At 51.1% G+C, this 54,880-nt stretch overlaps 1 protein-coding gene and 1 long non-coding RNA gene across 2 annotated transcripts; one reads left to right on the forward strand and one right to left on the reverse strand.

Moving 5' to 3' along the window:
* Positions 1–4,035: 4,035 nt before the first annotated feature.
* On the forward strand, positions 4,036–12,181 carry LYZL4 (lysozyme like 4). The gene is made up of 4 exons (XM_028517792.2): positions 4,036–4,262; positions 4,375–4,524; positions 5,973–6,051; positions 11,772–12,181. Exons 1-4 carry the CDS (start codon positions 4,124–4,126, stop codon positions 11,839–11,841), a joined length of 438 nt encoding a protein of 145 aa, XP_028373593.1. The 5' UTR covers positions 4,036–4,123; the 3' UTR covers positions 11,842–12,181.
* Positions 9,338–24,327, reverse strand: LOC118501842. Its single transcript, XR_004904505.1, has 3 exons — positions 24,316–24,327; positions 15,086–15,090; positions 9,338–9,468 (listed from the first exon to the last, which is right to left on the reverse strand). It is a non-coding gene; the product is annotated as an uncharacterized LOC118501842 (long non-coding RNA).
* Between the last annotated feature and the right edge of the window lie 30,553 nt (positions 24,328–54,880).

The following is a 54,880-nucleotide window of genomic DNA, read 5'->3' on the forward strand; positions in this document are numbered from 1 at the left end:
AGGTGCAGCCAAGAAATGTGGGCGGCCCTACAGTGGAGAGGAGCCTCACGGGCCAGGCAGCGAGGAAACGGGACCGCAGTCCTACAGCCACAAGGAACTTTGTTCTGTCAACAGCCCGAGGGACCAAGGGAACAGGTCCTCCTGAAGAGCGCCCAGGAAGGAGCACGGCCCTGCCGACACCTTGACTTTAGCCCATGCAGCTCATCATGGCGGACGTCAGACCGACAGAACTCGAAGACGATAAATTCGTGTCGTTTAAGCTGCTGAGTTGGAGGCCACATGTTGCAGCAGCAATAGAAGACGGATACAAATACTATGGCGACGGGCCACTCCCTGCTTCAGAATGTTCTGGTGCCTAGCAGCTGATGTCATAGAAAAGATTCTGGAAGAGCAGGCCATGGAGAAGGACTTACGGCTTACAAACTCTTGGGAGAAGGTAAACAGGTTCTGAAAAATCCAGGGAACTGAGTGCGGGGAGAGCAACCTCCCTCACCAGGCCCGAAGCTGTCCCAGCGGCCCCAGTGGCCCCAGGACCCGCAGAAGGGCTGGTGGACAGGTAAGCATGCGCATGGTGGGCGGGAACCGGGACGCTGCAGGCGACACTCATCAGCAGATTCACTTTCTGCTCATCTGACTGTTACAGAACAGACCGGGGTGGGGGTGCAGAATGATATAAAAGACCCCCCCTTTTTCTCCAGGGGTTCTCCCCCATACTAGTTTCGCTTTGCCCGCCACCAGAGGAAAGATGTTTCTCAATGCCAGAGATCTGTGAAAAGGAAAGGAATTATTTATTTAAAACTTATGCAGACCAAAATTTTTTAGAATACCCACAAATGCACACAGTCATTCCTTCTCCCTCTGCCCAGTCTGGGGTACCATATCTCAGGAAAGAAGTAGAAGTCCGTGATTCAGGCTCCTGGCACCACCCACGTTGCAAAAAAAGAGCACTTCCAAAGCCACGTGGTCCTGACTCTCAAAGCCACATGGTCCCAATGAGACACCCAAGTCATGTGGTCCCCAAGAAATGCCAACGGCTGCCATGCCTGGGTTTAAATCCCAGCACCAATCTTCCTCTGCAGCCTCATTTCCGGCTCCTCCCACAATTGGCCACAGCTGCCAGCATTCTGGGCTGGTGTGGCCCTGTGGTGTGGAGCCAATCATCTCCAAGCTCTTCAGGACCCCATTACAAATCCCTATTTGGGGCTCCCCTCTTGGCTGCACCCTGTTACATGACCACAGTTCTGTTGAGAGGAGTAGGTTTTCATTCATTCAGTCTTTCCAGAGAGATTTGCCGAACATTTTCTGCACACCAGGCTCTGTTCTAAGTTCTAGGGATAAAGTGGAGAACAAAACAGACCAGATTTCCATAAGCATCGCTGGTGCTTACACTTCTATTGTGAAGAAAACAGGAACTGTTGTCTGTGATGGGCAGTGAGCAGGGAAAGCTATTTGAGGTGGGGAGCTCATCCGAGCTGAGACCATGGCCAGAAAGAGCAAGCTACGTGGTGGTTGGGGGAAATTGCATCCCAGGAAACAGCACATGCAAAGGGCCCGTGGTGGGAATGTGATGGGCTGTCCAGAGAAAAACGGGCAACGTGGACGTGGTGGTGTGAGGGTGAACAAGGAGGGGAGAAATGTGAGCTCGGTCGGGTCGAGGAGTTGGGATCTTACTTGAAGTACAAGGGGAGCCTATTGGAGGTGGGCGATGGGACAAAATACATGTTTTTAAGAAGATATTTCCAGTGCCGTGTGGAGAACAGGGGGAGGGGAGCAAGCGTGGTGTATGGTATAAAGGGGATCAGCCAGGAACAGTGAGAGAACCTCGACAGATGGCAGAGGTGGTGATGACCTGGACTAGGATGGTGTGGAGATGGCGAGAGGTGGGGAGGTTTTGGAAGAACGGGAGACAGGCCTCCCGATGCATCGTCAGCTGGGGAAGGTCCCAGCTGCTGAGGGCTGAAGCTGGGATCTGGACTCGGGCAACCCGAGGCCCCGCTCCGAGCATTTACATGCGAGGCCTTCCTCGACGGTGCATTTGGTGCACTGGCCACGTCTGCAATGAATCGTGCAGCCTGAGAGTTGGGACAAATGCCTGAGAGTGCAATTCTTTTTTTTTTAATATTATATTTATTTATTTTTTTTAGAGATGGTAAGGGAGGGAGAAAGAGAGAGAGAGAGAAACACCAATGTGTGGTTGCCTCTCATGTGGTCCCACTGGGGACCTGCCCACAACCCAGGCATGTGCCCTGACTGGGAATCGAACCTGCGATGCTTTGGTTTGCAGCCTGTGCTCAATCCACTGAGCTACACCAGCCAGGGCATGAGAGGACAATTCTTTTAATTTATGAATATACTGACTGATTTCTAACTTTTGCCCAAGGTAGACATTTAGGTCTTTGGTTCTCAACAGAGGGGCAATTTTTGTCCCCCAGGAGAGACTTGGCAATATCTGGACACATTTTTTGGCAGTCACAGCTGAAGGGGGGGAGCGTCTGGTGGCTGGAGGCCAGGTGTGCTCCTAAACAATCTCCAACCCACAGGAAACCCCCCCCCCGCCCCCAGGAACACTTTTCCAGCCCAAGTGTTGAGGTTGAGAATCCCTGGTGTAGGTGAATGTAGGCCAGAGGATATGCACATATACCTGTGGATAATGACAAAGAGCAGGGCACAATTAACTGTTCAGTTGATATATACTCACGCACCGTTAGGGCTATAGGGTGGGCCAGGAGGGAGATACGTTGTAATTTCCAATTGCACATTCTAGTCTGAGGGACGGGACATAGCACAGACTAGGACAATCACTGGCTAGGTGTTATGGAAGTGATTCTGAGAGCAATAAGGGCTAAAGGGAGGGAATGTTCTTGAAGGATTGCATCAGGCTTCAAGGAGGAGGCATCTGGGGTGGAGATCTCAAAATGGAGCAACATCGGGGTGGGGGAGGCCCGGTAGGGCCCTGTGCTTGGGCAGAACCATGAGTGAGATGCCGCGGTAAGAATGAGCAGGGGCACTGGTGTGGAGGGAGCAGTGTGGGGAGGGGCAGAGAGGCCCAGAGAGGGAGCCACATGGGAATTCAGAGTTGATGGACTTGGTTCCTCCTGATGGGGGAGACCAGCAAAGGGCCAGACTGTGGAGGGTGTAGAAGGCCAAGGGTGGATTTGCCACGGTGAGGATGAGGGAGCCAGCAGCATTCTCAGAGGGATGTTTCGTACGTGCTTTGGGGACACTCCTCACTCACAGCAGAAAGCACGGCTTGGAGGCGTCAGCCTGGAGGGGTGGAGCCCAGGAAACTGGGCTATCCTGGCCCTTTGGTGACGAGGCTCGGACTGCAGAAACTGAGAAGGATAAACTCAAGACTTAATTCTCTGAGCACCCAGAAGTTGCCCCCACCCCGACCCCTCGTATAGATGAGAAGGCTGGGACACCATGAGGCTAAGTGACACCTCCGCTGTGGCTGACATTGACCCAGCTCACGAGTGGCAGGCCTGGCTGGACCAGGGATTGTCTCCTGGGTGGACAGCAACAGGCGCTCGGTGGAGTGTGACCTGGTGACTGGACTGTAAGGGCGGGGACCCCAGCACAGACGAGCTTCCAGGAGGAGGGTCAGCCAGCACGACGGCGGGGCTCGTGCTCCAGGGCTGGGACCGTGACGGGGGTCTTTCCTCGTTCTTCTTCTGCTTCCCCAAATGCACTCCGGGGGCCAGTTCTACTCCCACAATAAAGGGGAAGAAAGGATTTCAGCGTCAGTAACTAATGGGAAAGAGAGATGAGTGGGAACAAACTAGGAGGGAGCCATTGGGTTTTGCTGAAGGGAAAGGATGTGTGTGTGGGGGGCAGTGGGAGGGCGGGGAGACAGAGAGAAAGCCCTTCAAAAGAGCAATTCCCTTAGAAAATAAGAGCTTAAAAAGAGGAGGGGGCCCAGCTATCCCAGTTGGCAGTCACTGGCCACAGAGCATTAATACGTCACGGTTAAGCCGGGCGGGACGCCCATTTTTCTGAACACGCCGAGCTGTGCACCCCACCCCCACAGTGCCCGTCATTTCCTTCAGAGGAACCAGTGTCCGTGGGACTTGGTAGACGCCATACGTGACTCCGCCCGCTCACCTGGCCGCCGTGCCTGGAGGAGATGGAGGCATCGGCCTTGCTCTCCCTCATCAGCTGCCTCGTGGTCCCCAGTGGCGCTGGGGTCTTGGGACGCTGTGTGGTGGCCCAGAAGCTCCACGAGGGAGGCCTGAGTGACTTTGAGGGCTACAGCCTTGAAAACTGTGAGTAGGCCCCGCTCAGTGCCCCCTCCTCATCCCCACTCCCCTTCCCCTTGCCCAGGCTCCCCCACTCCTGCATCCCTCTGAGCCACACACTCTTCCTGTTCCATCTTAGGGGTGTGCCTGGCTTACTTTGAGAGCAAGTTCAACCCCGTGGCTGTCTACGAGAACTTGCGGGAGTCCTACACGGGCTTCGGCCTCTTTCAGATTCGCAACCCTGACTGGTGCGACAAGGGGAAGAACCTGTGCCATGTGTCCTGCTCCGGTAGGTCCTCTCCTTGAGTTCCACAGGGGCCACGGCGTCGCACTCAAGAGGTCTGCCTTCCCGATGGCCAGAGTTGACACGTTCGGAGCAGGGAGGGGCAGGGCTTGGCAAGGGGCCCTGCTGGGCCAAACCTGAGGTGGGGCCCCCAGGGGCAGTGCTGTAATGCCCGGTTCACAAGCCAAAAGGGTGGCTGTGAGGCAGGCACGGCAGGGGGCCTGGCATGGAGTGAGGGACACCCAAAGAAGGTGGGCCGAGAAGGTGTCACCCTGTTGAGAGGAAGCAGGGAGGAAGCGCTGGAGCCCGCTGAGCCTCAAGGGAGAGCATGGAGGGCTCCGGCTGGGCCTGATATGACCCACACTCCTTGGCACCACGCTCCTGTTCAAGGGGAGCAGGAGCTGCCAGTCTGACGGGCAGAGTGGGCCCTGGGAGGAGACAGGAGTGGGCCCTATGGGGGAGCTTCCAAGTACCTGTGGTCAAGAGGAGGGGGTTCCTCAGGACTGACTCATCCCATGAGCATGGGCTGAGCACCCCCTAAGTGCCAGAGGAAATGCACAAGTCCTCCAAGCTGTGAGTGTCAGAGGTGGGCCATCCACCCTGAGGGAGGGCACCATCTTTGGCTCTTGCCCTTTACCACATCTTGAGTGGTGGGGTCTTGGAGAAGAGCCACAGGAGGTAAGGTTGGAGAATTGGAAAGTCACATGGGCTAAGCCAAGGATTTGGAGTTCTGTTTTACAGGCAACTAGGGGGCACTGAGGGGATGATATAAAGCAAAGCAGTCAGATCAGATCAGGAGCTGGGGGAGGTTATAGTGCTGCTGTCCCAGGGGGGAGGCCTTGGTTCCCACAGTCCAAGGAGGGGGTGGGAGGATGCACGCACAGCCACGCTGGTTCCTCAAGGCCCCTCCTGTGCTGTTCCTTCTGCCAGGAACAGTTTTCGTTCTGTCACAGGGGACTTCCTTACCTCCTCCTTTGGATGTCACTTGGCCCAATAATCCTTTTCCCTGACCCTTCACGTCTTAAGTTAGGTGCTTTCACTCAACGCTCCCACATCAAGTGGCACCGCCCCCCCCCCTCCCTATTCCAGGCATTCTTTGCATTAGAATTGACTCTACTCTTTACCCACTTCCAGAAAGCAGGCTCCGAGGGCAGGGATTTCTCACGTGGGCCATGCTAGCTCCACTACTTCTTATGTTGCCCAGCACAGAATCTCCATTCTACACATATATTTTTAATGAAAATATAAGAAATGCAAGAATAAGTCAACAGATTTAGCATACAAGGGCCTCATCCTGCTACCTCCTGATGGTGTCTGAGAAAAATCCAGGGGTAGGTTGATTCCTGGAATCTCAGGGAAGCCCCTCCAGTGTGAGCACCCTGTGCCTTCCCGGCGTGCGTGGACTCAGAGGCCAAGTGGCAGTGTGGTGTCATTCCGTGTTATTTTCTCCACAGCTTTACTGAATCCAAATTTAAACAAGACAATTGAATGTGCCAAGACAATTGTAAAAGGCAAAGAAGGAATGGGAGCATGGTAAGTGGCACATGTTTAAATATTCTGTGTTAATGACTTTCATCCATTGCATCTTGATCTTGGGTTAAGTTTGGTTGCACATCTGTGGGATCCTACTCACTGAGTTAAGCAGAACAATGTCATTGAGTTCTGCAACCCCAAGGCCACAGAAGGAAGGAAATAATTATCAGTCAAACTGCCTTACATTGAACATCTCCCCGGCTCACATCTTGTGTAAGGTGATACAGGATGCTAGGGTGAGCACCCTTGAAATAAATCTCTGTGTATATCCAATTATTTCTTACATATATATTCCCACAAGGGTTTTTGAATACTTTCAAAGATCCTTGATGCATGTTGTGAAATGACTCTGTAGCAAGCTTGTACCAATTTACACTAATATTTATAGTTTAGTAAAATGCTTATTTACTACACTCTCACTAATTACAAATCTTGGCCGTTTGAAAGGTGAATAACAATTTTGTCTTATTTTGCATTTTATGATATCCCATTAGGGTGTCTTCTGCTGTGTTATCTGTCTTTTATTAATTTGTTAGGAGTTACTTACTTATATATTCTGGATAAGAGTTTTTTGTTGGATACAAGTATTGCAAATATCTTCTTTTATTCTGTCAGTTACCTTTTTTACCTTCTTAATGGAGTCTTGATAAATACAAGTTCTTAGTCTTAATGTAGTCTAATTTATCATTGCTTTCCCTTTATGATGATTTTTGTTTATTTTAAACTAATCTTTGCCTATTCCTAAAAGCTTTATTGTTTTACCTTTCACATTTGGCTCAACAATACTTTTCTTTTTCCTGCCTTGTTGCATTAGCTAGGATCGCTAGTAAATGTTGAATAGGAGTGGTAGTAATGGCATTCTTGTTTCATTTCCAGTCTCACAGTAAGAAGTTCAATATTTTATCATTGAGTGAGGTGTTTTCTGAGATGCTCTTAGTCAGATTAAGAGGGTTCTTCTCCATTTTCAGATTGTTACAAGTTTTTTTTTCTTTAATCAAGAGTAGGTATTGAATATTTGGTTATTAAATATATTTCAGTTTCTTTGCAACTCTGTGGTGGTCTACCCATCTTCCCTTTAAAATTCAAACTGCTGTCTTTTTCATGTCTTTTCTCCCGTGGGCTTTCTCCAGAGGTCGCGTCTGCCTGTGTCTTATTGAGGATATCAGTTTTAACAAATTGACTTCTGGATCCTGCAATATGCTGTCTTCAGATGAATGTTCCTCTGAATTTCATTATAATTCTGCCCTTTCTTCTTGTAATGTTTTCCCATAGGTCCCGTGTTAGCTTTCTTCTTCCTTGAATAAGGACAGATTTACTCATGTTCAGTACTTGCAAAATAGGTCATGTGACTGACTTTTTCTTGTCTTCACTCACTGTCACTTGGGTCAGACCCCCTTCTCGGATGTCCATCTCAGCACAGACTGGTGTGCACATCTCTTGGCCCGATTTCCAGTTTGGAGGTTTTGCTGCACATGCATGTCTGGAGTTTATAAAAGCTCTCTGTTCTCAGGGTGCCCTGCTATCACCTCCGTGGTGGGTCTGCATTGTCCAGTAGACACTGCATCACCACCAATTTCCACCTTCCCTTGCCTTTGCTGCCTTCCCCTCCAGCCCACATCTCATCATGGACCTCCTGGTTGATTCTGGGCATTGTTGTCTGCAGGTATATCCAGAAACAATGTCATATTTCCAGATTTTACATCTTAATATATCTGCATTTAGGGTTTGTCTTGCAATTAATGTGTCATTTCCCAAAGTTGTTAATAAATCATTGATGCATCTTGCAATAGAAGACATCCTACAGTGGAGGAAATCCTTTAATGATGGCTACAATTTTTGGCTGCTTTCATGTGTAGGCTTTGTGCAATCACATAAAACCACCATTTAATCTTCACAGATCCCTCTACAGTGAGTTTTCTTATCCCCATTGTTAAAATGAGGAAATTGCTCTGGCCAGTGGCTCAGTTGGTTGGACTGTCATGCTGTGGACCAAAGGGTTGCAGGTTCTGTTCCTGGTCAGGGCACATGCCTAGGTTGTGGGTTCGATCCCTGGTTGGGGCACATATGGGAAGCAACTGATCAATGTTTCTCTCTCACATCAGTGTTTCTCTCTCTTCTCCTCTCTCTCTCTCTCTCTCTCTTTCTCTCTCTCTCATTTCCACAGTGCTCAATTCTGGACCTGTGCCTTTCCAAACTTCAGCTTTCAGAGAGATAGGCATGGTTTACCAAGAGGATTGGTGCTCTGGTCATGGAGAAGGCAACCTCAGGATGCTGTCCAGTTCTCCTGAGGGGGCAGACGTGGGCTTCTGAGCAGGGTCAGCCAGGGGAGGAGGAGCAGGTGGACAGGTGGACTCCTGCCTCTAGCGAAGCCTGAGTGGTTTCCTTACCATAACCCATAGGCCCTGTAAGCTGTGGGGACCTCACCTTGTCCAGAATCGGGCAACACGAGATGTGTCCATCTCAGGGGTCAGGGCTTTTGTTTTAGTTGTTTTTTTTTTTGTCTTTTCTGTCTCTTTGGGAACCAAGTTCAGCCTGAGATTTTGGTCTTTATCTTGTCTCTCTATCTCCAGACCCTAGCTCTACACCTGGCACATAACAGGTGACCCCTAAATGCTTCTGGAAAGACCAAGGATGCATTTGGAGCCATGATCCAGAAGGCATTTTAGAGAATTTTAAAACTTTTAAATTCATTCTTGCTAAAAATAAAATAACACATACATATTTAAAAATAAAAAAACCCTTCTTATCAGCAGCCTCCTGAAGCTTACCACTGTTACCATGTCTCATAAACCAGAGAAAAATTGTATGCACAGATATTTTAAAAATATGCATGGAATCCCAGTGGGCATGCTGATGTGCACCCAGCTTTTCTTTTTCCCTCACGTATTAATAGAGCTTGTACATCCTGGCAAACCTCCACCAAGCAGCCTGTGCCATCCCTGTGACAGCGGCGTGGTACCCTGCTGTGCGGATGCTGCGGGGTCTCGTCTGCCAGTCCCCCGTCTGCCAGTCCCCTGTTCACAAGCATTTAGGTTGTTTCCATTTTTCTTCCTGCCATTGTTTTAAACAAGTCTATGTGAGCATCTTGCTCTTAGAATGTTTATGTTCTTCCAAGTGTACCGGTGGGAATCCAAATACATCGGAATTATTTTCCAGGAGCAGGTCCCTTGCAGTACAAGCTTCCCCTGCTAAGTGAGTGTTCTAGGAAGTCATCTGTATCAGTGTACCAGCTGGTGTTGTTGTGAGAGGCTGCGTTCATTTGGCTTCAGTGAATTTTTTTTGAAGATTTTCAACAAGTTTGCCCATTTCATGATGAGTGATTCATGAGCCCACCCGCCCACTCTGTGCTGAGTGTTCAACAGTTTTTGACCAAAAATAGCATGACCCCCGTGCCCACCCTCCCTAGTCACCTGATCTCTCCCCAGATGACTTTTCTTTGTTGCCCCGAATGAAAAAAAAAAATCCTCAAAGGGAACTATTTTGCCAGTGTGGAAGAGATGAAACCAAAGATGGCAAAAGCAGTAGAAGGCGTCAAAACCTACACATTCAGAAACTGTTTAGAGCAGCAGAAAAAAGTCTCAGTAGGTGCACTGCATCACATGGACAGGACTTGGAAGGTGACTGCAGTGTTACCATGTAAGAATAAATACACAACTTTTAATAAATATACTCTGCTTTTTGCGGGGTGCCCCTAGTATTCTTAGGGAAATCCCCTGTAGATGTGTGGGGACCACTTGGTGCATTGAAACGCTGGAGGCAGATTGTTACATTGGCGTTCAGAGAGGGCGGGCCCCTCCGGCTCCACTGGGGGAGGGGCCTGTGTTCCCCCGACCCATTAGCCTTGAGCGTTAAAACTTGGGTGGTTTTCGGAAACTGTGACTTGTTGAATATCATTCTGTTTTGCTTTGATCTTTATATTACAAAATAAGCTGGGCATCTTTTCAGTCGTTATTAGCCATTTTCCGGTGAAGTATGGATTCATATTCTTCGCCCATTCTTCTATTGGGATGATAATGTTTTCTCTTGCTTTTACTGATTTTGTACATGTCCTTTATAAACTAGGGTTATTACACCTTTGTCCATCATATCTATGTAAACTGTTTTTTCAGGTTTGTTACTTGTCTTTTGACTTTGTTCATGGTATTTTCATCATCCAGGAGTTTTACATTTTCGCAGAATCAGATCCCTCAATCTTCGTTTTGTGACGCTTCTGAGTTTTTGTGAAATCTTGTCAGAAAGGTTTTTCATACTCTAAGATGGTAAAGAAATGAAGCTATGTTTTCCTCTGTACTAAGACAGTGCCTGGCACACGATAAATCTTCCATGAAGTTTTTGTTACTCAATTACAAAATAGAATCTCCATGGTTTGATGGTTTTACTCTGAAATTGTTGGCCTTGTGATTTATTCTTGGTATATGGAGTAAGGCAGAGATCAGCTTTACGTGTTTCAGATGGCTAGTCTGTGTTCTCAACACGGCTTACCCATTAACCTGTTTTCCTCGCTGATTTAATAGACGGTGTTTTCAAGTGGCAGTTCCTTTATTAATATCACCTGTCTTCTGAGTGTTTCGCGTATCTTTCGCACATAGTCTTGACTTGCCCATTACTTTGGAGGCTCGGCCCGCTGTCTGGGGTGAGCGCTAATGAGCTGGAATCATCTTTATTATACAGCACTAAGTACAGAGGTGCCGGGCCAGGCTGATGGGGGTCTCTTACTTGCTCAGAGTTCTCAGTGAAGTGAGCTCTTGCTAAGCTAATAAGCAGCCATAGGCTTCCCGAAGCTCAGGTCAGTGGCTGTGCAGAGCTGGGCCAATGGGAAGGGAGGAGACCAGACCCTACATGCCACACAGGGGTCCCCTGCAGCACCTGCCCGGGCCACGGACAGCCTTGTGGTTCCTGAACATACAACATGTGTGTGTCTGCGTGTTTTCCTGCTGCTCCATATTTGTGAGGGGCCGGGGGCCAGAGCCCCCTCTTCAACTGTGGGACCAGCGACCTTGGAAGGGTCACGGAGGCCTGCCTGGCTAAGGGATGGGACTCACTAATCAGACTTCCAATGGCCTGCAGCTGGCCTGGTGCCTCCCACAGCTGCTTCTAGGCTGGGGTGAGAGGACCTGGGGTCTGGGTGCTCGCACAGGGCCTGGGAAAGGGGGGATCACTTTGAGGGCACCAGGAGCAAGGTTAGAGCAGCTCAGTCCAGCTGACCTGGCCAGGTTGAGGAGCTGCCAGGAGATACGGAAGGTGGTGGGTGAGGCAGCTGCATGGAGAGGTGAACGAGGCCCCGGTCCAGGGCCCCGGGGTTCCCATTTCAGATCAAGGGACTGCTGAGTACTCACCATATGACCCTGGGTCATCCCAGAATGCTAACGCTCAACATCAGGGAAGGTCACAATACTGACCTTGCAGGGGTGGGGAGAATTTTGCAGTTCACAGTCCTGCCCCACCATCTCCCAGAGTGGGATTTGTGGGAAGAGGTGTGTTTATTGGGGGTGAGGGTGGGGGTGAGCCCGAGGATGTAGGGAACACCAGCGTTCATGTTGGGATGTGGTGGGTGCAGCAAGAGACATACTCGAGGCACACGAGAGCCCGGAGAAGCGCGCCCACAGCGGGGGCGGCGTGCTCAAACGCCGCAGGGGCCAGGCCGGGGTGTAAAGGGGCCAGTGGGGGCTGCGGAGCCCTGCGGATCCTGAGCTCTGACTCCCTGGCTTTGCTTGCTGCAGGCCCTCCTGGACCCTGAACTGCCAGAACTCCGACACTCTGGCGCGGTGGTTGGACGGATGCAAGCTGTAGCGGCTGGGGCGGTCCTTGCAACCCTCCCAGTTGCGTCTTCTGAATAAAGATGCTTTCCTGGGTGCTGCCTCTCCTCAGTCCTGTTGCTTGTCTCACCGCTTGACGGCTCCAGATGGAGGAGGACAAGAGTTGACTCCAGTCAGGGATGCAGGATGCAAAATAAACCAGCTAGTTTCTCCACGTGGACCAAAGATCTCCACTTGTATGCTTACAGTGTGATCGTTACCATGACTACCATCATTTACCATTATTATGATTTATGATTACTTAGTCTCAGATGGAGGATTTGAAGGAAGGAAGAGATCTGGAAAACAAGATGTGTCTCTAAATGTGAAGCAGGGGAAGGAAGCAAAGAGACAGTGGAAGAAAGAACAGAGGAGAGGCCCCCAGGCCAGCCTGCGGCCACGTAGGGACGCACAGGTGGACGGGGGGAGCCCATGGAATCCTCTTGTTTTTAAATCCTCACCTGAGGACACTATTTCATTGCTTTTAGAGACAGGGAAAGGAAGAGGGAGAAGGAGAGGGAGACATCAGCGCAAGAAGACAATCACCAGTCGGTTGCCTCCCGCATACACCCAGACCAGGGATCAAACCTGCCACCTCGGCATGTGCCCTGGCCGGGAATCAAACCGCCACCCTTTGGTTACAGATGACGCTCCAACCAACGCAGCCACATCGGGCAGGGTCTCTCTACATTTCTGTGGAGGGACTCCAGTGGCAGTTGCTCTTTCTTGTAAAGAGTTAAGCTTTTAAAAGCGATCAAGAACACACACTCACAGTAGAGAGGCTGTGAAAGATACAGAAACACAAAAAAGGAGCGTCCGCCATGCTTTGGTGGCCTTCCAGTTAGCCCTTTTGTCTGCGTATGGGTTTTTCTTCTTTTTCAACAGCGCTGTCGTAATGCCACAGCTAGAGTTTTGCACCCCTCTTTTTTAGAAAGAAGACATATGGTAATGTCTTGTCCCCCTACATTGATTTGGGGTTCACTTCAAAGCTCAGAGGCCCACAGGATCCCGCACAGGAGGGAGAAGCAGGTGTCTGCTGGGCTCCCGGCACACGCCTGCCCGAGACACGCACGTGGGAGCAGCAGCCCCTGCTGCCCAGGGCCCCGGGCACCTGCGGGAACCTGAGCTGTGACGGGGTTTAGACAATGCAACCCTTGACCTTTAGGCCCAGTGCAGGGGGGATGGACCGGAGGGAGCTGGGGGAGCCCGTCCACAGCCTCTGCTTCCCCACGGCGTTAGAGACTCTTCAGGGTGAAACCTCGGTGCCGGTTCATGTTCCACTGGGGGGTGCCCCATGTTTTATAAACCTCCCCCCATGCTGTCAGCTTGTTAGAAACCATTACAGTGTATGCTGTCGAGCCCTTGTGTGGCTGTCCCTCTCTTCATTTTTTTACACTTTTAAAAGTATATAAACAACTTGTGTGGGGTGAAGAAAACGTGGAAAGTGCAGATAGTCATAAAGAAGGAAGTTAAAGATACCCACCACCCCCTTCTGGGAAACAGAGGTTTTCCTCATCACGCAGCCACAGAGGGGGACCTCGACGCAGGATGGAGGGTGTCTGTCTTTCTGCGTGCACCCCTCCCGACACCGGTGGGAGGGGCTGCGCGTTCTTTTCCTCACGGACGGGGACGGCTACTGTGTGTGTGGTTCTGCAGGGTGCCTTTTTCCACCAGCGTTTCGGCGTCTTCAGGTTCCGAGGTCTGCGGCAGGGGTCCCGGCGCTGTTTTTAATGGCTGCGCAGCATCCCTTCGCGTGGGCAAGCTGCAAGGCACACAGCCCTCTGCCACTCTCTCCCACCTAGACACAGAGTCAAGGGCACGCGTGAACCGTGGCCACCTAAAAGGCAGGCAGGGCCTGCAGAAAGGCAGGTCAGCCCATGTTTTAGTTTGTGTTCCGGTCACTTTCAGAAAGGAGAAGCTAGAGCAGTGCGTTAGAATTTCGGGGGCAGAATTTTACTCAAGTTCTGTTATGATTGATCAGTGATCAGCTGGATCATTGGGTTTTGTGTGGCTTCCCCCGCCTCCCTGCCCACAGAAAAAGGCATTTGAGTTCCCAACCACACGGCATGAATTGGACAATAAAATTCTGCTGGCGGTGGCCCTTGCTGTGGACGGGATGCTTTTGAGGCCCTGAGAGCAACGTCCTTACTGAGCCGGGAAGCCCCAGCTGTCTCTGGGGGTGGGCCCCGGAGTGGTCACGCACCTGACCGCAGCCCAACCTTCACCCAGACGTTCGTGACAGCCCGCAGTCCACGGAGGCACTGCCTCCTCAAGCGCCAAGTCCAGCGTGCTGCTGCCTCCTTCCGGCCCATTACCTCTGCCACGGCGCATCGCTGTCCTCTCTAATGGCCACTGTGTCAACAAGGGCGTGCGGCTCGAGGACAAGGCAAATGTTAGCGTATTGATTGGGGAAGCCTCTCCAGGGTTTCCCGACAGCGTCTCCTGGCTCAGCGCCCTTGAACCCCCTGCTAATGGGCGTTACAGCGAGCGCTCCTTCTGCGGCCCGATCTCCCCGGTCTGGTTTCCAGAATGACCCAAGCTGGGTTAAAAAATCTCAGTTATGGACAACTCCTGTCACTACTGATATTGCTTCTATCACCAGCAGCTACCGTATTAACTCCAATTTGACACATGCTCCACTCTTAGGCCTTTATGCACAATATTTTCAAACCTTGCAGGACCTCACAAGGCAGGGATGCATTATGACCCTATCCCAGCTGGAGAACCGAGGTTGGGAGGGATGAAAGAATTTGGCTTGACCCCTGCGGGATGAGGGAGGGCTGTGCAATGGGGTTTTCTACAAGACTCTGCGGCTCCTGCACACAGGCCCTTCCAAGCCCTGGAGCTACATTGGTGTTCATTTTTCATTCTCTCCATCGGCTGGAACACCAGGTCTCCAGCTTTGAAATGAAGACTTTGCCCTAAAGAGGTTTTCAGCAACTAGCACCAAAGAGTGGGTCGCTGTCCTGATGCCCAGTTCAAAGGCTGGGAAGTTGGGGGCCTAAGAGATAAAGTCACTTTCTCAACTACACAGAATTAATCAACAGAGAAGGCAGGGCGGTGACCTGCAGCATTTCCAAGCTGTCACGAGAGACGTCCCCCTGGGGTGGCTGTTAAAATGCAGAATCCTGGGCTGTGCCCATATCTGCAGATCCCTGTTCTCCATTATGGGGTCCAGGAGTCTGTGTCTTTTAAAAAGTGTCTCCAGGTAAATCTGACCTTTGGGGAACGGGAGAGACCAGTTCTGGGAAGGAGCGTGGGTTGGGGAGAGTCGGAAGGATGGGATCATTCTTGGCTCTGTCACCACGGAGCCACCTAATTCCCTGATGCCTTTTAAAGTGGGAAAGTGCTTGTTAGGTTCCAGGGTGATCCCAAGGGTGTTTCTTTTCCCTCGCCGGGAGCTGCAGCTGCGGGCTCTGCGCGCATTAGAAGAAGGAGTGCGAGTCTGAGTGTAATCCCTCTGGACGCCAGCAGAAGCCAGTGGCCAGACCCCAGCTTTCAGGAGGCTCATCCCACGGGCTGTTTTGAAAGGCAAATGAGGATCAGCTCATACGACTGTCTCTTCGGGCAGAGGCAGACTCGTTTCTGCAGAATTTCACATTCTGCAGCGATCTGCATCCCGTGAAACGGGGCCTGGCAAAGGAGCCAGCAAATCAAATTGCTTAAGCTTTCCCACCAGCTGTGGCCTTTAAACTACTTGTGATTTGGGGTCATTTTTTTTGGTCATTTCAGTTAGATGTTTGTTCCAGAAAGTTCCAATTTATGATCCCAGCAATAAATTGTGGTTCCTTTCAGATGCACTGCCATTTCAATGTTCGTTTTCATTTTTTTTCAGCTTCTTTCAAAGTTCAGAGCCATATGTCATTTTCAGGCAATCGGCCTCGATTACCCTGCACCACCAGCAAGAGAATGGGGCCCTGCTCACCCCGGCTTCATTGTTTCCAAGTGAAATTACTTCATCACCTCATAGTGTGGTGAATTCGTTTTTCTGGAAAAGACTTTCTTTAGATGAATGAATAAAATTTGAGCCCTGGCTGGCATAGCTCAGTGGATTGAGCTCGGGCTGCAAACCAGGCATTGTAGGTTCGATTCCCAGTCAGGGCACATGCCTGGGTTGCAGGCCACGGCCCCCAGCAACCTCACATTGATGTTTCTCTCTCTCTCTCTCTCACCCCTCCCCTCCCCTCTCTAAAAAAATAAAATATAAAAAAATAAAATTTGAAATACTGAAATCTGGCAAAGACAAATTTAAGATTTTACCCGGGTATTGGAGGAGGCGTTCATAAAGAGCGTCAAGGACAGGAAAGGCCCAACCTTGGTTGCTGTTTCAGTTCGCTCTCGCCCAGGAATGCTCCAGGACAGAGTAGGCAGATTTCCGCAGGCTCCGACAGCAAGCATTTATTTCTCTCTCATATCTGCGGGCCACTGGGGGGCAGGGTGGTCATCGGGTCTAAGCTGGGCTCAGTAGAACGTGGCTAGAGTTCACAGTTAGGTTTAATGCTGCTCCATTAAATTCCCCATTTTTCTGGGGCCCCTGAGCTACTCTTGGGAGCTCTTCTTATGGCAGAAAAAAAATGACCTAACCTCCCAAGCATATGTCAAGGCTCTGCTCACGTCACCTCTGCTAACAGCCCATTGTCAAAGCCAATAACATGACCAGATACAAAGTCGAAGAGCAGAGAAGTACACACCAACCATGAGGCCCAAATAAGTCACATGACTGAGCCCAGCATCCGTGCAGCAGGGCTGTGCACCCCTCTTGTGGAGGGGTGGAGGCAGAAGTGAATAAACAGGCATCTTTGACCGATGCGCTGCAAGGAAGGCAAATGCTATGATGAGTGGCACTGTGCCACTTTTCAGGTCCGGGCCTTAAGAAACCGGCAGCCTATACTTTCTTTTCATGGGGTGCATGCTAGGGGAACCCAACCCCCTGTGGAGGGGAAGCCCGAGCTGCCCAAGAGAGACCCACATGGAGAGGAACCGACAACCAGCACCGTCTTACCGGCAATACGACCGAGCCGTTTGGGAAGTGGATCCTCCCGCCTCGATCCGGCTGTGCCAGGCGATGCCGCACGGAGCAGAGACAAGCTCTCTCTGCTGAGCCCACCCAGCTTGCAGGCCTGTGAGCAAAGTAAATGGTTGCCGTTGGCATAGGCCACACAGTTTGGAGCGGCTTGTTACGCGACCATGGATGAATGGGACAGACAGCTACGAGTTTTTTTGTTGTTTTGTTTTTTTTTTCCTGTTGTTTACAACCAGAAGAGCGGTAGCACGGAGATTAAACAACAGATCTGGTCTCAGGCTGCCTGGGTCTAATCCCAGCTGTGCTAAGTATGACTTTGGGGCACGATGTGACATCTCTCTGCACGTCAATGTTCTCACTTGTCAAGTAAAGAGAGACACAGAAGAATAGTTCTCCTCACCAGGCTCCTGTGAGAGTTCAGTGAGGTTGTGCGTGTAAAGTGTCAGCATAGTTCTGGCGCAGTGAGCACTGAATTTGCACGTGCTAGCCACCTCACCAGTGCATGCGTGGGTTCCGGGGAGTAGCACACGTGGAGCCAGATGAGCTGAGCTGCAGTGGGAAGAAGTGAGGGTCCCCTGACCCCAGTATTGGGTGCTAGCGGGCCTTTCACGTACAGGGACAAACACAGTCTGTTGAACTACCGCTCGTTGTCAACGTGGAGCCAGCCGATGCGGCCCGTGATGGAGCACTTGGGGCAGATCTGCGGAACACCCGAGTATGTCAGGGGGTGAAGATCACCCATAGACCTTGGTGCTGCCTCAAGAAAGAGCCAAGCTCCAGGTAAGCTGGACCGGCCGCCTGAAAACAGAGGGAGGGCCACAGAACAGATATATAACGTTGGCATCAGGTACGTGCCTTGCTGCTGATGTCCTGAGACCACTGGGCCCAATGGTCATGCCTTGGGAAATGTCAGGGGCCACCTCTGTGCTGCCCTTGTACGAATGCTCCGACGAACACCATAGGCCCCTCGGGTGGAGACGCCCGGGAGAAGCCCGAGGAGGCAGCTGCTGACTTCACGGCCATCCCCGGACTTCCTGCTGGGACCCAGTATCTCCAGAACCACCCACGAATCCCACAGGGATGAGCCCAGAAAGGTTTTGTTTACACTGCGTGTTTCCACCCCCTTGACCATTCCTGATAGGTCCAGGGGAGAGCCCAGGCTTGGCCGGATCCATCACATTCTCTGTCCTTGAACGGAAGGACCTAGACCTTGGGTTGCTGAATCATGGTCATGTCAGTACCCCAGAGAGGCGTCCGCTAACCTGCTGCTGAGCCCACAGACCTGCCGTTGGCTCCTGCCCTCCTGCAGCCTTGGGCTGGCTTTCCTTTCTACTCTGTGGGATCCCACAGTATCCGCACAGAAGGTACCGCTTTCTGTGGAAGCTCTCCAGAACCGGCTTCTCCTGGGTGCTGCCCGAAGAAACTTAATACGATGGAGGTTAAAACAAAACCAAAAGCAGCCAATGCTTTGCCATGGACAATGGGGAGGAACCAAAGAGAGGATATTATGCAGTCAGGGTTACCAGCCCGGTGTCTGCACCACGTAGGTTGTCAGTACGCTCAACACACACCTTGTCTCCCTTCCCCTCTCTTTCTCTTTGGCACGTACATGCTCAGAGACGCGCTCCTGACCCCGAGAAGCCAGGATGCTCCGGAGCGTTGCTCTCTTGCTTCGGGAGCCCGCAGCCCTCTGCCCATCGCATCTACATGCTAATGCAATTTCTGAGCATGATATATTGTACTCGAGGCTAAGAACCCTGGGAGATTTATTATGTTCCCTAGTTCTATAGATCAGAGATGATTTTTCATCAACTCTCGCTTTTGCTGAGCAATTTAATATGCCATTGTCTAGGCAACAGAATTCTCCTCAATTAGATTTTAAGGCTAATGTGGGGAGGAACTTTCCCTCTTCCTCTCCGACAATGTTAGGGAAGGCCATACGTTCTGATCAAGGACGAGATTTGCTGGTGCCTCTCGGGGAACTTCAGACAGGATCTCTCTTGCAACAGGGCTGCATGCCACCTTCTCACATCTTGTTGAGGGAGCTGGGGCTGCCAGGGGGAAGAACCCACATTCTTAGTAGAGTCTGGGTACTGGCCACGCGGAGAGGCCCCCAGCAGGGGACATTGACCTTGGAGAATGAGTCATTCCTCTGGGTCTGGCCTTCAGCCATCTAAGCTCAGAAATTCAATCTTTTTAAATCCAAGAGTTATTGGATGCTTGAATAAACATAACCACCGAGAGACCCAAGAACAAACCAGAAGGAAAATTGACTAATTCCAAGCGAGCTGGAGGTTCACATCAGTGAGCGCATTGTCTTTCTAGAGACGTTGCTCCCTTGGAGGCCAAGGTCTTCAAATGTAGCTTGGTGAACGTGAACTTGGCATGCTATCACGGTGTAATGTGAACTTTGAATGGCTCCAGGTACTGCTGGGCAGCCCTCCCCTCGCCATGGGCAACCTCAGACCTGCTTAAAGCTTCCCAGTGTTCATCCAGGGACCTGTTCTCCTGCAAAGCTGGTTTCATTGCCGCCCTGTGGCTTCTCTTTGGGCCTCTGTTTGGTCATGAGCTAGTTCCTGGCTTAACTCTTTAGGCTCCTACTAATTCCTTCCTTTGCAGACTTTTGGGGGATCTCTTTTAGTCACCCTTATGCAGGCAGAATCTTAGTTTTGACTGGACTTGAGAGTGGGGAGGAGGAGGAGTTGAGGTTGACTCAGGATGTGGCCTGGGTGACAAGCTGGGGGGCCATGTCATTCTGAGCAGTGTAGCAATAGTCACTGCCATCTAGGGACCTCAGAATCATTAGCTCACTTAATCCTCCCCGCACTCCTAGGAGGAAAATTCTAGTATGTTCCCCCAATGGCCCAGTGCCAGCTTGGATAAATGTAACTTGTTTTGTTTAAGTATTTAGTTTTAGCTTACTGGTTCCCATTTTGTCTTTGTAATATCACGTAGAATGTTCGGTGAGTCCTCGTTCCTGCTTCCCGCTGCTGCCCCTGGAGCCCACAGGCGAGGGAGGGGCGAGAGGGGGAGGAAGGAGTGTAATATATTCTTTCATAAGGAGGATTCTTATGAACATATTCTTCATTCATGTTTTCTTATTCATAAGGGTAACAGATTTTTAAGAGTCTTCATAATCAAGAACAGAGAGCCTCATGAACTGATCCTCCTTGCGTGTCTCCCCCAGCAGGCCGCCTCTCTTCCGTCTCCCTCATCCCCTCGACGCCCCACCCTCGGTCTCCAGCCGCTTCAGCCCGCAGCTGGGGGGACGGTAGTTGAATATTCAGTAAAATCCTGGTATGGAGATAAGAGGAAAGCTGGTCAATGAAAACAGAATATTTCAAAGGATCAAATGACTTGGTGACTTTCTCATTTGGCAGACGGGCTCTTGGTGCCAGGGGAACGGGCTGGTGGCTGGGCTGTTGGTTAGCTGCTTCGGTGGGCTGGGGCCATCTCCCAGTGGGGAAGCAGAGGCTGGAGAAGTCGAGGAGGTTGCCTCACATCGCAACACCAAGTGTGAGAGCCACAATTTTAAAAGGGTTGGTCTTATGTTAAGTTCAGCAGGATAAGAGCATGAGAGAGAGACAGAGAGAGACAGAGAGAGAGACAGAGAGAGAGAGAGGACACCACGCCCACAAGATGGTATCCTGGTATCTCTAAAGAATTGAATCAGGGTAAGTTGATTTTCAAGTGACAAAAACTCCAATGTGGATGGAGGCCAGGAGGGTGAGAAAACCATTGAGGGATGTAAAGGAATTAGAAAAATCTAAGGTACTCCCAGGAAAACACACAATGCAAAGCACCCTGTCACTTGGCACCAATGGCAGAGATGCAATAGGGACAGGTGGGGACTGTGGTGAACCGAAAAGGGAGCCACCTTCAGTGTTGTAGGCTGGATTAAAAAAAAAGCCAGAAATTCTGATTTTAACATCAAATCTTTCAAGATGCAAGTGTAACTTCAAATTCCTTTTAAGTACCAGGTAGGCCAATGTAAGCAAAGTTGTACCCCGTAGAGTGAGACCCTGCCCACTCACTACCTTGGTGGGTCAGGCACCGTATCCACTGTACACCAGCTCCCTGAGGGGGGCGCTGTTATTACTCCCACCGTACAGATGAGAAACCTGAAGCCACAGGGCCAGCAAGTGGCAGAGCCAAGATGTGACATCAGGTCTTCCTGGCTCCAGAGGTCCTGTCACATGACATTCTGCTGTGGCTCCTGGCATCCTAGATCTCTCCCCTGCCTGGCCCAGTCTTGGCTACCGGGACAGAAGTGGGCATGACTGACCAGCTACTGCGACACCAACCACTGCCACAAGTAAAGAGCAGGGAGTTGTCATTCAGGAACCGAGCATACCGAGGCCGCTGGCTCCGGCCCACAGAGGCAGGCAGCACTTAGTATTTTAAGACTCCTCCTGGGCAGAGGGTAGCAACCTTGGTGTCTGTGGAGGCTGGTGCAGGCAGGGTGATGCCCGGCCCATCAACAGGCTGTGTGGGAAGACCCAGTGGGAAGACCCAGTTGGACCCTCTCTGGTCGGCTACTCCTTGTAAGAAAGAGAGGACTAACAATCAGGAGATCTGGCTTCTAAGTCTCACCCTTCCCTTCATGGTCTGCGGGCATTTGGCTCCTGCCCTGCCCACACTGGACCTGGGTTTTGCGGGTCACAGGCACTGAACCTATGAGCACAGGCCAACGTGGTCCCATCAAGTGCAGCAGGAGGGAGCGAGTGAACCTTAAGTGCTGGGGGCTTCGTGTGGGTGTTTTGCTGTAATGTTTGCCCACGGCTGGCCCCAGCCCCAGCTTCATCCTTGGACAGGGTGAATAAGATGTCAGTCACGCCCCAGGTCAGGATCGAAGGAAACGCTCATTGGCTAAAAGTACATTTCTGTTGTGTGTTTGTTCTAACCCAGTATTCTAGAAAAAATGGACTTTTGTTTATGCCTGTATTCGCATAACCAACTACTTTTTAGAGAATACTCTTGTTCTAAACCCTGAGTTTGGCACCATGGATACAAAAATACGTGACGTGAGGAAGCCCTTGACCCTGAGTGTCAGGAAATGCCACTGGAACGCCACTGGAACAGGAGTGTGGTGGTGGGAAGGCCTTGGGCGCTCTGCTTCCCCGAGTGATGACGGGCTCCATGAGTTCTCTTCGAGCAGGGAATGACCCACAGCAGCTTATAGAGGAAGGTCCGCTCCACCTGGACTAGGGGCAACCGCTCCCTGTTTTGCAGAGGGGAGAGGGGACTCCTGGAAGAATCAGGGAGGGCTTCATAGAGGAGGTAATGTTTGAGTGGAGCCTTGAAAGGTGCCCAGAACCTCTGCAAATTAGAGATGGGGAGAGAATATTCCAGGCAAAGCAAATGTGTGCACAGTGCCCCGGACAGGGTCTAGGGCACAGATGGTTTCAGCGGGGTGCAGCAGAGGTTATGTGAGAAGGAAAGGAAGGCGGGGGCAGGGACGACCATTCAGATTATATGAGAAAGCTTCTGAGCTCAGACCCAGGAGAACTGCTGGATGAGCTCCACCAATCAGGGTTCTGGGTTACAACCCCCAGAAATCAATTCCAACAAACTGTCACAAAGAGAAGACTTTATTAGAAGGATAGGATAAGGCTCACAGACTTGAAGGGGAGGCTGACCAACTAGGCTTCATAAAATGCGAGAACCAGGACCTCTAGCAGGAAAGAGCGGTAGAGAGTAACGAGCAGTGTATTAGGCAGGGATTGCTGCAATAAAACCACTTTACAAACAGTCCTGGATCTCGGTGACTCACAATAACAAACCTCGTGTTTTTCATGGGCCTGGGGGGTGGGCTGGAATGGCGCTATTTCGGGCTAGGCTAAGTTCAAGGGTATGATAGATGTCTCCTCAATTCTCCCTGGGCCAGTGGCTGTGTGGCTTGGCTTTTTGTGGCAGAAGGCAGAAGAGCAAGCCACACCACAGAAGAAGCTTTAAGGCTACTGCCCTTGTCCTGCCCAGTATTACTCCTATGGCCAGAGCAAGTCCATGGAGAAAGAGAAGGAAAAACAGGAGGGTGGAAATCCATGAGGAATGTATATGTGTGTGTGGGTGGGTGGGGGATTGTTTTGGGAAAAGATACTATAACTACCAAATAGGGACAGTTTGCCAGTAGGATTTGACTCCGGAGGCCAGCCAGCCAGCCAGAGCCCCTGCCCTCCTCAGATCCCCTCCTCCTTCAGCCGTGCGTCTCCTGATGATGGGTGGAAAGCATCATGGAGATGTTAATATTGTCCCCCAGCCTCACAGGGAGGGGTCTTGCACGTGCCTGCTCTAACCCCTGGGGGAGCAGCCTTCATCCCCAGAGTTTTGAGTGATGGCTTACGCCCTGTGCCCCCCAATACTGACCAAGGGGCAGCACCAGGAGTTCCAAGAGACTAAGCCTCTGTGTCTCAGATCACTCAGGGGTCGAGGGGAAGAGGAGTCAGGACCCTGGTTCTGGGCCCAAGTGGCAAGCACTCAGCTTCTTGTTGCTCTTCAGGGTGGGGGGCAAATCTTCCAAAGGCTGTGCCTGCAGCCACCCCCACCCCGACTCTGCCTCACGGCCCGGACACTGGGGTTCCTCTGGGAGGACCCCTGGCTGCTGCATCTCACTCGGTGACAGCTCTCCGGTTCAAAACTGGCACTTTTCACCCTGACTCCTGAGTCTCCTCTCTGGGCCAGGCCAAAGCGTGTGTGTCTCTAAGCAGAGCCTTGGTTGCTAGGCAACGTCTGGGGGCTGCAGAGGCAGAAATGAAGGGAAGAGATCTGAAGCTTCCCCTTTAAAGACAAAAACGTGGAACCTAAAAGAAGAACCAAGACCCTGAATTAATCGGAGGGTTATGTAACAGCCAGCCGTGGCTCTCCCCAGCCCTGCCAATCCCTGCTCAACCCTGCCAAGGCCAGTGGGGTATATTTAAAATGTACTTTTCAAAATAGGATAAAAAAATAGGAAGAGGAACTGATAAATATATTCGGCTCTTTTGATTGGGAGAGGAAACTTCTAATTACGTCGCTTTTCTCAACGCCATCAATCAGATCTACACATTCATTAGCCTCTTCTGAGTCACTGGAGGGACTTTATTAAGGCAATTAGGCCCGCAGAGAACTGCAGCCCTCAGCGTTTGTGACAGCTGTGTCGGGGATTTAAACTTTTCATTAAAACTGGATGGAGGCTCTTGCAGATCCGCAAGGAACAGGAGCACGGTCCAAGTGGCAAGTGAGCAAAGAACGCGTGGATGGGCAATTCACAGAAGAACAACGAACGGCCGACAAACAAATGGGCAAATTTCCCAACTCATTAGTGACTGAGGAAATACATTCGAACAATAATGAGAAAGCATTTTTTAAAAATCTATTAAAGGGTATTTTTGTGATGGCCGTCCTGACTGGTGTGAAGTGGTATCTCACTGTGGTTTTAATTTGCATCTCTCTGATAGCTAGTGATACTGAGCATCTTTTCATGTGTCTCTGGATCCTCTGTGTGTCCTCCTGGGAGAAGTGTCTGTCCAAGTCCTTGGCCCGTTTCTTAATTGGGTTGCTTGTCTTCTTAGAGCGGAGTCTTGTAAGTTCGTTATACATTTTGGAGATTAAACCCTTGTCTGAGGTATCATTGGCAAATATGTTTTCCCATACAGTTGGTTCTCTTTTTATTTTGATACTGTTTTCTTTAGCTGTGCAGAAGCTTTTTATTTTGACGAGATCCCATTTGTTTATTCTTTCCTTTATGTCCCTTGCTCTAGGGGACATATCAGTGAAAATATTGCAGCGTGAAATGTCTGAGATTTTCCTGTCTACGTTCTCCTCTAGGACTTTAATGGTGTCAGTCAGAATGGCCATCATAAACAAAGCAACAAACAACAAGTGTTGGAGAGGTTGTGGAGAAAAGGGGACCCTAGTGCACTGTTGGTGGGATTGCAGACTGGTACAACCACTATGGAAAACAGTATGGAACTTCCTCAGAAAACTAAAATGGATCTGCCTTTTGACCCAGCAATTCCACTGCTGGGATTATATCCTAAGAACCCTGAAACACCAATCCAGAAGAACCTATGCACCCCAATGTTCATAGCAGCACAATTTACAATAGTCAAATGCTGGAAGCAACCTAGGTGCCCATCAGTAAATGAATGGACCAAAAAACTATGGTCCATTTACACAATGGAATTCTATGCAGCAGAAAGAAAGAAGGAGCTCCTACCCTTTGCAACAGCGTGGATGGAGCTGGAAAGCATTATGCTAAGTGAAACAAGCCAGGCCGTGAAAGACAAATACCGTATGATCTCACCTTTGACAGGAACCTAAACAACAAAACAAACAAAGAAGCAAAATATAACCAAAGACACTGAAATTGAGAACAGGCTGACAGTGACCAGAGGGGAGAGAGGAGGGAGTCTCAGGGGGAAAAGGGAAGGGTTTGCAGGAACACAAAGGACACACGGACAAAAACTAGGGGGGATAGAGATGGGAGGGAGGTGGGGAGGACAGGGTGGGTGGGCTGAGATGGGAGCAAAAGACAGAAAACTGTACTTGAACAGTGATTAAAATAAATTTTTTAAAAAAGAGTATTTTTAAATGACAATATATAAGATGGTCGAATATATTGTGAATCTGCTCTTTTTATACACTGTTGGCTGGAATAAGGCTAGAGGAGACCTTTCTGGAAAGCAGTCTGGCCACATATTGAAAAGCTTAACCTTAGGCACACCTCTTGGCCAAGAGGCGTGGTATCTTAATTTATAAAGATGTTTATCCAGCATTATTTATACAAAGGGGGAAATTGGAAAAATATCTACCTAATAATGGGCTATTAGTTAAGTAAAAGAAGTCCTTTACTTGCATGTCAGTGTATTCTCAGGACTGTACAAGGAAAAGAGCAGGTCACTCACCGCACACAATACGTGAGTCCGTATGTGTTGAATGAAGAACAAAGTTGCTTACACAGTGTGTCCGAAGAACACAATGAAATCCTCGCTGAGCACAGTCTGCCAATCAGCTCTAGGGCTTGAAGTGGAACGATGCCAGACCAAGCTAAATTTACCACAGGACCACTGGTTAAACCAGAGTCACATTCCGATGGCCTTCCATCAATGTTACGGCAAAATGACATTCAAAGGACTGACATCATTTGAGGACCTGCCCTCCATGAAGCTGGATTTCCCAGACTTCCTTGGTTCAGGGAACCTTTAGTGTCTGATGCAATTCTTTTATGGGGCCCCTAGACAGGGCCGCCCCCCTCCCAAATGAAAATCTTACCATTCAGTCGATTAAGTGATTGGACCAAACAACTTAATAGTGGTAGTTTGTACAGTGTATGTTTTTGTGGAATATTTAAAACACTCCAAGTTCTGGGACCCAGGCTGCCTGGTGGGAACGTGGGCTCTCTCATTTGCTAATGAGACCTGTGTGGATGGTGCATCGTTGCTGGGCCTCTGTCTCCTCATCCCTCTAGCCGAGACGATAACAGTGCCCACCTCTCCACACTGTGGGGCTCACGGAATGCCACGTGCCTGGCCCTCGGCAAGAACTCAGTGATGACGTAGCTACCGTAAGCCCTCACCAGGGACTGTAGGGGACTTTAATCTGTATGCTTTTTTGTGTTTTCCAAATGGTACACGATAAACACATGTGACTTCTGCAATAAATATATTGGTGCGTTTTAAACCAGAGAAAGTAGCCCTGGAAGTGTGCCCTGCCCTGAAGCCTGTGCACGCAGGACCCGGGACAGAGCCGGTGGCACAGGCCGAAGGCATTCAGAGGCATGTCCCATCCTGAGGTGATTCTCCTTCAAGAAACAAGAACGCCCTTGTCATCCCACCTGGGAACCGCAGGGCCCCCGTGGGCGTCTTATTCATTGTACATACTGACGGCTCAGCTGCCTCCCTGACCACTGGTGTCTGAGCCTGGGCCTCTGCTCACACGGTGGCCGGGGGCGGGAGCACGCTCGCCCCTCCTTTGCCTGGCTGTTCTCACACTGTGCTCCAGACTCCCCCCTCCTCCTCCGTCTCGGGAGGCTTTCTGGATGACCCTGACCTGTTGATGTCGAGCGCGTTCGGACTAGAGTGCTCCATACGTGATGCTGTGTGCTCCACCGTACCCCGCTTAGGGAGCCCACAAGGTCCGATGACCCTTTTGTCGAGGCCTCGCATGCCAGATGCGGCAAGGCCAAGTTTCCCTGGTGGTCTAGCGGTTGGGATTCAGAGGAGGCAAGGCCAAGGCTAAGGTCTGACCGGTGTGATCAGTAAAGACACAAGCCACTTGAGATTTAGACTGTATCGCTTGCACAGATGGAGAAAGGAAGTGTGCCCACGGCTCCTGCACCCGCAGTCCCCGTGTCACACAGCAGAAAGGGTGACAGGGACACCCAAGGATTCCTGCCGTGCAAACGGCAGGCCTCCCCGGGCTGAGGAGGCAGCGCAGCCTGCGGCTGAGGGCGGAGCTTCCTGCAGCCGTTCTCGTCATCGGAGAGTGGCCGAGGTGGAGCAGAGACCCCGGGCCTTGTCAGAACCTGGGAGACCCAAGGTATTCTTTCCCCACGGCCCCCCAGGCGAGACAGGGAGGCGAGTGGGAGAGGGCCTCTTGGCAGCTCCTTCCAGCCTCCCATCCTGTGTTCTGACGAGGTCACAAGATGTTCTGCCAAGACCAGATTAGCTGCGGCTCGAGCCTTCATCTCATTGGACACATTCAAGGTCACCATGACCCATGATGGAGCTGTTTTCCTGCAGCTACCTGGACGATCCTAAGTGTGACTGGTGAGTGAAGGTGGCGGTGGTTGGAACCCCCTGCTGCAAATGATCTGTGGGATGACCCTGTGGCCTCACGTGAATGTTGAGGTCCCCATCAGCCATTCATCGGATGGTGGCATCAATGGCGGGTGATCCTCGCCTGAACCCACCGGTTTCACAGTGCTGGGAAATGATGTGTTTCTGCCGCCAGGCCACACACACCTGCCAGCTGGCCTTCCTCTGCGAAGTTAGCTTCCCCTCGGGTGCTGGGGCTCCCTGGTTTCTCTGTCCTGCGGAAACTGTGGGACCAGGGACAACTGCACTGTCCATTTTTATTATTAAAAAAAATTAAAATGCACAGCAAAGTTGAAGAATAGCACTATGAACACTCCTAGACGCACCATTTAGATTGAAAAACTGTCTACATTTACTGTAGCTGCTTGATTTCCATGTGTGTAAATTTTGTTTTTGCTGAGAGTAAACTGCAGACATCATGATACTTCTCCCTGATTATTTCGGCATGCATCGCCTACAAATAAGGATATTTTGCTACATAAATACATGCTCCTACAACTCTTAAGAAAATTAACAGTAACCCCTAATATTATCCAACATCAGACTCAAATTTAAATATTCCCAGTTGTCCCCTAAATGCCTTTTGTGGCTGATTAAATTTTTTCTTTTATTGATTCCGGAAGGGAAGAAGAGAGGGAAAGAAACATCAATGTGGGAGAGAGACGTCAATCAGTTGCCTCTTGCACGTGTTCCAACTAGGGACTAAACCTGCAACCCGGGCATGAGCCCTGACCAGGAATCGAACCTGTGACCTTCTGGTTTGCAGAGTGACACCCAACACACTGAGCCACACCAGCCAGGGCTATGGCTGATTTTTAAAACAAAACAAAACCAGAATCCAATCAGATTCCACACATAACATTAGCTGCATCTATTTCATCTATTTTAGCCTAGATAATCCTCGGCTTTCCCCCCATGCCATTCCTTTTTTTTTTTTTTTTTTTTTTTAAGGAGACTAGGCCAATTGTCTTACAGAATGCCTCAAATTCTGGATTAATCGAACTGTTTGTGGTTCACTTGACCTGTTGTTCTGCTTCACTGGATAGCTGTTAAATTCCCATCATGACCAAACGCTCCCAAGCTTCCAAGTACACATTTCGAGCACCTACCTTTTTGGGGACACGTAATATTAAGTTGTCACATTGTAAAGGATGCTTTGTTTAATCAGTAAATTCATCCAGAATTCTAGCAGATTCCTCCACCGTACGGGCCCACTTTCCTCTGTGATCTGTGGGTGCTCTGTGAGTGACCTGTGGGGTGACACTCGGGCGCAGGGCGGGTCTGTTTTCTCCAGCAGCCTCTCACCGAACGGCCTGGCGCAGAAGAATAAATGTGGCCTGAATTGGTGATTACACTGGAGATTGTAAAATGATGCTTTTCTGAGTCTGTCATTCCTTCTCGGTTTATTAGCTGGCATTTATTTCTTCTGGAAAGAAAGAACATTTTTCCTTGTCAACTGGGGTGAACGAAAGTCCCTACGAACACGAACAGCGAGCCTCCACCAGGAGCACCGGCTTCTCCCCTTAGGACTGTCTCTGACCACTGAGGAGAGGACCCCTTTCTCTCTGTGCAGTAATACCATTTCTGTCTCCAAGGCATATGCAGATTTCATGAAACCCCAAACAAATACTGCAAGTGGTGGTACAGCCCTTCTGTCCCCATCCTCACGGGAGCATCTCGTGGAGCTGCGTGAGGCTGTGGCCTGGCTGTGGCCCCGCAGGGGCGATGCTTCTGCGACCCCCAGGGCCCTGCACGGAACTCTGTCCCCGCCTCCCCCTGGAGAACGCATGGCGTTAATGCGGATGGCTAGAGTCCAGTCACCAGACTGGTCAGTGTTTCCGGGAGCGAATCTCAAAGCAGGATGCTGAGTGAAAGACCAAGTCGCAGCAAGAGGTGGAGGGTGAGAGTGTCCACTGTGGACCCACAAAGCAGCGCGTGGGCGCTGGGAATGTGGGGGCAGGACTAGCATGCAGGGGCAACCTTGCAGGGTCTGACTGCCTGCCCATTGGTTGGTGCAATGCACCATACAGGTTGTTAAGTATCTTGATGTGGTTCCCCTCCACCAGTGGCGCTGCATGACAACAGGGACGGGAAAAGGTCAGAGCCACATTAGAGGGCGGGTCCTTCGCAATGACAGGCAGGCAGGGAAATGGTACCTGGGGGAGGATTTGGCTTCACCTGTCACCTGCTTTCTTTTCCTTCTCTTTTCTGTGTTTAAGGACATGGAAAAGTATGTCCAAACACGAGCATGCCATGCCAATGCTGGTTGCATTGTTCTCTATCGTTTTTCATGGGATTTAAATGTTCCAGAATTGAAATATTTGTATGCATATATATTGTCGAGGGTGAAAAAAAGGTCAAAATGCAAAAGAGTGAGAATGACACGATAGGAATAGACTTATTAAACGTCTCTAATTTGTTTAAAGGAGGAAGAGGGTGGGGAGAAGGAGAAAGAAAAGGAGAGGAAGGAGGAGAAAGAGAAGAATGGGGAGAAGGAAGGAAAGGAGGAGGAAAGGGAGAAGGGGGAGGGGAAAGGAGTAAATCCATTCACAACACCTGGGTTTTAACTGCACTGGTCACACAATCCCTGTGGCCCCTTGCCTGGCTATGGGGGGCTGGCACCACAGTGGGCATTCACCAAGCACCGCTCAGGGTGGAGGGGACCCACCAGCCCTGCCGTGGAGAGGCCCAGGCTGCCAGGAGGAGCCCCCAGCAACGCTGAGAGTGCTGGCAGCGGCTCCGTGGTTACCTCTGGGCAGGGGTTGGGAGGGAGTGAGGGAGGGAGTGGTGGAGGACCTGCGTATTTTATTCTATATAATTGTGCATTGTTCAATGTTTAATATTATACCGCTTCTTAAACTGAAGTAACTTGAAGTGGTGGGGACCCTAGGAGCAGTGCTGGCCGAGGGCCTTAAAGAAACCAAGAAAGGTCACAGGGTGGAGAAGCTGGCCCTGAGGAACGGCAGGACCTGGGATGAAGGGTGGAGAAGAGGCCTCGAGGCAGGAGAGGGAGGCGGTGTCAGGAAGGCCGAGTGGAGCCCGGTGTGGGAGATTAGGCCGGAATTTGCTTTTTCAGACTAAAGAGTTTGGCCCCCACCCATCTCCCACCGCCCTCCCCCAAACAATCAGGAGAGCCTCCAGGAACTATGGTTGCCCAGGCAGAGCGGGGCCCACGGACCGGAGACGAGCTCTGCCCAGCGGCCACTGGGAGGCAGGCCCTTCCCGGTCTGCAGCGCGGAGCTCCTGGAGGAGGGGGTGGGTGGGAGGAGGAGGAGGGCAGGCCAGAGGAGCTCCTCCTTGCTGAGCTAGGATCAACTGCCGAGCACACAGCTTGGGGCCTGGAATGAAACTAGAAAACCATTAATTTATGTAATTCGCTAATTAAGCTAATTGTCTGAGCAGCGCTTTTTGGGATAGTCATCAAAAAGAGGCATAATGAGCATAAAAACAAAAAGGTCTTTTGTTTTTTTTCTCATTCAGGCCTTAATCATCGCTTCAAGTATCCCTGCCTGGTTGCTCTAATTATAGGCTCTTGTGAAGCTGGTTTCCCAGAGGACATGGAGTTCACATCCCTCCTCTGCCAGAGCACTGGTCCAGCCCTCTCAGGAGCCTCTGGAATTAGGGACGCTTTTCTCTGCACACAGATGTTCTTGGATGCCGTCTGGTTGCACAAGATGGGCATTTCAGAGCACCAAGGGACAGACGTGGGGGAAGAGCCCCCCTCCCTGCACAGTGGAGAGAAGACACGATGCGATGCGGGAGATGAATAAGGTGGTGCCACTGTGGGGGCCATGGGGGCTCGGCAGCCAGAAGCGACAATGGTCCCCTACCGTGTTCCCCTGCGCGGGGCAGGGCAGAGTGCCGGGGGCTGTCACCCTGAACCAGGGTGCTCTGGGACCCCGGGGAAGAGGCCCGCTGGTGGGCGGTGAGGGAGAACTGGGCAGCATGGACACTTCGGTCGTCCCCACACCCACTGATGAGACCGTGCTCACCCCGTCCCCGTAGAGACCCTCACCGTTTCTGGGCACCAGGCTGGCCCGACTTCCAGCAGCCATCTCTGTTAAGGGGCTGTTTCCGAGCCCACCGACCTGCCTCCGGGAGGGAGTGGGCAGAACCGGGGAATTAACACTCCCCGGGCCCAAGACTGACAGGCGTGAGTCTCCTGGCTCTGTAACTCCGCCATATCACTGATGGCTTTTCTTTTTTTTTTTTTTCACTTTTTTCTGAGATTTAAAAAAATATTATATATGTTTATTTTTAGAGAAAGAGGAAGGGAGAGAGAAGGAGAGGGAGAGAAACATCAATGTGTGGTTGCCTCTCACGTGGCCCTCACTAGGGACTCGGCCCACAACCAGGGCATGTGCCCTGACTGGGAATCGAACCTGTGACTCTTTGATTTGCAGTTCGCACTCAATCCACTGAGCTACACCAGCCAGGGCTGATTGCTTTTCAAGCTCAAGCTCCAGTTGCCCACGGCATAGCTGGTTTGACAGCCCACCCCACTGGCCGCCTTTCCTGACCGGAGTACCTTTCTCCTTCACCCTTCCCCCCCACCTCTGTCCTTTCAACCTTCCATAGAAACTCCTTGCTCTCAGATCCTTGTCTCAGGGTCTCTCTCTGTGGGAGCTCGAACCAAGACCCGAGGTGGGATCCTTGCTCTGAGCCGCTGCACCCATACACCATCCCACATTTGACCGTGTGATTCAGCCCCACCCCTCCGAGGGCTTGTTGGCCAGTGGGCCTCTGAACCTGGCTGCAGGCTTTCCCCTTTGCTCTGCCTCCTTGGAGGGGCCCCAGGAGCCTCGAAGGGCAACACAGTAGGCAGCTCTGGGCACCCCTCACCCTGCACCAGCCTGAACATTCTGCCTCGCACGGGGATTTAATCTGGAGAGAGGGTTCTCCTACGGCTGCTGCAGGAAAGAAGGTGATGATCCCTGATGTAGCCCAAGCTTGCCCCAACGTGGGAGTCTGCTCTTAATGAGCTGAGGTCCTCAGGGTCTCCAGGATGTGGGGTGCCACCCGGGGTGGGGGCTCATGAGAGGTATCTTCTGCCTATGTGTTGGCCATCACCTTGGCATCACAGAGCTGCCCTCGCTTCTTGCAGCCTGAGCACAGAATGCGGTCCGTTGTCACTTACAGCCTCTGAAGAGAACCCACAAACATTCTCTCCCTTCCTGTATCTCCAGTCTACTCATCCATACCTTCTTTCTTCTTGCCTCTCACTGCGCCGAAATGGACCACTCGTGCCTCCTGCTCGGTGGGAGTCTTGTCTAACTTGGGACCTGTGTTTGGAAAAAAGATGTCCACTTCTTAGTCCTGGGACCCTGTGACTATGTCACCTTCTGTGGCTGCAAAGGTGTCGCAGGTGTGAGGTCTCAGTCTTGAGGTGGGAAGATGGCCTTGGATTATCCATGTGGGCCAATGTCATCGTAAGGGACAGAGGGAGCAGGGGGGTCTGAGAAGGTGTGATGAGGGAAGCAGAGGTCAGAGCGATGCCATCGCTGGCTTCGAAGAGGGAAGAGGGGCCGTGACCCCACAGACTCATGTGATCTCTACACGATAGAAAAGGCAAGAAAATGGGTTCTAGAGCTTCCGTAAAGGAACACAGCCCTTCTGACACCCTGATTTAACCCAGGGAGCCCTGCTTCAGACTGCTGCTTTCCAGAACTGTAAGAGTAAGTTTGTGTTGTTTCAATCACTACATTTGTGGTGAGTTGTTATAGCAGCAAATGGAAACCGATACAGTGACTTTGCTCTGTGTGCTCCTGCCCGGCCTTCCCCCTGCCCCCAAGGCTGCAAAGCCTCCTACTCTTTCCAAGCCCGGCTCAAGGGCCACTTGGCGCTGTGGAACTTCCCCGGTTCCTGCTTCTGCCCCCAGCATCCTCCTCCTCTTGGGAGACGATCAACCCATCCCCCACTCCCATGGCTCCAGGCCTCAGGCTCGCCCTTGGTCTTCAAACACTGCAGCCAGGAGAGACAGGTTTTCCCTTGAGCATGACTGGCATAGACTGACACGTTGAAGCACTTTAGTAAAATCTCTGGAAACACAAACAGGAGAAGAGCTAGTGGCATACTCAAGTTCAGGTCTTAATTCTAAAAATCTGGTGGAAGGAGCAAAAAGCCCATTAGCATCCGGGATTTTCTGCTGGGAACAACCCTGAGGCACTGTCCTGGCTCCATAGCCTCCCCCCACCTGCCTGGACCTGTCCACGGCTTGCAGACGGTATCGTGCCTGCCCGAGACCCTAGGAGCCCACCCAGCCCCAGGGTCTCGGCCAGGAGGCAGCCTCTCTGCAAGGGCCCTCCTGTTGCTTGCCACAGCAGCAGGGCTCCACAACTTATTGTCCAAACTGGGACGCTTTTGAGAGTGAAAGGCGTCATTAATAATTGTACTCCGAAACATGGGCACAAAACCAACTGTCACGAGCAAACCAGCCATTTGGCCCCGCTGGCCATGACGGGTCTGGCTTGTGCAGGCCTGGGTTGCCTGAGGACCCATCGGGGCGTGGTCAGGGGCGTGACCCTCCTCTCCCCCTGTCCGTCTGCTAGAAGTAGCCGAGGAAACCCAGCCTCACGGGAACCATGCAGACCTCGGAGGCTCCCTGACAGCCAGACATGACCAGGCGGGCCACATCAGGGGAGGGTTAGCTAGTGTTCCAGGAAACCGTGCTCGGTGCTCAGAGGAGCCTGAGCAGCTGGTTCACATAAAAGTGAGCAAGCGCTGGTCATCCGGCGCAGGACTTCCGGATGTGGGAGGAAAGTGTGCAGGGAAGCGACGGGCAGTCCCAGGCGTGGGTCGTGTGCACTCTTGTAGCAGGTAAACTCCCGGGAGATGGCTGCTTTCGTGGGTGCTTTTATCTTTTGCTAAGAAACCCTGGGCACTGGAGAGTTATCAGGTGATAACCCAGGGTGGGGTTTCTGCCTTCAGCCTCGCCCTTGCACTGGAGGCCTTGAAGATAAGCCTGCCTCTCTTATCACAGATTCGTTTTTACTGTCTTCCAAGCCCTACAACAGCTGCTGGTCGGTGGTCTTTGAACTGAGTGATGCTTTTGCTTCGGAGGAGCCAAAGTCCCTTTGGTCTGGACATGACCGTCTTCATCCATAATGCATGAGGCTGGGGACCCAAACACTGAGCCACGCTCATGCGGTGGCGTGTGGGGGCCGATGACCCACACAGGACAAATGAGGCACATTTTCTCTCATATGAGTTAGCATTTGTCATTGCGCTGTTCCCGTCATCAGCCCAGGCTTTTATTCCCATGCAATTTTGTATCTTTCAGAACTTTGTGATTAGAGATGAATCAAACTCAACCCATCATACCAGCCAGCAACAGTGTACAGCCAAGAATCCCAAGGCTGTACATGGGGTGTGGAGGGGGGAGCCCTGGGCAAGCATGGGGAGCAGCCAGGCCTGGCTCCCGTGTGCTGCTCCTTCAGTGGCACTGCATTTCGGGTTGTTCTTGCGTTTGTTTTATTCTCTAGCATAAGAAATTTGAGTGATAGAATAATAATCAAGTGTCCGGTACACCGTTGGTGCAGTGACATCAAAGTCTGCACACCAAAACTCAGCCATAAAATGTGATTTTCTTTCTGTGTGTGTATGCATGTGTGTGTGCGTGCATGTGTGCATGTGTATATGAGCATGTGTGTCTGCATCTATGTGTATGTGTGAGAGAGAGATACACATATGTATCACCACCCACCATCTTCGGGAACAAGCTCGGGCCGGGCCAGGAGCCGCTCCCTTAGCCCCTAGAGTGCTGGCCAGTGCTAGTCCCTTGACCTGTACAAACCCCTGCAGAGTCCAGCATCCCTGCGAGCATGTGCTCACGGCCCTTATGCAATGCCAGCTATGCACGTCCTCGGTGCCCCAGAAATGCCCCCACTGAGTGAATGAGACCGCTGGGCAGAGCTCACTTCCCAGCCGGCTTCCCAGCCAGCGTGCAGGAGGCTTTGGCTCCGACGCCGGCCTCCCTCATTTGTGTGGCAGAATTTGTACTGGGTAAAAACAAAGCCCAAAGGTGCCTCTTAAGGCAAGGGCCCGATGTTTAAAGGCCGCCGTGAAAATAAAATAATGAATACCCTGGAGGGATCTTGAAGTCAGGGCTGGAATTCAGATTTGCTATAATTATTTTCTGTCTAGCTTGGGAGCTAGGAAAGCGACTCACAATTTCCCGTGAATGTCATAAACAACCTTGAGTAAGGGAACAAAGCCCTGTCCCTGGACCGGAGCCACGTGGAGAGGGAGGAGAATGAGGACGCAGCCCCCAGCTGGGCTGGAGGCGCTCACCTGAGCAGGAGGGGGCTTCTTCCGGGCCAGGAGAGGGAGGGGAAAGCAGAAAAAAATGCAATGCTCATTGTTGTAGAAACGCGCCAGTTAGTAAAATAAACATAAATGCAACTCGATGATGTTAGATCATTATTGAGAATTATTTTGGTGTCGATAATGGCATTGTGGTTACGCCTCTAGTGAAAGGACCCTACTGAGTGACTTCCCAAGGGAGGGGTAAGTGCTTCGGAATGTGCCTGAAAGTAAAGGGTAAGAATGAGAACTTGTTATACGATTTTCTGTACTTTTGTACGTGTTCACAAATGTCCATGATAAAAGGTGAAAATGAACAGTCAAATGAGCATACACGATCCCCATTTGCCGAATTCTATCCTGTTCACGGCTGTGACTTCAGAATTGCTCCGGGAGCTGCCAGGGGAGGTGGGTGGCGGGGAGAGAGGGCGGCAGGCAGTGTGGTGGACAGAGGGGAAAAGGTCCCTCAAGAGCTTGTATGAAATGTTTGCATCAAAGGGCACTCCTCCTTAGATGACTTCTTTGGCATGGCCTGGTGATGGGCAAGTGCTGGCTAGTTATGGGGGAGGGGCTGGTACAGTCCCCAGAGGCAGTCTGATTCTGGGAACCTCCTGTGAGTTGGGTTTTTTTCTTGGGGGGTCAGGAAACTTCTGGAACATTTGACCTGCTTTTGCAAATTTCACAGCTTAGGAGAGGAAGAGAAGCGGCCAAACCCTGGCTGCTGCTTCCTCTAGTTGCAGCGGGACTGGGTCTACTCCTGGGATCCAGGGCAGTCTTGGTCTCTGTGGCCAAGCATGGGACTCAGCGTTCAAAGGGTTTTGGTTGACTGATTAACTGATTGATTGATTGATCACCTGATGGTCCCTGAAGAGCCATGTTATGGGGAGGATTGCTTGACAGCACACCCCTCGCATGAAGCCAGGCTCTCGGGATCAATGTTCACCTCCGCCCTCTGACCCCGCGTATTATTTACCACGTGTGAACACTCACACTGCGGAGAGCGGTGCCTGGGGACAGACGTTTTCTCATTTCTATGTCCTCGCTTCGATCTGCTCGGGTTCTGGACTTTGTGCTTCTTTGGCAAGTTAAACTTTAAGAGTAGTTTTAGGGGAAACCCCTTACCTAAACCATGTATATTTCCTTAAAAAAATTATACACAGTTGAGCTGTTAACTTGACTCCCGATCCCGAAGACGCAAGGTGAGCGCTGTTCACTTGCAGTAAGCGTGCGAGGGGCACACCCGAAGGCCCAGCAGGCCGTTCCCCTAGCCACGAGGGGGCCTGTCACTTCAACTCGCGTGTGCTTGTCAATCTCAGTCTACTCCCCAGGTTCTAGGTCTGTACTTCATCGGTCTCCTAGGCATCTCTACTCTGGGATTTTTCTCTTTTTTTGCAAGACCCAATTAACCATTTCCTGGTGTTGAATGTATTTTCCTCCAAACCCGTGTCCTGACTTGGGAATTGGCCGGGTCAGAACCGGGTGTCAGCACCGTGGCCCTGGCTCTGTGGGCCCCACGCTCTGTGGATCCTGACTCCCGGGCATGTCTGGGTCTAGAATGTAGTCACCTGCTCACCTGACTGCTGATGGTTAAGACCATCACATCATCTCTCTCCCGAATCCGGACAACAGACCCCCAGGCTGGGTACTTCCGAGTCAGTGGATTTAGGGTATTTCCTGAACGGCAAGAGGACGGACAATCTGAGGCGGGCGGGCCAGGGCCAGGCCGTGCGTGGTTTTTGGTGCCATGATGGGACCTGGTTCTTTATCCAGGCTGTTTCCACCGTCTTTGCAGGGGAGGTAAGGTCCTTAGCCAAGAGAAGGACCCTGAGACACTGTCCTAGATATCACGGAGGAAAGGAAGATCAAGTAGTCCACCTGGGTCTTTACTTTCAGATAGTCTCAGAGGGGTACATTCGCTCTGCAAAACTTAGGAACCCTTGATGCAAAGAATTCTGGGAAATGTAGTTCCTCATTTCCCAGAGGCTGCAGGACAGGAAGCTGAGCTGAAGAAGGCAGGGTGGGATGGGTACCGGTGAGCCTGTGTATAGCGTCTGCCCCTCCAAGAACAGCTTCCCAAACTCATTCAGTGGAACTTCAGAGAAGCCCAGAGGAGAATCAAGTAAGTACTGTGAAAGGAAGACAAAGCCACTCTCCACAATCCCAACATTTCTTTGCCATCTCATGTTTTATCTTAAAAATTAATGTTGCGGTTGCCTTTTACTCTATAATCTGTCTATGTTTGTTTACATAAAATTGTGGGGGCTTTTTTTCCCTGACATTCTCTGGAAAAACTGATGCTCCAAAAGAAAGCATCACTGTCATGTGACAACTGTCCATACTCCTGGGACACTGTGGAGCTCCGCCAGGGCTGGGTCCGCTTGCCCTGGCAGGAGCAGCCTGGGGTGAAGCCAGCAAGGCAAGGGTTTGAGACATGCAGGCCCCTGGGGCTCGCCCAGGCCCCAGTAGCCCCAGCACACGAAGCCAAGGGCTCCTTAGTGCCGAGGTGTCCCCTGTCACCTCCTATAGGGTCAGGACCAGACAGGTAGAGCCCGTGGGTGGGGGGTGCTGTCCATTGCTCTTCCTCAGAGGAACCGGGGAAGGCAGAATAGCGTGGGTGCTCTTGTTATCTCTACCACTTTTCATGGGCAATTTCTCCTGCCGCACACAGCTCCCTATCAGTTTGCAAATAAATTCAACCTCTTTCCATAACGGTCACTACTTCTCATTTGTAATTCTCCAGCTCTTCCCTGCCGAACACTTAACAGTTTTATTAAAGCTTGTGTAAAGATGTCTTCCTTTGATAAAGGGGCAATTATCAGGCACAGGGGTTGTGCCTCGGGGTCATTTAGCACCTTACAATCAATGATGTGGATTTAGCGTCTGAGCACCTCGGAGCCGAGTGCTTCCCAGCCAACGGCAGCACCACCAACGGGCGACTAGTCATCGCCGTTGCAGCGGAGAATAGATGAACTCTCCACAGGGATGGCCTCCAAGAACACGGCCATTCCCCAGAGTCCTTCCTGTCTGTCCCCGAGCGTTCCTGGGACGCCGGCCAGGCCCTAGTCTCGCAGCTTCTCCGTCTGCTCTGGGAACTCAAGCACGTCCTTGGCGGAGTGCCTGGTTTCCCGGTGTTACTTGTTAAGAACGGCATCTCTTTGATCGAGAGATTCATATGCATCCACTGTCACTTCCCCACACAGATCTTGAGAAATTTAAGAAGACGTATCTTTAAAAATTGCATAACTATGTTGGAAAGGAAGAGAGGGCATATTGGTGAAAAATTGTGAGGGGCTCCTGGAAGTCAGAAGGCAATGGGAACCCAGCCCCAGAGCATGCAGAGGGGGGACTCTTAGAAAGGAGGAAGGCCTTCTAGAGGGAGCTCCAGTAGGGGGGCGGGGCGGGGGAAGACACCTGAGGGTCCCGGTTGGGGTGTGGTTGGGGTACGGTAGGAGGAGCGGCCAGGTGGCTCAGGTCCTTTCCACCCTCCCCCGCCTGTGCCAGCAACAGGGGACAGCCGCGTCATCATTCAGGTAGGAGCAGTGAGTGCTGGAGAATTAGGGGAAATTGTATTCCGGGACTGTGTGTAAAAAAGGCCCGTGTAGAGAACCGTAAGTTACTGTAATGGTCAGGGGGGCAGGTTGCCTGCTGTGGGCAAGGCAGGACATGCAGAGGGCGACCACTGGGGGCAGGTGCCGAGGGACTCACAGCTGGGCGGGGAGCGTGGACTTCCTTCCGCGGTGGAGGGAACTGACTGCAGGCTTTACGAGGGGGATGGCACGAGGAGTCACATTTAATAAGCGTCACCTGGGGGCAACGGCTGGTGAAAACCAGGGACAAAGCATTTCAAACGTGACTGCCCATCAAAGCAGACGCCACGCCACGGAATAAGCCAGGAGGAAGAACAATGTGGGTCCAGAAAAAATGCGGCAGCCATGTCACTTTCATTAATATATACACATAGATATATGTAAATATACATCCCCATAGAGACAGACAAGAATTAGGGGGTAAGCAGACCTACTTAGGACTAAACATGAAGACCTTTTCTATTTTCTTCTTTTTTTTGTTTTACTTCCAAAACCTGACCGTCCTGCTCAGGGAGATTAAACTCTGGAGACAGTGCTGAGTCCCCATCTGACCCCAGCGTGGGCCAGGGTGGGGTCTCTCCCTTAAGGAGGCCCCCCACAACATGGCAGGGGCCTGGGGGACCCTTCCAGCGGGCCCCAGAACCGCTTCCAGTCGCCGAGGATACGCCCTGTTTCTTTGCTTTGTGCTTTTCCGGAGCGGCACGCTGGAGACAGCCGAGCAGCAAGCACAGCGTGGTGGACGAGGGGTACGATGTCTGTGTTCCTGAAAAACTCAGCCCTAGTTACACCTCTGGGAGCCAGTGGGAGCCATGAAATAGCGGGCCCGGGGTGTTCATCTCGCTAGATACCAGCCACGGGGCACTTACTTTCCACGCCACGCAGAAAGCCTTTGACGGACAGCAAGAAGCTGTTTGCGTCAGCCCGTGCAATGATAAGCTATAAAGGATATTACGGTGATTGCTTGGGCTGATTTCTCGCTTAGGATCTGCACCACGAGAGCGCCTCCCTTCCTGTTCGTGCCACGCGCCTGCCGAGGCGACGGCTGCCCGCTCAGCGGGAACGCGCGGAAGAACGGGCGCTGACTTGGGCTCCGGCACCAGCGGAGACATTTGCTGCCGCTGGAAGGTTTGTTAAGGAAATGGGTTTTAAATTGTATTTCCCTCAGTTTGGGAGGGGTAGCTCCACATTCCACGGGCCGTCTGGCCCAGCGGAGACGCAGAGGAAGTGCAAAGGAAGCGTTCCAGGGAGTCAGGCGGGTGGATGCACTTTCTGAAAGCCATGAGTCGTCAGGTGAGGTGAGCATGCATGCGTGCACACACACACACACACACACACACACACACACACAAATGCCAAGAGAAAACCCAGCTAGTCCTTCTGTTAGAAGGGCAGAGACGAGGTAGGCAAGTTCCTTTGGCCTGAAACCAAGTTCAGGAACTCAGCTTCAGTGACTTGCACTAATGTGTATGTGGGTCAGACTCATGAGACTCCAGATACTCCGCTGGTTTGGACTCACACAGTCAGTTATTTCACATGCTTCAACCTCACGCTTAAGCAGCGGCTTCACATCTGTGCCCTAGCACTTGGAGCAGGCTGTGCTTTCACTGGAAAGACGTAAACTCTCTGACTGCGGCCCCCTGTCCTTCCAAACCTCCTGTGTCCTCACTTCCATCACCGATTAGTTCTGCAGCCTGCCCAGCTTGCCCATATTTGGGCCCATTGAGCCTGGAGTCCCCTGGGCTAGGCAGGGGTACAGAGTGTCGGGGTCTTTCTACCCGCCCCTGGGCCTTGCAGAGGTGAGTGTTGTCTATTGGTGTCTGTTGGCCCCACTGAAGGCAGCCACAAAGGATGCGCTGGATCTGAGCACAGGGACATGGGTTTTTCTCGAGCGAAGCGGGGAGAAGGCAGAGCCCAGACGAGTGTGGCAGGGCTGACCTTCAAGAATGGGGGCAGAAGTGAGGGGCATCTGCCGGTTTCCCGAGCGTCCTTGCCTGCACGCGCTCATTTCTCGAGCGAAAGAACGAAAACCCACAGGACAGAGGACCCCACTTCCTCCGTGCCTGCCAATCTCATCCCTTCCTTTCTCTCTTTGCTCTGCAGCTCCCTCACGGATGGGGATGGCGTGGGTCACACCCAAGACCCTGAGCCAGGGCACAAAACCAGGAACAACCTCCAGACCATGAGTTTCCATTGACATCAAAACTTGCTGCCTAAACCCAAGCCACATGCTCATGCATTCAGCTTCCCCCGTCCTGTGAAAACCCTGACCCTGCTTTACTCCAGGGTCACCTGTCCTCCAGGTCCTCTCTGATGGGCAGCAGTTGAAGAAAGCCTTAATCTCCATTTGAGTCACCTAAATAGCTTTTCCCCCCCTTGACGCTTGATGGTCCTAGAATGGTACTTGGTTTTTCTGCCCACAGAGCCACCTTCTGGCAAGTGTCCAGTGGTGTTCAGGGAGGGCGGGGTCAGCCTCTCCCAGCCGTGGCATTGGCCTTCATCTGCTCTTGCTGTACTGAGAACATGGCTGTGTAGGACATGGGGGGTTTGGGAGGGGGGTGGTGTAGGAGCTATCACAACCCCGTGGAGTGCCACGGTGAGGTGTGCCCACCCTGTCTCAGAGCCCCTGTGCAGGGGAAGGGCGTGGAGTGGGGTGGGGTGGAGGCAGGAGAAGAGAGGTTTCATATCCTGGGGCGTGCGATGGGTGTGAATTTTATCGCGTGAACTAAGGAAGTTTAGGATGAAAGCTTGCTCCATGCTCCGTGACTGCACTTAATTCCTTACTCAACCCCATTCATCTGGGCTACAGCGAAACCCCTGTCCTTCCTGGGAAACGTCCCTTCTGGGTGGCCCCCCCACACCCATCCCAGGGTTTTGCCGGGTGCCGAGGCATTTGGGGAGGGGAAGCCTATTTGGTCCTTAGTCCTCGGTGCCTATAGGGAGTCACGATGACCTGTCACCCTGTCTTCCTGACACCCTCGGCCTGGGCAGCTCTTGGCTACGCCTGTGCCAGGACTGTGTGTCTCTCTCCTGGGGGTCTTGCCACCGGCCCAGCAGGCTGCCAGGAAATAGTGTCCCCTTGACTCCTGGGACCTGGCCCTACTGAGTACCCCTCTTCTTCCCATTCTAGAACGATCTATTTTCAGTCTGGGGGAAATCCTCTCCTCCCATGTTCCTTTGTGATTATTCACCAGGACTCCATTCTTCCAAGTGCGTGGCCAAAGCCAGCAGGCCTCTCAGGGCAGGTCTGTTTTCTGACTCGACGCATGTGTCCTGTGAGGCGATGGGCACCAGGCTGAATGTCCCTCTGAAGAAGGGTCACTTCCCCTGTAGGAGAAGATCCAGCGCCGTAGCACAATCCGCTGCGCTGTCACCTGCGGGGACAGGGAGGGACGATGGCCCACAGGGATCCTGCTCCAGAAAGAACCGACCGGAATTGGTCGTCTTGGCTTCTTCTGAAAGTTTCACAGTTGCGACCACCAGACTGGAGTTTTCCCTGCAAATTCTGTGACCGGGTGGGCTGTAAGTGCAGGGAACCGGGCCAAACCGAAGGTTAGGAAGCCTGACCCGCACTGAGGTGGGGCACCTTGACCTTCCCCGCACGGCACAGCCCGGGCTCGGCTTCCCATCACCCTGCCGCTGGCCGTTCACACTGTCCGCTGCCCCTTCCTGAAGGCTGCCCTCGCCTCCTGCTCTAACGTCCCCGGGGAGCCGCTTGGAGAGTTGGAACCATAACACGATCATCGTCACCGCTGCTGATGAATAGAGGGAGCTAGAGTTTATTGCACACCTCACCACAGATGCGATGCAGGTTGGACACGACACTATCTCCTGTCCAGCAGGCACGGAACCCATCACCTTTGGGGACATCTTTTCTCCTGGACAGGAATCCCAGGCAGCTCACTGCTCTCCTAGGGAAGGAGCCACTCCTTTGAAGAGTGTCCTTAGTTGAGTGAATTCAGTGAGGCATCACTGATTGTGCCTCATTCCATCTCCAAAACAATGTGAGACAGGAAATAGTATAGAATGGGGGCAAAAATAGGTTTACAGTTGTGAGTGTAAAACACGGAGTTTTTCCCTGTAGTATTTATGAATTCTCCATACAAGCAACTGTAAACCTCCTTTTGTCGTACCTGTATTTAGTATCCTCACTTTGCACTGACAGAAATTGAGGCACCAAGAGCTGTAATAAAAATTACCCAAGCTCTGGGAATAAGGCAAAAAAAGAAATTAGGATCTGCAGCACTAATTAAATGTAATAGCAATTAGTAATTTTTAAAATGATGTATCCAGAAGACAGGTGGTGGCTATTATAAGAGGGCCATTAATCCATCTGCCGAATTAATTGCCACTTCCCTTGTCATCTGGGTTGGTGGAGTGTTAAACAAATGGGAGACACGTTGTCAAAGTAAAAACACGACGACCGACCTAAAAGTGCAGGTGAATGTTTGAGTCAATTTTCAATAAAATCCTCTGAGCCTGTTTCTCAAGATGAGGAGGAGTTCATGGTCAGCCCCGGGAGATGCCCTTGGTCCTTGGTGCCAGCCCAGGGGTGGCTCCAATGCTCACTGAAAGAGTTAAAGACGTGTTGTTCAGTGAACAGCAGTGAACTATACATAAGGCCCAACTGCACTTCTTGTTCGAAAAGAGATGTGTGTTTTCAAAGGTATTTCTTTCTCCTATCTGTCTAAACACAGCAACTCTCTGGAAGGATATCTATCAAGCTGCTATGGTGGTTACTTCTAAAAAAGACATTGGGAAGGCTGAGAGGGGATTTTTTCCTTGTTGAAAAAAGAAACCAAGTCCTAGATGGATAAGGACTTGAGGTATGTGAAAAAATGGCGAAAGCAAGATGTCAAACTCCACATCCAGACAGTCAGCCCTGGCCAGCGTGGCTCAGTGAGTTGAGTGTGGGTGTGCAAAGCAAAGAGTTGCTGGTTTGATTCCTGGTCGGAGCACATGCCTGGGTTGTGGGCCAGGTCCCTGGTAGGGAGCATGTGAGAGGCAATGACACATTGATGTTTCTCTCCCTTTCTTTCTCCTTCCCCTCTCTAAAAATAAATAAAATCTTAAAAAAAACCCCACACTTTTCTAAGACACCTAGCATCTATATTCATTTATAAAAATAAAACTATATGTGGAAAGTTAAGAGCAGCCATCTGTATAGATGAAGGGTTATAACTGACCATTGTTTTCTTCAATCCTTTTCTGTGTTTTCCAGTGTCTACAGTAGCAATTTATTGCTGTCCTCATACAGACCCATGCTTTCCAAAAGGACATAGAGAAGCACCGCCCAGACTGAGTTTGTCAGCATGAAGGCATGTTCCTAGCCCCCAGAACTCCTGGAAAACTTGTTTGGGTGCCCCCGTGCCCTGTGAAACGCTCTCCCGGTGCTGGGCGATGGAGGCCCCACAGTGTAAGCCACAGTCCTCCATACCTGGAGCTCACGGGGCCCAGGACAAATTGAGCAGAACTCTGGAACTTGGCTTCTCCAGACTCGCTCCCTCAACTCGAACCCGATTCATCCCCAGAGCTCCGTGCTGAGGGTCCTGCTGCACTAACTGTGAATGTCAAGTCCTGGCTTCGGCCAAAGTGGCTCACTCACAGGACTCCCAACACTTGGGTATGTGTTGGCGTCAAAGCAAAACCAGGCAGGTGTTATGTAAATAGGCCAATGTCCCCAGAATGGAGTTCAGTGTGTTTGTGTGTTTTGAAGCAGGTGGCACCTATCCCAGAAGACTGTGGGTAGGGCAGAAAGCAAGTTTAAATACCACGAGCGGTGAGCCCACCCGCCTGGGAGCCCGTCCAGGCAGCTCTGCAGGCAGGGCCACTGCGACGGCTCTGCTCTGAACTGCAGGTCTCTGGGTCGACGAGGGGACTCTGGTTGTTGACTGATTCTGCTCCTCATTATGAGCCTGTGGGTTAGCTCATTGACCTCTGCTTCAGAGACCAGCCTTCCTTCCAGCTTTCTGAGATCATATCACCAAGTTTTAGCTCATCCGATGAGGAGCGGAAGTAATGTAAGTCACCTCAGGCGAGACCTTTAAAAGGAACAGGGCTGACCCATTGGGCCTTTGAACTCTCTGGAATGTAGACGTGATGACGAGTGCTAAGGCAGCCATCCTGGATCATGAGGTGGCAGCCACATATGGAAGACAGTAAAAAACCATAAATACACCAACCCCCCCCCCCAAACCCCATATAAGCTCATCACTTGTATTTCTTTAATTTTTAAAAATATTGTATTGTTTATGCTATTACAGTTGTCCCAGTTTCCCCCTTTGCCCCCTCCACCCAGCCCACCTCGCACTTCTATAGTTAAGCCCCACACCGTTGCCATCACTTATATTTAGCATTTGATAACACGTTGCCATATTTCTCTCATCTTTTTTTTTCTGAACTACTTCAGGAAAATTATAAAAACATGCTGCTCTATCTCCAAATTCTTCAGTAGACATCTCTAAAAATAAGGACATTTTCTAACGTAACTAAAGTATCGTGATCACAATGAAAATAAGTAACAATGATATTTTAATATGTTATCTAATCTCTATCCCATATTTCTGCTTCTCCAGTTTCCCCCTAAATTACTTTTTAGCTACTTTGAACACAGATGCCATCAAAATCCATTGCATGTGTTATGTTTATTCAATCTCTTTTCATCTAGAATTACCTCCCCTTTCCTTTTTTTACTCTCTCATGATATTGACTAATTAAAGAGACATGATCAGATGTCCTACGGAGTGACTCATCTCCTAGGACTCAAAGTTAGTCCTAAATTTAGGTTGAAATTTGGGGCACGAGCCTGCCATAGATAAAGCCGTACCTCACTTGCGTCAGCATCGGGACGCACATAAAGTCTGGTTGTGTTCCCTTAGTAGAGACGTTAACATTGCACACTGACTTAAAAGTCACTTTTAAAGGTCATATAAAATACAATGCACGAAGAAGATAAAAGATAGCATCACTTTTTAACCCAATAATCCAATACATGGAATTACGCTTTCAGGGAACAAGGAACCCAAAGGAAAAAGATGTACCCGTGAGCATTCTGGGCCCTGGCCTGTGTTAAGAAAAAACTGCCAGTGACACGATCGTTCAACAGGACTTCCTCTGGTTCATCCATCCTTCTATTCAACAGACGTTTGCTTGGCTACGTGCCGGGCTCTGGGTTAACGACTGGGACCATCGGGACACACATGGCATTTGTGACGCGCTGGGGGCCTCACACAAGCGATAGACATTTACTTCACGCTGTGAGCAAGGAAGGCCACCATGGGGATGATTTTCTATCTTTAATGATATCATTGTACTTCCCCCAGATGAGGAGGCACTCGGGAAATGACTTCCAGTTCATTGGACATTAATTACCAGTGTAACTGCAATGTGGTTTTAAAAAAGACAAACACAATGATTTCTGAGGCGGGACCTATGGATCACCTGTAGCCCTGAAACATCGAAGGGTCCGAAGATATGGGGATGATATTTGTTCAACAATAGAATTGTATCCATTAAGTTTTAATGGCCTGAGAGGGGATGTTTGGGGTGGGGGTGGGGGACTGAGTGTGATTGATTTGCAGATATAAACCACATCAGTTATTAATTATGCCTTTTTCCTGTCTCTGAGCCTAAAATTATGCCCCAAAGGTAGCTTATTTCAGGGCAGCAGTGAGTCATCTTTACCCCATCACCTGTCCCAGGTGAGCAAGAGGGCAAGCCCACGGGAGCAGGTGTGTGGACAGACGCACGTCCTATGTCAGAGGACCTGCACACTGGTGACCCTTCTTGACCCAAAGGCTTGCTGCCCGCAGTCTCAAAGCAGAGCTTGTCCATTAGTCTTGGACACTCTTAAATGTCCACTCGACAAGCTGCTCTTCAAAGTGTGTTTGTAGAGAAAACCCTTTAAAACCTTCTTTATGATTGAGTCAGATCTGGATGAGAATTTTTTTAATGTTTTTTTTAAGATTTTATTTATTTATTTTTAGAGAGGGAAGGGAGGGAGATAGAGAGAGGAATATCAATGTGCGGTTGCTGGGGGTCATGGCCTGCAACCCAGGCATGTGCCCTGACTGGGAATCGAACCTGCGATGCTTTGGTTTGCAGCCCGAGCTCAATCCACTGAGCTACACCGGCCAGGGCTGGATGAGAATTTAGAATGTCTTTATTCCTCTGCCTTTAGGCTTGACTGAGGCTACTTCAGCTCATAAAGATAAGAATTCATCTCTCTCTCTCTCTCTCTCTCTCTCTCTCTCTCTCTCTCTCTCTCTCTCTCTCTCTTTAAAATCAGTGATCATGACAATTGCCCCCAGGAGCTATTTCACTGTTTCCTGCTTCTAACTTGCTCCATTGTTGAGAGACATTGGCATTTAAGGACCTTCTCCTACATTCCTTTTGCTTTGGTTTAAGCTTAGTCCCTTTGGTTCTGATCTTGGCAAAGATGAATGCCCTTGGCCATGAGGAGCAGGCCCTTGGCCATCCCGCCACCCTTACCCTCTACTCTGTCCACCTAAAACCTTCGGCTCCACTTGGCTAACTCTTACTGCCAAGTTTTGAAATCCTGTGCCACCACCTGGGTTAGCACATGGCTCATTTCTCAAGGGACAGTGAGAGGAAACTTCTAGGAATTTAATGCTGGGCCCAGGGGTCTCTGTTCCCACCTCGACTAGCCCAGGGAAGCTGCGTCCCTACCCACCCTGGTTTGGAGAAGGCAGCACTGCCTTATCTAGATACTGTTTTCAATTCAGTTTGAAATTCTTATCAGCAATTTTAGAAAATGCAAACAAGTCTCTAGTGACCAAAACAGATCCGTGATGATGCGGGAATGGAGAGGAAAAAGTGCGGAGGAGCACCAGGAAACTTTAGGGGAGAAGGAAGCGTTTGCTATCTTTTTTAAAAAAAGATTCTATTTATTTATTTTTAGAGAGGGGAAGGGAGGGAGAAAGAGGGAGAGAAACATCAATGTGTGGCTGCCTCTCATGCTCCCACCACTGGAGACCTGGCCTGCAACCCAGGCATGTGCCCTAGACTGGGAATCGAACCAGCGACCCTTTGATTCACAGGCCCGTGCTCAATTTACTGAGCCACACCAGCCAGGGCAAACATTTGCTATCTTGATGGTGGTGATGGCTACAAGGGTGTAACACAGGTCAAAAGTGATCAAATTGTACACTCTAAATAAGGTCTGCTTATACTATTTTACTTTAATCACGAGTATACCTCCATAAGGTTATTTAATAAACTCTTATTAGCTGTTAGTTGAACTTCTCTTAGACCCAGCCTGCTCTCCAAAGCCTCGGTTTACCGGTTTGCAAAGCCAGGTCCCTTGCCCCCAGCCCCCAGAGCTGCAATCCTCGGCAGAACCTGCTAACACAGCCCTGCTCTGAGTGGGCCTCCGTTCCCTGCGATCATGTAACCGCCGCACCGTCAATGAGGGTCCGAGGAGTTAAGTAGATGGCAACTTGTTCTCCCCTGAGAGCGCCACGCTTGCAGCTCAGCTGGGTGTGGGTCGCTCCTTGACATTGCAGAGGCGGGCCTTGCTTGGTACAATGCCCTGTCCCAGACGAGGGTTCAGAAGAGGACATTCAGCTTCATGGATACGGACCCCCACCCCGACTGAAACCGCGACCCAGCCTGCCCCATTCCGAAGGTGTTCGCAGAGGTGCACTGGGGTCCTCTGTGCCTCCTTCTCGGCAGCGTCCCAGCTTTGTTTTCAAGGAAAGGGGACCGAAGCCTCTTTATTCCCAATCCGTCCCCATCAGCCCTTTCTCTCCGGCCCTTTCACGGGGGAGCAGTGGAGCGAGATGGTAAGAACATGCAGCACCTGGGAGCAACCACAGACCTTCCCAGAGTGAAGGCACCGTTCGCACTATCTGCCAGGTGAGACAGAAGGTGAGGAACGCAGGCATCCACACCTGAGCTGCTTTTCTCGAGGAGGGGTGAGGGTCTTGGATTCCAGCCACACACATTCTTTTTACGCAGCCCCCCTCCCCCACTATGTCTTCCTAGGAACATTTTATGATGTGTATTCCTACAAAATGACCACATTATTTCCACCTGCCCTTGAGGGGCACGCTTTAGGGAGATTAAAACACCTGCCCGAGGCCACGCAGCCGATAAATGGCAGAGCAAGGAGCAGGGAAGAGGGGCAGGGGAGGAGGCTCAATGGTGAAGGCAGAAGCTTGAGCACAAGCGAGGCCGGCTTTTGAGTTGCAGGAGTGTCAGCTGAAGTTTCCTTCACCCGTGGTGGAACAGCACGGATAAGGGGGGAGGGGAGAAAGAACCTCCGACTGTGGACTTTCTGGGAACACCGGCCTTAGGCACACAATAGAAAGCGATCATCAGTGCCCCTTTCTTCTGTGAAGGTCTAACACTAACACTGTGTGGCTCAGTCTGACAGGTCAGGGCCAAGGCTGATGGCATTTCCTTCATCACCACTTTTCCCCCTCAGAGCTCTTTCCCTCTCTGTGAAGGTCGAGCTTCTCTCTGCTCTGAATAAATTAGAAGCCGGCATCGCCATTTTCCTGTGAATGGGGAGGGCGGTCCGGTGGCCTTTCCTCCTGCTGCAGGAGCGAGATAGTGCGGGCGGAGGGGCAGGGCATTCGCCTCCTCCCCAGCATCGAAGCGCCTCCCCTTCCCCAGACGGGTGAGAGCCACAGAGGTCCGCAAGAGCGAAGGCAAGTTCTGTGACCCTCCCCGTGGCAGCCAGCGGGAGAGGCTTTTTTCCTTCAGGCAGCAGCCTTGCTGGTTGGGATGCCAGCCAAGGGGACCGAGTGTTTAAATGCTCTACGCTTGTGCTCTCCATGTCCCTGTGCCGCCTGCCAGGTGGCAGAAATGAGTTTGGACGTGGTGTACAAGGTGGACACAGAGACAGACAAAGGCCTGGTGGCGTTCAAGCTCCTGATCCAGGCAAGGGTCACCTGCTCCTTTTGCTTGGCTTGGGGGAAGACCCACGCGGTCCCAGCAGGAAGCAGACCTGGTCTCAAAGGGTTTAACTGAGGACAGTTGGTTATCCTCTGGCCCTACTGTTACTCCGACAGGACTGCACCCACAGGGACCAAAGTTGGAGGAAATTCTATGTGAGAACAACTTAAAGTGGGAAAAAGTTCTGGAAAGATGACCAGGAACTGTTTTCCCTGGTGGACCCTCAGCTTTGGTGTTTGAAAGCAGGGCGTGCACTGAACTTGAGATGCCCTTTCTCCCCCTCTGATGTGTTAGGTCCCAGTGACACCGAACCCAGGATTGGCTGCCTGCTGCTTCGAGAGCCTCCGTGCTCGAGGGACAGGTGGTGGGACAAGGGAAAATGGTTTATTCAAGTGCCGGCAGCCTGAGAAGAGGGTGGACTCTCGCCCAAAGCCCATCCTAACATCTCGGAACAGGCGGACAGGTTTTTCTGAGGAGGGGGAGGGAAAGCAGAACAAAGAGATCCAGAGGGAGGGGGGTGAGAAGTTCTCTGTGAGCAGATCAGCACAGTCTGTTCCGACAAGGATCTCAGAACCGGTGGAGCGCCGGCCTGGTGTGTGTCATCCCGCCCTTGCGGTTGAAGGTCAGGGAATCTCCTGGAGCTGGGGTGCCTGGAGGTTGGAGCCCGCTTCTTCTGAAATTCCCAGGATTCTTACACAAACGTGCCGTTTACCTGCAAACCAGACACTGTTCAGAGTCGGCATGTACAGAAACAGCATCCAAAGAATGGTGGGGTGGGTGACAGGTCCCTACCGTCAATTTTTTCCCCATTGCCACGGAAGTTTCCCTGACTAATTTGGAGCAAAGCTTCCGAGCGTTAATTTAACTTAGCATGACATGCCCAAACTCGTGGCGAGATCTGATTTTCGGTTTTACTATTTGGAGGGGAAGCTTCAAGGTGTCTTTGCTTTCCAGTCACTTAAGTCTGTTTTGTACAAACCTTCTGCAACTTTCTTAGCTCCTTTTAGTTGGTCTTTTTTTTTTTTTACCCATTCAGAAATAACCATTTTTAGAAGAGTGCATTTTTAATTCTCACCCTTCAAAAATGTATCTTCGTACTTTGTATTTTTTATTACTAAAACCACACAGTCCCTTTCCAACTTAATTAGAATTCTTAATTCTTAGAAACCTTAATTTTTAGTGACGACTAACAGTATTAGCCTTCTTTAGATTGATACTTTTATAAACACATTTCATAATTTTTAGAAACAGGTTGTTTTCTCTCTTGGGAAATATACTCATGTTTTTAAGAGGCATAAACAAGATAATGTGAACAATTTTTGTGAACCCAGGCAAAGAAAACATATATTTTATGTTAATTATCTTAAAAGACATTAACTTAAATTACCCATTTGGATTCTTGGTGATTATTGCATTCCTTTAGTGTGCTCAGAAGTGAGTAAGTGAGTCATTTAACCCTGGCCAGGTGGCTCAGTGGGTGGGGGTGTTGGTTGCCCTGTATGCCAAAAGGTTGCGGGTTCAATTCCCATCGAGGCACATGCGGGAGGCAATCAATCAATGTTTCTCTCTCACATCAATGTTTCTCTCTGTTTCTCTCCCCTCCTCTCTCTCTAAAATCAATGAACAGGTGGGTAAGAATTTAAAAAAAGAAAAGAGAGGGAGTCATTTAAGTACCTAGTGTCCTTGAGAACTTTCAAGGAGGCTGGAGAAGAGCAAGGATGAGATGAGGCTTGGGTGGCTTCAGCCGCGTGTGTCATTAACGGCGGCACCTTTCTCTTCACGCTGAGGTGGGGCGGTGGCCCCTGCCGTGTCCGCAGCCCACACAGGGCTGGAGGCGGCGTCTGTTCCCCTGTTCCCTGGAGGGCACTGGGCACCCCCTGCAAGTATCTCAGTGCACAGGCAGCCCAGCCTCGTCTCTCCTTCTGTGACCTACATAGGGTTGACTCTGGGTTGCTAAGAAAATATCGAGCCATGGCTGGCGTAGCTCAGTGGATTGAGTGCAGGCTGCGAACCAAAGTGTCGCAGGTTCGATTCCCAGTCAGGGTACATGCCTGGGTTGCAGGCCATGGCCCCCAGCAACCACACATTGATGTTTCTCTCTCTCTCTCTCTTTCTCTCCCCCTCCCGTCCCTCTCTAAAAATAAATAAATAAAATCTTAAAAAAAAAGAAAGAAAATATCGAAATGAGGTCTTCAACAAGGAATGTATGCTTTACTGACAACATCTGTTGTTTCTCTACTGTTGTTTCTGTGTCCTTCTATATGCACGATGTCAAGTTATGGTGCAACCTCACCAAAGACCTTGCAAATAGCACTGAAAGTCAACATGCAGCCCCGGCCAGTGTGGCTCACTGGGTTGGGCAGCGTCCCTCAAAGAGAAATTTCTCCAGTTCAGTTCCTGGAGAGGACACACGCCTGGGCTGTGGGTCTGGTCCCTGGATGGGCCGTGTACAAGGGGCAACCGATTGATGCTTCTCTCTCACATCGAAGTTCCTCTCCCTCTCTTTTCCCTCCCTCCCGCTCCTTCTAAAGATAAGGAAATAAAATATTTTTTCAAAAAGTCAGCATGCAAGAATACACATTACTTAGTTGAAGTGATATTGGTATGCACGACCCAGGCCAAATGCGTGCACCTGTGGGCAAGCCACGATGGTGAGATGCCGCAGACTATAGCCCACGTCCTGATTTCAAAAGTGGCTACATCTCAGAACTGATCAAATATGGTGAGCATGAATTATGCACATACACACCCACACACTCTATAGGGCATGAAGCCACACTGGAAATTCTTTGCTCACAAAAGCTCTTCTAATTGCTGTTCCCATTTTGACAACTTCAAGTGCACTTCAAAGTTGCATCACCCTTGACCTGTGAGTTGGCCTAGTTTTGCAGAGGGGATTACCATTGAAGCGCACCGCTCACCGATGAGAGTAATTATGGTATGGCCATTCTGAAGGACACCCCTTGCCCTCGCCACCCGCACCCAGCCGGGAGAGTGTCAATCATCCTTAACGCATCTCTTCACCGCACGGCCTGACTTCAGCTGAGAGTTGCCCTCTCAGGCTGGGCCATGCCTGTGAATGTCTCTGTCCCAAGAATGAAGGGAAAAGACCCTGCTCTTGAACTTGTAGCCTGACTGAGCATGCTGTCACTGAGGGCCGACCCACCCAGGAAGGTGAGTGTTGAAGACACATGGGCAAGACTCCCATGCGTGGCTCCGGCTGAAGCATCTGCGCTGATATGTGAGACCCTGCGGAGACAAGTCCCTTCCAATCCCAGGCCTCCTGCCTGATCCTTTTCAAAGCTAGGAGGAAAAACATTTGTTCCAGGTAGAAGAAAAACACCCCACAACCATGGCCATGAGACCGGCAGCATTTCCCTAGACGAATCCTTCAGACCCATCTGGAGCTTCCAAGGAGAGCAGATTGCTTTCCGAGTGCCAGGGTCTTGGCTGGTAACACACTCAGCTCCTCGCCGCTGAGTTTCCCAGCTGTGTGTACAGCACAGGCGAAGGCTTTTAGCAGCCTGGCAGCCCTGGTGGGGAGTCGGGTTGCCAGGAGATAGCTTCACTTTCTCGCCCGCTCCTGCATCCATGATTTTGCTTTAAAATAAGCTTCTTGTTATACAAGGGGTCGTCCACAGGGAGCCCAGAACAAACCTCCTAAAACTGGACAGCTTAGTGGACTTGAACTTTTGGGGTTCCACTTCCTCTACTTGGACTCTCCATGGGGCCACAGTTTTCGGAGGAGACAGTTGAGTGAACACACCTGGGAGTCCTGGCTCGGGTCTGTGTAACTGAGAGCACCCCAGGGTGCCCCTGTCCTCTCCTCTCTCCGCCCATGGGCTGTCTCCTTAGCATCTATCTCATCCTGAGATCCGTCTTTCTGTTCCAAGAGGAGCTGGTTGTGGAAAAGGCCTGATGGTGCAAGTTTTCTTGTCCCCACGGCCTCACCTCACACGGCTAAGTGTTACCCCCTGGGAGTGGACAGGATTCTCCGACCTGGTTCCCGCCCCTCCTTCGACAGCTGCGCAGACGCAGGGTCGGGAAACCAGAGTGGCTTGCTCTGAGCCACTGACACTGGGGGTGGGAGGAGGCCTCGGACTTAAACCCAGTACCGTTCTCACTCTCGAGGCCCCAGCTCAGAGAAGAGAGAGGCGCGTGCCCAGCTTGGGAGAAGGACACGAGCCTTGAACGTTCCTCCATGCCGAAGTACGTGTTCCCCCTTGATGCTCATGTTCCCCCAAGAACGAGAACAAAATAGGGAGACGCGTGTTTCCACCGTTCCCGAAGGTAACGGGGTCTTTCCTGAGGTTTGCGCTTGGGGCTGCACAGCTTCTTCACCCCGTGCCCCCTCCGCCCACCTGAATTCACCTGAGGCTGCTGGGGGCCGTTCCCGCACAGGCCAAGGGC

Source organism: Phyllostomus discolor, chromosome 7 (assembly GCF_004126475.2).
Source record: "Phyllostomus discolor isolate MPI-MPIP mPhyDis1 chromosome 7, mPhyDis1.pri.v3, whole genome shotgun sequence".
Taxonomy (NCBI): Eukaryota; Metazoa; Chordata; class Mammalia; order Chiroptera; family Phyllostomidae; genus Phyllostomus; species Phyllostomus discolor.

Coding starts and splice junctions, on each gene's coding strand:
- LYZL4 (XM_028517792.2), top strand. CDS start 4,124: ATGGAGGCATCGGCCTTGCTCTCCCTCATCAGCTGCCTCGTGGTCCCC. Junction 4,263..4,374: donor GGGCTACAGCCTTGAAAACT/GTGAGTAGGCCC, acceptor GTTCCATCTTAG/GGGTGTGCCTGGCTTACTTT. Junction 6,052..11,771: donor AAAGAAGGAATGGGAGCATG/GTAAGTGGCACA, acceptor TGCTTGCTGCAG/GCCCTCCTGGACCCTGAACT.